Source organism: Hordeum vulgare, chromosome 6H, assembly GCF_904849725.1.
Source record: "Hordeum vulgare subsp. vulgare chromosome 6H, MorexV3_pseudomolecules_assembly, whole genome shotgun sequence".
Lineage (NCBI taxonomy): Eukaryota > Viridiplantae > Streptophyta > Magnoliopsida > Poales > Poaceae > Hordeum > Hordeum vulgare.
The window spans coordinates 19,110,047-19,182,135 of NC_058523.1; the positions used below are offsets into that span (position 1 = coordinate 19,110,047).

The following is a 72,089-nucleotide window of genomic DNA, read 5'->3' on the forward strand; positions in this document are numbered from 1 at the left end:
CGTGACGTTATCGCACGTACACCATGGAACCTTCCAAGGACCATCGATAGATTGAACCGACGACATGCACGGCAAAAAGCAGACGATGCCGTCGGCGGTGGCGACGACAGCTGCAGGCCGTATCAGCTGTCTCAACCATGACCTCCTCCTCCACATCCTGCGCTTCATGCCGGAAGCGCGCGACGTCGCACGCACGTCCGTGCTCTCAAGGCGGTGGCGCGACATCACCGAGCGTGCCCCCGTCCTCCACTTTTGTATCGGGCAAGGCGGCGGCGGCGGCACCAAGAAGAAGAAGACTAAAAAGAAGAAGAAGAAGAAGAAGAAAGAGAAAGAGGAGGACGGAAACAGGCGGCACAACGAATTCATACATAGCCTCCTCGCACGACGCGCCAACAGCAACGCCTACATCGAGACGCTCGATTTGAGCAGCACGCTCTGGCCCGGCGACTCGCAAGCCGATGCGTGGCTCCGCCATGCCATGGAGGTCGTGGTTGGTTCCTTGAAATTCCACGTGTGGGCGCCGTTCACAATCAACCTGACGGGACGAGCCGTGGAGAAGCCAAAGCCCAGGCTGCAGCTGCCGCCCTCCACGAGGGCGACAACGATGTCACTGCAGTTGTACTACGGCATCCTCCTGCTCCCGCCGACGGTAGAGTTTCATGCGCTATCGGACCTGTCTCTCTGCGGTATAAAATTCATCGACGGCGACGACGACCGCCTTGGCAGGCTGCTATCGTCGTCCTCGCGCGTGCTGCCCGCGGCTGCGAAAGCTAACACTCAGGAACCTGTCAGGGCTTAAGGAGCTGCTGCTCAATGGTAGCGCGCGCGCTGGAGAACTTGGATCTGGATGACCTCTCCGTGAGGCGATTGGGTGTCGACGCCCCACGGCTCTCGGAGCTCCACCTCGGGTTCCACTTCATGATGTACAGCGAACGCGACCAGTCCAGCCTCATCTTCCGGGCTCCGGCACTGGAGACGCTGAATTCCTCCCTACAGCTCGGCTATTGCCAGCAGCTCAACCTTCAAGGTTACACCATCCAACTACTGCAAGAGTGTAGCCCCAACGTTCGCCACGACTTACACATACCAGGTCCAGAGGTATGTAATCTCATGCGTATGCATGTTCGACGATCCATGTGGAAATAATGCTGCAACTTGTGACTTTTATTTTTTTAGTATATATGGAGGAGCACTTTAGCTTTGTATCTCATTTACAATGGAAATTTACATTGGCAAAGCTGAAGACTTTAACTCTATTATTACCCTATTATTCTTTATATTTTACAGGGGCAATCGGAAAAAGAAGTAGAGGATGAAATCACAGCGATGCCCCAATTCCCCGGCTTCAGAAATTTGACGGTAAGATTTTACTCACAAAAAGGCAGCCACTTCAGAGCAATTGCGACCGGACTCCTACAACGATGTAGCAATCTCCGGTATCTCCACCTAGATGTTCACCTGGTGAGCTTGCAATGTTTCATATATCCCCTCATATATTATTTCTTGTCTGGTGATCATTGACTCAAGGTTTTGATGTTTCTAACCGTATTACTCGTTTGAATTTTATGTATCACCACCAAAGAATAATGGTCAAAGTGAGAAGGGGTATGACACTGGTGGACTGGAAACACGGCATGATCTCGTTGAAGCACCTCCCTGAGGTGGAGTTCAGCGGCTTCTCTGGGCAAGGTTACTGCTTCGATATAGTGCAGCTGCTGCTCATCGGTGCTCCGGCGTTGGAGAGGATGATTTTGACTACGCAGGCATCTGAAGAAGGCTGCAAGCGCCCAACAATTGACTTGGCATCATTGAAATCGAGGCTTCCTCATGGTATGGGAACGTAGACCACTCGCCCAGCTGCTAAGAATGTGGCAGAGCTGGAGTGGGCGCCCGATTCATCGATGCGATCAATGGGAGCAGGAGATGCATGAACTACCAACCTGCAGGTTTCCATAACCATTTGTAGGTGCAATATGAGCCCAAAATGAATGATTGTAATTTATGGCACCTGAGTTCGCGCTAGATCGGCGCTTCGAATGATGGTTGGTGTTTTGGAAAAAAATTTATGTTGCATACTTTTTTTGGACACATGCTATGCTACAAGCGCATCTTGTTTTGCTGCAAACACACTGACGACATGATGCAGTAATGACTTTAGGTGTCTACTATAACCATTATAGAATTGCAACGCAAGAAGAAAACTAGACCAGGGTTCTTCCATGTCCGCAAGAACTTAACTAACTACTTAGAATCACAATCAGAAACACAAGCATATGCAGGGACATAATATGATAAAGTCTATAATCTGAATTGTAACTAATTTGCCAATAGAAAATATGGTATTCATAAACATTTAAGGAACGGCTATCGACAAATATACTATATAAGTGTAAATACCATATCTTTTTATGAAATCATGACTTGTATATGTACAAAGCATGAGGGGATCTTCTACGACACTCGAACATATTTTAAACTATTCACGGCATAACTTTGTAAACGGAAGTATCCCCGAGTTTAAACAACACAAGGGATCTTTTCTTAGGCATGTACTAGTGGAATCAGAGAGGATTTGCCTTGGAAGCCAATACAAAGGCTATTATCCGTAACGGGTGGTTTTTATATTAATGGAGATGGTGAAAAATATAATGCTACTATGGAGCATAGTTATAAAAACTGATGGATAGTTTAAAAAACATGTCCGGGATGACAATCTGTCCAGAGAAAAAACAGAATTCACACCTCGATTGGTTTTCAAGGGGTGGTCTCTTAGCAAACTGTCAAACAATGGTGCGTAAACTCGATTGGAATATAGAAAATGGTGCGTAAACTGGGAATCAAACAATGTCCTTGATGACATCCAATATAACATGTATTCATTCAATTGATATAAGTTCAAATTTACATAAAAGAATAGCTAGCTGAAATTCTGGGTTTTTTTTTTTTTTTGGCCACGAATGAACTGGCTGAGCTGCTGGTTCGACCGGTGAAAATCTAAACGGACAACCTCATCGGTCTGACTGACAGTATATATACGGTTTCTTAAACTAAGCTATGGAGGTCCCACAATATGTACTCTTTTCTCTTTTAGGTAGGTGCAGGTGACATGCTACATAGACCACAAGCTGGTGCATTCAATCAATTTCCGTTATTCCTTGGATAACTTCTGCCATAATACATTGGTGATTAATTCTGGAGAGCACGATTAACCTCAGGATTCACAGGAAACAGTTAAGGAAGTTACAATAAATATGCAACAATGGCACGAGGACCTTCCTGTTGTCACTGATAATAGCATTGTTTACAAACATACATGTATTGGAGCTCAATGATCATTTGAAATGATTAATATATAGTTTAAGCAGTAGCCAGTAGGTAGTTGACACCAGTAGAGCATTAGACGGAAGTTGTACAGTATAGTAGTTACAGTTTACAAAGGTAAAAGATCAGTCTGTCTGTCATGTCACCAGGTCGAGTTTATTAACTTTTTTTAGTTATAATGTAGAGTAATTCATATAATATCATACGAGACCGTCGATGCATGATCAAGGGTTGACGAACCTACAGTTGGTCCTGATCTGGCTGGCGGATCCGGCGGTCGGGCTGAGGTCGCCCATCTTCTTCATCGCGACAACGAAATCCGACAAGAAGAGGGCGTTGTTCGACCTGTACTGGTTCACAACCGACGCCAGCGTGCCGCCGGGGCTGTACAGCACCTGGTCGGAGTGGATGAGGCCGCGCCGGGAGACGAGGTTGTCGTAGTACTTGTTGTCGAAGGCGTTGGCCGTCTGCACGTCGAACGGGGCCAGGAAGGTGTCGCCGGCGGGCCCCGTGGCGGGGCAGTTGGCCTGGAGCTGCTGGGCGAACTGGAAATCGATGTTGGGCTCGTTGTAGAGGCGGTCCCGGTAGTTCTTGCACTGCGCGAAGCCGATGCTGTGCGCGCCAGAGAGCACGGTCATCATGGTCGCGTTCAGGCCTTTGTTGGCAAACCTTGCGATCAGGCCGCTACCGTCGGGATTGACGAGGTTGGCGAACGGTGGCGGGAGGTCCCTGTTCGCCAGGTCCATGCTCGCCGTCATCGAGTCGCGCCGGCCGAGGTTAACCTCCCAGGTCGGCCCGCCGAGCTGCATATGCAAACGGCCAGTTCAAATGAGTGTATAGTTCTCAATTCTCATAAGGCATTATTTATAGGTTGTGGCTCAGTCTCAATCAAGTCAGAGTTTTATTTTGTACTCATAAGGCGTTGTTTATGAAAGAGTTGGATAGTACTCGTAAATATTTTGTATGAATCTACATGCAATATCAAAAGAATATGTATAGCATCGATTGAGACATAACAGAGTTTCATTTTATTTATCTGCACAGTTTCTGCGTCGGGCAGAACGTACGTACCAGAACGGTGCCGTCCCGTGCGGCGAGGGTGAGGATGTCGGCGCAGGAGACGACGCCGGGGCAGGCTTGCTCCACGTTGCTCTTGATCGTGTCGATGACCTCGAAGCCGCGGACGGAGTTGATGTTCCCGAAGGCGTTCTTCTCGCCGAAGAAAGCCGGAGTAGTCGGAGTAGCAGGCACGTTGTCCAGGAGGACCGATCCGTCGCAGCCCTAGCCAAAATTTGACAATGCCAATTATATATGGATCGATCTCAGCCAGACAAGTGCGTGCGTGCATGGATATAATATTTTCATGCATATATACCTCAACGAAGCAGTCGTGGAAGTGGAGCCTGAGCAGGGAGGCGCCCATCCGTCTCTCGTTGGCGACGGCAGTGTTCATGGCGCTGCGCACGATGGTCGCCAGGTTCGGGCATGTCGACGCGTAGAACGTCGGGCTCAGCTGCCCGTCGGCGCCGGAGAGGAAAAGGGCTAGTAGCGCCAGCATTGCGCAACGCGAGGTGAAGGACGCCGCCATTGCAAGATTGCTTGCTTGGGGGAATGGCACGAGCTGATTGATGGAGTATGCACCGTATCCCTGCCACTACTTATAGTGCAGTGGCGTCGAATCCATGCAAGATGTAGCAGCTGGCTTTGTATATTGCAACCCTCACCAAAGTCAGCGTTTACCTCTCGTTTTGTCCATACGTGCATGTGTGCAAACTTCGCCATCCCTTGTGCTGGTCGTCCGGTGCAACTAGCCAGCAGCTTACAAGCTGTGTTTGCGCTGGCATAGTATATTAGTAGTAATACTACTTGCAAAGCCCCAGAGTGTGTAGCTTAAACAACTCTTTTCTTATTAACTACTTCATCCGTCTTAAAATAAATAAATAAATAAATCATGACTCGATTTAAAAATGACTCTACTTTATATTAAAGTTAGTACACTGCTGAGTCATTTTTGATTTATTTATTTTGATACGGAGGGAGTACAATGCTACATAAGCAAATTTATCTTGTAATGCTGTAGATTACTTGCTAAGTTACTCTCACTATGATCAATCCTACCGAGAATTCTGCCGTCGTACATGTAAGCTTACCGATCGAGAAAGTTGGCTGCCTGAGCGGCCGCATGCATGCATGCTGGCCGGTGCATGCTTGAACCGCACGCATGCATTGGGAGCTGGCTCTTGGGAGCCCGAATGTATAGCTAAATAGAATCGTCTGTGGATCGCGTAGGGACGTGCGACATGTATATATACTGCCACTTGCCTACTTGTGTGTCTAGCTAGCTACAGCTTCGCCTACTTGGGGTGGGACGTTCTTCATCGTTACTCCACGGCTAAAAGTGACCATGGACGTGCTCCATTTCCATATGCAGCGTGCAACCCAAGATCTTTGCTCTTTGCTGACGACGACGTCACCTTCACACGGCCGGACTACGTCGTGGGATATGTGTGCGTGCATGTACAGCGATTATCCTGGATTATTATCAGTTTTGTACGTAGGAAAGAGTGAATATATTACGCTTTATCTACATGTGAGTTGCCTGCATTTTGAACTCGGGCCAATCGATTGGGCTGTTTGATCAGTTATGACATTAGTGCGTTTTTTTTTTCCTGGCCGGTGCTTTTGGCCCGTTGGTCTGGCTGGAATCTACATACCCCTTATTTGGAGAGCAACAAGTTGACAAACGCTCCTTCCGAAGCCTTTCAGCAATCACTTCCAGGCGCCACTACAAAACGCGTTCTGTGTCATTATCAATTTATCATGTGTCGCGTTTTGAGCCGCCATCATGTGTTGCGTTCTCAACATTCCCTCCGGATTTTTTCGCACGCGTTTTCATCTTTTTATGTGGTTTTTGCAGGGCTTTTTAGGTGCTCTGGTTTTCCACACCAGTCTTTCTTAGCTTTTGGACAATTCATTTTCAAAAATATATATGTTTTTACACGAAAAAACGTGTTTTTGTTTTCCTTTCTCGAAAAGCACGGTTTTTCTTTTGTGAGAAGGCATGGATTTGGTTCCGCAAGACAAACGGCTGTGCCTCTTCGAAACGAAAAAATGCGTTTTTTTCCTTCCTCAAGAGGCATGGATTTTTATTCATGTGAGGCATGACCGTGCCTTTCTGAAATGAAAAAAACACTTTTTTTCCTTCCTCAAGAGACATGGATTTGCTTCCGCAAGATTGACAAATTTGCTTCGACGAGAGGCTAAATGCGTTTTTTTCGTGACAGGCACAATTTTGCTTCTGCGAGACGCATGGATTAGTTTTGCGAGAGGCATGGCCGCGCCTCTCGGAAACAGGAAAAAAAAAATTCTTTTTTTGTTTTTTATTTCTTTCACGAGAGGCACGGTTATGCTTCTGCGAGATGCACGGTTGTGCCTCTCAGAAACGAAAAAACATTTTTTCCTTCCCTCGGAGGCATGGTTTTTTCGTCCGTTTTTTTAATGACAAAAATCGTCAAAACCCGGCTAGTGGAGTGGTTGTACAACCCAGCCACCAAGGTTCAAGTTTCGACGGGCACGAATTTGGGTTCTTATTATTTCAGAAAAGAACTCGCTGTGGGGGTTTCCCTTATAGTTTTTCGTAAAAAAAATGGGATCTAGTTTTGAAGTTTTGAAGATCTCGACTCGAGGAATCCAACCGGAAAAATGGTTCGAGATTTGGACTCATGGTTTAAGAAATAAAACATTTTAAAAATAACGGATCTACAAAGAATAAAAAAATCCTAAGTTGCTACAAGTGGCACACATGGAGTGCACCACATGCCGCAACCTGAGAGGTTGGAGTGATCTTTGAAAGGATTGCCTATCAGTTAGTGATTTCTCCTTATTTAGGTTAGTCAATTTACTTATTGAGCTTGTTTCTAATTACCTTTATGCCCCAAAAGCATATATACGCTCATAAACACAGCCCACATTGCGCAAGTAACCGATGCCTCGTCTCTCGCGGCCCTTCTCTCTCTCTCTCACACTCCCCCTCTCTCTCTCTTGTGTTCCCTCTCATTAACTTCTAGGCCATATTACTCACTTCTCTCTCGGTATCTTCCTCTCCCTAGGGTTTGTTGGTTCTTGGTGTTCCCGTGTTAATTTTGGCGTTTATTATTGTTAGATCTATGGGATTATTAGGTTTATTATTGTTAGATCTATGGGATTATCTAGGGACTCCAAAACGAGGACAATAACTTCCTTAAGCATTTTAATAGAGGTGTTATGTTCAGCACAACTGGCTGGAATAGCTTCTACCCATTTAGTGACATAATCAACAACAACCAAAATATGTGTATACCCATTAGAGGAGGGGAAAGGTCCCATATAATAAAATCCCCAAACATCAAATGGTTCAATAACAAGTGAGTAATTCCTAGTCATTTCCCGACGTCTACTAATGTGACCAATTCTTTGACATTCATCACAAAAGAGGACAAACTTACGAGCATCTTTGAAAAGAGTAGGCCAATAAAAACCAGACTGTAATACCTTGTGCGCAGTTCTATCTCCCATTGGTGTCCTCCATAAGCCTCGAAGTGACACTTACGAAGGATTTGTTCAAGTTCATGCTCAGGTATACAACGTCCAATAATACCCTCTACTCCATGTTTATAAAATGTGGGTCATCCGAAAAGTAATGTCTTAAATCAAAGAAGAATTTTTTTTGTTGATAGGTGAAACTAGGTGGTATGTATTTAGCAACAATGTAATTAGCATAATCAGCAAACCATAGTGTGTTCTGAGAAACATTAACCACAGCTAGTTGTTCATCAGGAAAGCTATCATCAATAGGTAGTGGGTCATCAAGAACATTTTCTAACCTAGACAAGTTATCAGCTACGGGGTTCTCAGCTCCTTTCCGATCAATGATATGCAAATCAAATTCTTGTAGTAAGAGAACCCACATAATAAGTCTAGGCTTAGCATTTTTCTTTTTCATAAGATATTTAATAGTAGCATGATCAGTGTGAACAATTACTCTAGAGTCAACAATATAAGATCTGGATTTATCACAAGCAAATACAACTGCTAAGAATTATTTTTTAGTGGTAGCATAATTTCTCTGGGCAATGTCTAGAGTTTTACTAGCATAATGGATAACATTTACTTTCTTATCAACTCTTTGTCCTAGAACAACACCAACAACATTATCACTAGCATCACACTTAATTTGAAAAGGCAAGTTTCAATTAGGCGGTTGAACAATAGGTGCAGAAGTTAAGGATTTCTTAAGTCTTTAAAAGGCTTCTACACATCCAGCATAAAAAATGAAAGGAACAACCTTTTGTAATAAATTAGTAAGACGTCTAAAATTTTTAAAGAAGTCTTTAATAAACCTCCTATAGAAACCATCATGGCCAAGGAAACTACGGATACCTTTAGGACATGGCATCTACTCAATTGCATCAACTTTAGCCTTATCCACCTCAATACCTCGTTCGGAAATTTTATGAACCAGGAGAGTACCTTCATTTACCATAAAGTGACACTTCTCCCAATTCAAGATAACGTTAGTTTGCGCACATCTCGGCAAAACTTGATCAAGGTTGCTTAAGCAATCATCTAAAGAAGTTCCTTAAACAGAAAAATCATCCATGAAGACCTCAACAATCTTTTCACAAAAATCATAGAATATAGCAAACATTCATCTTTGAAAGGTAGCAGGTGCATTGAATAATACAAAAGGCATATGTCTATAAGCATATGTTCCAAAAGGGAAAGTAAAGGTGGTTTCCTCTTAATCAGGTTGTGACACAGGTATTTGAGAGAAACCAGAATAACCTTCTAGAAAGGAAAAATGTGTGTACTTCAATAACCTTTCTAGCATTTGGTATACAAAAGGTAAAGGATAATGATCTTTTCTAGTATCTTTGTTTAATTTTCTACAATCAATTACCATTCTATAGTGAGTCACAATTCTTTGTGGAATCAGTTCATTTTTATCATTAGGAATAAAAGTAATACCTCCTTTCTTAGGGACATATTGAACGGGACTTACCAATCTACTATCAGCTACGGGATAAATTATGCCTGCGTCTAGAAGCTTTAATATTTCATTTCTTAGCACTTCTTTCATTTTGGGATTCATTCTTCGTTGGTGAACAACAACGGGTTTAGCATTTGGTTCCATATTAATCATGTGCTTACAAAGAGTGGGACTAATGTCCTTAAGATCATCAAGAGTATACCCAATAGCAGCTCGGTGCTTCCTTCAAGTTTTTAACAATCTTTCTTATTCACACTCTGTAAGGTTAGCACTCATAATAACAGGATATATCTTCTTTTCATCAAGAGAGGCATATTTCAAAGTGTGAGTTAATTGCTTTAATTCAAACATAGGATCAATCTTGGGTGGTCGATGACCTCCTAGAGTTTTAACAGGCAAGTTCTGTTGAAGGATAGGCTTTTGTTCAAAGAAAATATTATCTAGTTCATTTCTTTCACGATATGCATATCATTTTCGTGGTACAGGAATTATTTGTTCTAATGGATCCGTAGGAGGAATGATAATAGATTCAAGACCAATTATTTTATCTTTACTAGGAAATTCTTTGTCATGGGGTTGCTTACTAAACTTGGAGAAATGAAACTCATGAGACATACCACCAAAATTAACACTCACAGTTTCCTTTTTGCAATTTATTTTATCATTGATAGTGTTCAAGAAGGGTCTACCAAATATTATGGGACAAAAATTATCTTGTGGTGAGCCAAGTATTAGAAAATTAGTAGGGTATTTTACTTTTCCACACAGGACTTCAACATCTCTAACAATCCCAAATGGTGTGATGGTGTCTCTATTAGCAAGTTTATTAGTAACATCTATGTCTTCTATCTCAGCGGGTGCTATCCCATGCATAATTTCTTGATATAAGGTGAAAGGGATAGCAATAACACAACCACCCATATCACATAAACCATGATAGCAATGATATCCTATTTCGACTGAAACGACAGGCATGCGAACAGGTCTATTCTTATCTTTAGTATCAGGTTTGACAATTCTAGCACCTTCATTACAGAAATAAATAACATGTCCATCAATATTGTCTACTAAGAGATCTTTAACCATAGTATTACTAGGTTCTACCTTAATTTTCTCAAAGGGTTTGGTTGTTCTAGCATAACTTTTGTTAACCACGGTTGAAATTTTAGCATGTTCCTTTATCCTAACAAGGAAAGGTGATTTCTCAATATAAGAAGTCGGCACAACTGGGTCAACATTGTAAACTCTAGTTTCAGCCTCAACTTTTATTGGTTCTTCAATTTTTTTCTTTAATAGTTGAATGATATTTAAACCATTTCTCTTTAGGAAGATCAACATGAGCAGCAAAGGTTTAACAGAATGAGGCTTCTATATCACAGTCAAGTCCATACTTAGTGCTAAAATAATTGAAAGCATTGATATTCATAATTTTTTTAACACAATCAAACTTAGGTTTTATATCTCACTCTTTACCTTCGTCGAGCTCCCGATCTTCAGAGTTGTGTTTAATTCTTTTCAAAAAAAAACACCTAAATTTAATAGCCTTCTTCATAAAAAAACCAGAGCAAGAAGTATCGAGCATGGTTTGATCATTACAAAAAAAAACAAGCATACAAATGCTGAATAATCATTTCTTTCGGAAGCTCGTGATTGAGGCAAGGGGCGGACCCACGTAGACACACCCGGTGTCACATGACACCGGATAAGTTCCCCGAGTACCTTAAGCGAACGTTGATATATTACGTGGGACACCGGTAGAATTATGGGAAGTCCTAGTCTTCAGGATTTGGTGCACTCTCCATGGTATGCCTGCCTATGATTCGGGAAGTGCTGTTAGCGGCAACAACATTACCATATACTCCCTCCCTTTTTAAATATAAAACATTTTAAAGATTTTTTACTATGGACTACATGCAGAGCAGAATTAGTGAATGTATACTCTAAAACAAGTCTATATACATCCGTATCTAGCAGATATTCAATTTGGCTCTAGGGAGCATATGCTTCTCTGTGTTAAGAATGTATTTTACAAATGTCAAATTTTTTTGAAAAAAATAGATGTGTTCGTTGTCACACTCAAATGACACATGCAAATTTACATGTAAAAAATTTAAGTATTTTGGCCCGTACAAAATGAACAAGTCGAATGTCAAATGTTACCTCCAAATATTACACTTAATTATTTTTTCACCAACGAAGCACCGCTATCCCATATGACATGAAAATTGGCAAGCACACTTGCCACACTAATATGAGCATCTACAAAAAAATCAGAATTTTTAAAATTCATTTACTATTTATTTTGATTTTACTGTTTATTAGGGAGCATATGCTCCCCAGAGCCAAAAAACTACAGCCAAAAATCCATATCCCGTATCTTGTTCATTTTGAAATCTCTAGAAGGTTCTATATTTAGGAAAGGAGGAAGTACTGCATTGAAAAAGAGATAAGGAAGGATAAGGTTGTCTCCAACTAATTTGACAGTTTTTATTTACGCATGCAACCCTAAAAAAAACATGTGCCTACTCATGGATTCCTGCCTCCCCTGCACAGATTGGTCACAGCGTCGCCTCATCCGCCCGCCTAATCGCTACCGAAGCGTCCGTGCTGCCATGGCCTATTCGCCTTATCGTTGGAGAATTGATGAAAGAACTACTGCAAATCGCTACAATCGAGTCCAAGTGTGTACCTTTATAACTTTTTTTGTAGGTCTAAGGCTTTCAGTTTCAAATATGTTACGTTAATAATTGAATTACTGCGATTTGATAGAGTTAGTAAGTAAGAATCGAGTCCAGGTGGTTCTCATTTATATGGATTATTCCTTGACCATTGAATGCACAACTCAGTACAACACATTATATGTATATTTTTATAATTACTAGCAAAAGGACCAGTGCGTTGCAACGGGAGAAAAACAATTATAATCTCTAATGATGCCGATCATATTATATCTTTAAAATTTTAGGACATTTCTTCAAATGCATGAACATTTTTTGATTAGCAATTTTTTTTTTCAATTGCACTCAAAAAATAACACACAAACTTTTTTTCAAAATCATGGACTTTTATTGTTTTCACCAACATTGTTCTCAAAATTATGAATATTTTTCTGAATATGCGAATATTTTTACAAAAATCCTGAGCATTTTTTAAATTCACAAACATTTTATATTTTCTTCAAACTTTTATTTCAAAATTTCCAGTTTTATAAATTGCATATGTTTTTCAAAGTTCTAAATTATTTAAACTAAAAAATGGGACAGAAAAATGAAAATAAAAAATGAGACTAAAAACAGAGGCACGAAATGTGTTTAAGATTTTTACACGGACTTTTGTTTAAAATCGTTGACTTTTTTTATTTTATGGACATTTTCTCAAAGTTTAAACATTTTTTTATATGCAATTTTTTTTCAAAACTCATGAGTAGTTTTTGAATTCTCAAATAAAATATGTTTTTTTGAATATTTTATTTCGAAATTCTCAGTTTCTTAAAATTCGAAAAAGTTGTTTGAAGTTCTAAATTATTTAAAGTAGAAAAACAAAATGGAACTGAAAAGAAAAATAAAAAAACTAAACTAAAAAAACAGGCGCCCATGCATGGGCCGGCCCAAACAGGTGTGCTGCATCTTTTTCCAACGCCCAGAGCGTAATATAGGAGGTGTCTAACCGGCCCAGTCTGGAGATTTTTCTGTTTGAAACGTTTTTTATGACCTATAGGTGACATTGGTGGGTAATTTTAGTCAATTTTAAGGACAATTTGGATGAAGTACGGAAGAAGCACTATTTGCTTTATTAGTAGGTAAGATAAATTCAATCATTATGTTATATCTTATGTTTTGATATTAGCCTGTTCAAACATAAATAGTATAGTCTTAGCTAATTTAATTTGTTTTCATAGTTTTTACGCTTTATTGTTTAACTTGAGTGAAAAACTTCATATAATCAACTACAATTTCAAGTTGACCACTATTTTGATAAACATTTTTACTACTGGATATTTGGAATCGTTGAGTATGTTTGTTTTATGCATAAAATAGCTTGGCGTCCACACGTATGTAAGTTACGTGCGGACACGGGACATTTTCGTCCTTGGTCCGCCCGTGTTGGGGCATGAATTGAACATTGACTTCATCCTTCCCCAAGCAAGAGCGATAATTTTTTTGGTGAAAATCCAATTGCAATTGATTCTAGTTCGAAGATAACGTATCATCACATAGCCTATACCATGTCAATGATCCCCCTAAAGATAAAGGGAAAACCTTCTTCTTGACTTCATCTCAGGATAAACCTACAAGCTAACCTGCAAGCTTCAATAATCCATAAACTTCATCTACATAGATTAGGTGCATATCGCGATATTTTGTTCCATCTGCTCCATAAGGATTAGCTAGCAGTTTCTCTATTATACCCGAAGGAATTTCATAATAACAAAATTCAGTAGGTTCAGCAGTTTGAGAGACAACTCTTGGTGTTTCCGGTCGAGGTGAAGATACTTTCCATAGTGACAAGTAATAGTAAATTTCAGCACGTAATACAAATTTTCCCTTAAAAATTCCGCTTACCAAAGGCGCCTCACTCCTTGGAAACACAAGAAAAGAGTCTTGATGACCCACAAGTATAGGGGGTCAATCATAGTCCTTTCAATAAGTAAGAGTGTCGAACCCAATGAGGAGCGGAAGAAAATGATAAGTGATTTTTAGCAAGGTAATTTCTCCAAGCACTGAAATACTGGTAACAAGTTGTTTGATAGCAAGATAATTGTAACAAGTGAAAAATAGAAATAGTAACAATAGGTGCAGCAAGGTAGCCCAATCCTTTTGTGCCAAAGGATAGGTCGGAACAATTTCTTCTAATAGGCAAAGCGTTCTTGAGGGCACACGGGAATTTCATCTAGCCACTTTCGTCATGTTGTGTTAATTCGTGTTTGGTATTTTCATAATTCGATATGTACCTGGACTGGTGCTTGGGTGCTATTCTCACTTGGACAAACCTCCCGCTTATGATTAACACTCCTGTAAGAATCCGCAACAACAAGAAAAGTATTAAGAATAAACTCTAACCATAGCATTAAACATAGGGATCCAAATCAGCCCCTTACGGAGTAGTGCATTGACTGGGGTTTAAGTTTCTATCACTCTTGCAACTCATACTCTAATTATTACTCCACAATGCATTCCTTTAGGCCCAAAGATGATGAAGTTTTATGTAGTTGACGTTCGCATAGCACCACTAAGGGAATCACAACATTCATATCATCAAAATATCAAACGAGTATCAACTTCACATGACTACTTGCAACATGATTTCTCCCATAGCCTCAAGAAAAAAGTAACTACTTACAAGTGAGAAACATGTTCATGATCATAGCGGTATTAAATAGCATAATGGATCTGAACGTACGATCTACCACCAAATAGACCATAAAGCATCAACTACAAGATGTAATCAACACTACTAGACACACCCAAGGTACCAATCTGAGGTTCCTGTATAACATTGAGTACAAGAGATGAACTAGGGTTTTGAAAGGAGATGATGCTGATGAAGATGTTGATGAAGATTTTCCTCTCCAAGATGAGAGAGTTGTTGGTGCTGATGATGGCCTCGATTTCCCCCTCCCGGGGGTGGGGTGGGGGTGGGGGGAGTTCCTCCACGGGAATTGCTCCGCTGGAGGGCAAAAGTCCTCCTGCCCAGGTTCTGCCTTGAGACGGCGGCGCTTCATCTCGAAAGTCACCCTCTTAATTTTTTTTCACGGTAAAAGAGAATTTATACGAGAAGATGATCGCCAGAGGTGGGCCGGGGGTGACTTTCAGGTCCAGAATAGGTATCTCCGATGTAGCTTTTTCAGGTCCAGAATTCCATCTGCCGACATTCTCCCGCCTTATGTAAACCTTGCATATTATCATAGAAAAGGAATTAGAATTACTCCATAAAGTGAAAAAATGCATAAAAACGCTATAAATAATACTAATAAACCTTAATGCAAAATGGACGTATCAAGGGTATATATAGGCAACTTTTTAGTCCCGGTTGGTGTCCAAAACCGGCACTGAAGAAAGGTCTTTAGTCCCGGTTGGAGAAACCAACCGGGACTAAAGGGTATCATTCCTTCCGTAACCCCTTTAGTTCCGGTTGGTATTTCCAACCGGGAGTAAATCACTAGTAGAAAACAAGCCTTTGGATCGAAGCATTAGTCCCGGTTGGCCTTTGAACCGGGACTAATGCTGCGACTAGTCCCGGTTCATGAGGCTAGGCTTTAGTCCACGTTTATGTGTACCCCTAGTCCCGGTTGGTAATACAAAATGGGACTAAAGGGGTGGGGGCAGGGTTGTATCGGGTAGGGCCCGTGCGAGGGTCATTAGTCCTGGTTGGTAATACACTTAATGATTTTTTTTGAGCTAAATGATCCTGAAATGAAAAGGCACTGTAAATGAACTCTAAAAAGGCTGAAACTTGGCATGGTACCATCATTTCACCCACATAGCATGTGCTAAATAGTTGGTAGGGTTACGCCAAAAAAAGGATGCACTTCGTGTGTAAACTGGACAATCTCTTTCGAAGTATATCAATGTTTCGGACGAATACTCATCTCTTACAAAGGCATTTCATTTTTTTTAACTTATTTCAACTCCAGAATTTTTGTGCACTCAATATGCTTCATTCGAAGCCACGTCGTCAATTTTCAACCCTTTCTCACTTCATTTTCTATTTTTCATGCATTTAATGATTCTTTTTAAGCTAAATGACCGTGAAACAAAAAAGCGCTGTAAGTGAACTCTGAAAAGGCCGAAACTTGGCATGTATCATGATTTCACCCACATAGCAGGTTCTAAAAAGTTGGGAGGGTTATGTCAAAAACTAGATGCACTTCATGTACAAACTGGACAATCTCTTTCGAAGTATCAGGGTTTCGGACGAATACTCATATCTGACAAAGACATTTCATTTTTTTAAACTTATTTCAATTCCACACCGTTTGTGTGCTCAATATGCATGAGTAATTCTTTTTGTTATGCTCAACTAAAACAAAACTGTAATATTCTTCAGTAGCAAAAAGAATCAACTAAAAAGCTTTTATAAACCTCTAGTTATGATAAAAATATAATTTTGCAAAAAAATGCCCGCGTACTAGGCCACCACGGCCTACATATGACTAGAAACCCAACTATATATATGGGACAGGATGCTGGCCCACGGGGCAAGTCGGCCCAACAAGTCAGAGGGAGTGTTAGGCATGTACTACCTGCAATAGACAGGAGCTCGAGAGGGCAGCCACAGCAAGGCTTATAAACAACTGCGTGCGCCCTTCGCTCGGCGGGGTGGGACTAAACTTCCACTGACCCGCGCGAGTGCCATGAACAACCCTTTAGTCCTAGTGTGTGGCACCAACCGGGACTAAAGGCATGGGCTTCCTGCCGCTTGGCCTCGTGAAATTCACCTTTATTCACGGTTGGTAGCTCCAACCGGGACTAAAGGGGGTCTTTAGTCCCGGTTGGAGCCACCAACCGGGATTAAAGGTCTTTATACATATAACTGCCGCCGATTTCGTCCGAAATCTCTCCCCCATTTCCCCCAACGCCAACGCCCTGCCCCGACACCGCCAGGCTACTGGATCTTGCCACCGCCCCTGAATCTGTCGTCGTCGTCGATGCCCCCGACGCTGGCCGCCAGCGCCTCCTCCACGATCCCCGATGCTGCCCGCATCGCCAGGAAGCTCGCCGTTCAACCGCATGTCATTGTCATCTTCTTCCCGCATGCTTCGCCGTCCGACCGCACTGGCCAGCAAACCTCGGGAGTGGTCGAATTCCTCCCACGCCGCCGACGACGAGCCCCTGTTGCAACTCTCTCCCTCCTCCCATGGTGAGCCTCCACACCTCCCTGCATTTCTGATTTGTTGATGATGGTCATTGTGTTTGATGTGCTTTGCGATGGAATGGGTAATAGAATGCAATGGTGAAATGAATTATGAATGATGGAATGAATTATGAAATGCAATAGAATGATGTAATGATGGAATGGGTAATAGAATGAAGAGGGAATGAATTATGAATGATGGAATGGGTAATAGAATACAATGCAATCACTAGTGGAAAACGGGCCTTTGGCCGGGACCCTTTAGCCCCGGCCTGCCTCTGGGCCGGGACTAAAGGCCCGGCCACGTCGCCCCAATTCTCAATGCCTCCCTCGAGGCTTTAGTCCCGGCCCGTAAGGAGCCTTTAGTCCCGGTTCGTGTCCCAAACCGGGACTAAAGGGCTACGCGGTGGGCAGCCCCCATGTGCGCCACCTTTAGTCCCAGTTTGTGTCTCAAACCGGGACTAAAGTCCTCTGCCTATATATAGCACAACCCCCCTCTCCCCTCTTCATTGCATTTTTCTTGGATGGAGGATTGTGGGTGGGTGCTAGCTCTCCACTTTTTTTGATGCACTAGAGGTGTTTGTTGAAATGTGTGTTAGAGCGATGCCACTTTAGTTCACCGAACACAACTACGATATGAGATGCCTGAGCCACGCTTAAACCTCTTCCTCTTTATTTCTACTTATTCTAAAAGGTTAGCAACTATATTTCCTCGTTTAGACCGTGCGGTACTAATTTTTTGGATCGTGATTGTATTTGATATACTGTCGTATAACACAGATGAGCCATCCATGGATGTACGGTAATCGATGCACAACCACTTACAGAGAAGGCGTGCATTCTTTTCGAGATGCAGCCGATGCGAACAAGCATGGTGGTGGCTATATGTTTTGTCCATGTGTTGAATGTCGGAATGAGAAGGATTACACTTCCTCAAGAGTCATTCAAAGCCACCTGCTTCGGTCCGATTTTATGTCGGGCTATAATGTTTGGACCAAGCACGGAGAAAGAGGGGTTATGATGGAAGACGACGATGAAGAAGAAGAGAACGATGATGACAACTACCGATCTATGTTCCCTGAGTATACTAATACCGCAATGGAAGACTATGAAGAAGAAGATCAGGATGAAGAACGGGAACCAGATGAGCCCGCTGATGATCTTGGCCGGGTCATTTCTGATGCACGACGAGGTTGCGACACAGAAAAGGAGAGGTTGCAGTTCGAGCAGATGTTATAGGACCACAACAAATTGTTGTACCCAACTTATGAAGATGGCCAGAAGAAGCTGGGTAGCACACTGGAATTACTGAAGTGGAAGGCAGAGACCGGTGTGACTGACTCGTCATTCGAAAAGTTGCTGGTACTGATGAAGAAGATGCTTCGAAGAAAGAACGAATTGCCCGCCAGCACGTACGAAGCAAAGAAGCTTGTCTACCCTGTAGGATTAGACGTGCAGAAGATACATGCATGCCCTAATGACTGCATCCTCTACCGCGGTGAGAAGTACGAGAATATGGATAAATGCCCGGTATGCACTGCATTGCGGTATAAGATCAGAAAAGATGACCCTGGTGATATTGAGGGCGAGCCACCCAGGAAGAGGGTTCCTGCCAAGGTGATGTGGTATGCTCCTACAATACCACGGTTGAAACGTCTGTTCAGAAATAAAGATCATGCGAAGTTGTTGCGATGGCACATGGAAGATCGTATGAAAGACGATAAGTTGAGGCACACCGCTGATGGTCGGCAGTGGAGAAAAATCGAGAGAGAGTTCCCGAGATTTGCAGCTGACGCAAGGAACTTATGGTTAGGTCTGAGTACAGATGGCATGAATCCTTTTGGGGAGCAGAGTTGCAGTCACAGCACCTGGCCCGTTACTCTATGTATCTACAACCTTCCTCCTTGGTTGTGCATGAAGCGGAAGTTCATTATGATGCCAGTGCTTATCCAAGGTCCAAACCAACCCGGCAACGATATTGATGTGTACCTAAGGCCATTAGTTGATGAACTTTTACAGTTGTGGGCTGAACCAGGTGTACGTGTGTGGGACGAGCACAAACAAGAGGAATTTGACCTTCGAGCGTTGCTTTTCGATCAATGATTGGCCTGCTCTTAGTAACATTTCAGGACAGTCAAACAAGAGATACAATGCATGCACGCACTGTTTGGATCAGACAGAAAGTATATATCTGGACAAATGTAGGAAGAACGTGTACCCGTACAATTGTCGTTTTCTTCCGCCCAAGCATCCTTTAAAGAAAAAAGGCAAGCATTTCAATGGCAAGGCAGAACCCCGGGGGAAGCTTGTCATCCGTACTGTTGCTGAAGTATTTGATATGGTCAAAGATTTAAAAGTAATCTTTGGAAAGGATCCTGGCAGCCAACCTGTTCCTAACGGCCCTGATAAGCGCGTACCCATGTGGAAGAAGAAATCTATATTTTGGGATCTACCCTAATGGGAAGTCCATGAGGTCCGCTCGACAATCGACGTGATGCACGTGACGAAGAATCTCTGCGTGAATATTCTAGGTTTCCTGGGCTTGTATGGGAAGTCAAAAGATACACGGGAAGCACGGGAGGACCAGGAACGTCATAAAGGAAGAGATGGCATGCATCCAGGGCAGTTTCAAGGGCGTGCCAGCTACGCTCTTACTAAGGAAGACAAGGAAATCTTCTTTGAAGTCCTTTTCAGTATAAAGGTCCCGACTGGCTTCTCGTCGAATACAAAGGAAATCGTAAATATGAAAGACAAAAAATTGCAAAACCTAAAGTCTCATGACTGCCACGTGCTTATGACGCAATTGCTTCCGGTTGCATTGAGGGGAATTCTACCGGAAAATGTTCGCCTGGCAATTGTGAAGGTATGTGCATTCCTCAATGCAATTTCTCAGAAGGTAATCGATAGAGAAAGTCTATCAGGGTTACAGATTGATGTGGTCCAATGTCTGGTCAGCTTTGAGTTGTTGTTTCCGCCATCCTTCTTCAATATAATGACACACCTCCTACTTCACCTAGTCGAAGAGATTAGAATTCTCGGTCCTGTGTTTCTACACAATATATTTCCCTTCGAGAGGTTCATGGGAGTCTTAAAGAAATATGTTCGTAACCGTGCTAGGCCAGAAGGAAGCATCTCCAAGGGCTATGGAACAGAGGAGGTCATTGAGTTTTGTGTGGACTTTCTTCCTGACCTTAAGCCGATTGGTGTTCCTGAATCTCGGTATGAGGATAGGCTGACAGGAAAAGGCACACTAGGAAGGAAAGCAAAAGTATGTATGGACGGGCATTCTTTCTCTCAAGCACACTACACAGTTCTACACAATTCCACTATGGTGGTTCCGTATATCGTGAGACACAAGAATATTCTACGCTCCGAAAACCCGGGGAAGGCTGACTCTTGGATTAAAGGGGAACATGAGAAGACTTTTGGCAGTTGGTTGCAGACACATCTCATGAATGACGACACCGTTGGAGATGAGCTGTACTGTTTGGCCAGGCCACCATCTTCGACTATATGTACTTTCCAAGGGTATGAGATAAATGAGAATACATTTTACACGGTTGCCCAAGATAAAAAGAGCACCAACCAAAATAGTGGTGTCCGCTTTGATGCAACAGACGAGAATGGGCACTGTTTGGAAACATATTACGGGTACATAGATGAGATATGGGAACTTGACTATGGACCTACTTTTAAGATCCCTTTGTTTCGGTGCAAATGGGTGAAGCTGACAGGAGGCGGGGTAGTTGTAGACCAAAAGTACGGCATGACAACAGTGGATCTCAACAATCTTGCGTACATGGACGAACCATTTGTCCTAGCCAATGATGTCGCTCAGGTTTTCTATGTGAATGACATGTCTACAAAAACGAGAAAAAGAAATCAGCAAAAAAAGATATCGTCCGATGAGCCAAAACGCTACATAGTTCTTTCAGGGAAAAGAAACATCGTGGGAGTAGATGACAAGACAGACATGTCAGAAGATTATAATAAGTTTCATGAAATTCCGCCCTTCAAAGTGAAAACTGACCCAAGCATCCTACCGAATGATGAAGATTCTCCATGGCTACGACCCAGAAGAAAACACAAATAATAGATAGGAATATTGGTGCAATAATGTAATAATGTATTAAACCTTTTATGTAATGCATGTATGGAATGTACTAAATTTCAAACACTTTTCATTTTCATAGTATCCATGTAAGAGATGAGTTCTCGTTCGAAACCCTGATACTTCGAGAGAGATTGTCCGTTTTGTACACGAAGTGCATCCAGTTTTTGTCCTAGCCCTCTCATCTTTTTAACACATGCTATGTGGGTGAAATGATGATATCATGCCAACTTTCAACATTTTCAGAGTTCATTTGTAGTGGTTTTCAATTTCAGGGTCAACTAGCTCAAAAAAAAATAAGTAAATGCACGAAATATACCAAATGAAGTCAGAAATTGTTGAAATTTTGTGATGTGCCTTTGAATGGTGCATTTTGAACACACAAAAAGTATGGAGTTCAAATAAGTTCAAAAAAATGAAATCCCTTTGTAAGAGATGAGTTCTCGTTCGAAACCCTGGTACTTCGAGAGAGATTGTCCGTTTTGTACACGAAGTGCATCCAGTTTTTGTCGTAGCCCTCTCAACTTTTTAACACATGCTATGTGGGTGGAATGATGATAGCATGCCAACTTTCAATATTTTCAGAGTTCATTTGTAGTGCTTTTCAATTTCAGGGTCAACTAGCTCAAAAAAAATAAGTAAATGCACGAAATATACCAAATGAAGTGAGAAATTGTTGAAATTTTGTGATGTGCCTTTGAATGGTGCATTTTGAACACACAAAAAGTATTATTGCAAAAAATAAATACGTAAAGTTCATCGTCACATTAAAGCCAAAGAACAGTAGTGATCAAATGTTATTATTGCAAAAAATAAATACATAAAGTTCTCTCATAAAACAACATACAACTATGTAAAACATTTAAATGCAACAACAAACACGATCAAAATCACAACTAAGGTAACAATTGACCCAACAGCATAATGATACCAAGCCTCTTTATCAATGGCATATTTTCTAATATTCCTAATCTTCAAGCGCATTTCATCCATCTTCAAGCGCATTGCATCCATCTTCAACCGCATCGCATCGATCTTCATCTTGCGATCATCGATGACATCGGCGACATGCAACTCCAGTTCCCTATTCTTATCCTCAATTATTTTCAATTTTTTCTTCAAGTATTTGTTTTCTTTTTCAACCAAATTTAACTTCTCGACAAGAATTTTTATGTGAGTTGGAATTTCCGGTTCACATACCTCCTAGATTAAAAAAATATATGTCACGTTGGTCGTCATAATTGTCATAAACACTAAATAAAACAAATAGTTATAAAAGATAATATATACCACATCCGAATCATAGACAGGACGAGGGCCGACGGAGGCGGATACCAAAACCATCGCACTATATAATAACAAAAAATAATGAAAGTGAGTAATTTATACAAGTATGTATCTAAATCATACAAGTAAGATTTTTTTCTTTTAAAAAGAAGATAAGAACAAGAGGCTCACCATGGTGGTGCTCGCGACGAGATCGGCACGGGGCGATCAACAATGGTGAGGACGGGCACGGGACGACACCCTACGCATGTGCAGACTCTAAGAAGTTAATTTGAGCATTTGAAATGAGCTACACTAGCAGTGACAAATGAAAGGATGAAGTAGCTAACCTTTTAAAACACTTGTGTAGTTGGTGCACGGCCAAACCTAGACAAATATTAACGAAAATGGAGCTTGGAGGTCGAGCTTGGAGAGGAGAAAGCTTAAGTAGAGTGCCTCGGGCATTTCATCGAACACGTCATGTGCATGAACTAGAGTGGCAAGTGCATGGCATGGTCACACTTCAACAACCAAAAAACAGGGGATATGGTGGGTAGGGGCGAGGGTTTATATAGGCAACACTTTAGTCCCGGTTCTTGCCACGCCCCGGGACTAAAGGCCCCTGCTTCCCGCCTTCTGGTCTGCCGAAAAAGGGTCTTTAGTCCCGGGTCATGGCTCCACCCGGAACTAAAGACACCCTTTAGTCCCGGTTCTTGCCACGCGCCGGGACTAAAGGCCCCTGCTTCCCGCCTTTTGGTCTGCCGAAAAAGCTCCACCCGGGACTAAAGGGGTCTTTAGTCCCGGATCGAGCCCGGAACCGGGACTAAAGATCCACCTGTATAAGCGGGAGTTAGAAAATTTCGAACCCAAATCGTCCATTTCTCTTCTTCTTCCTCTCGTTCTCCTGTCCGGCGCGGCACAACGACGAACTCGACGACGCCGTCAGGCTGCCCGCCGTCCTGCTCGCCGCCGCCTGCCGCCCTCCTCGCCGTCGCCGTCGTCCTACTCGCCGCCGCCGTCCTCCTCGCCGCGCGCCGCCCTCCTCGCCGCGCGCCGTCGACACCTCCGGCCGGTAAGCCCCCCGCCCCCTCCTCCCCAACACTCCGGCCAGTAGAAGAAAAGAAGAAAAAGGAGAAGAAAAGAAGAAAAAGGATAAGAAAGGAAGAAAAAGGAGAAGAAAGGAAGAAAAAGGAGAAGGAGAAGAAAAGAAGAAAAAGGAGAAGAAAAGAAGAAAAAGGAGAAGAAAGGAAGAAAAAGGAGAAGAAAGGAAGAAAAAGGAGAAGAAAGGAAGAAAAAGGGAAGAAAAGAAGAAAAAGATTTTTTTTGTCATTTAATTCCTATTGTTATTAGGTTTGTGCTAGATTATTAGGGTTAGTAATATGTAGAATTAGGAAAAAGGAAAATAAGAAGAGGAGGAGAAGAAAAGAAGAAAAAGGAGAATAAGAAGAGGAGGAGAGGAGAAGAAGAGGAAAAATAGAAGAAGAGGAGAAGTAGAAGAAGAGAAAAAATTAGAAGAGGAGGAGAGGAGAAGTAGAAGAAGCGAAGAGGAGAAGTAGTAGAAGAAGAGGAGAAGTAGAAGTAGAAGAAGTAGAAGAAGAGGAGAAATAGAAGAAGAGGAAAAATTAGTTTAGGGTTACAAGAAGAAGAAATATATTTTTTGTCATTTAATTTTGCTATTGTATAGTGTATATGCTTAAGTGTTAATAGTGTTTCTTAGATTATTGCTTAATTTTGCTATTGTATATGCTTAAGTGTTAATAGTTTAATTTTGCTATTGTATATGCTTAAGTGTTAATAGTTTATTTTTAGGAAGAAAATTAATAAAACTAGTTTAACTTCGCTATTGTATATGCTTAAGTGTCCGGGACTGGGCTTCGCCCGGCTGGTATTTTAGAGTTTAGGTTCTAGCCAAGACCCGGGACTAAAGGTCCTCCTATATAAAACGACACTTCAAAGTTTCCAACCCCTCTTATATAGTTTGTTAGTTTATTAGTTAATCAAATGTCCGTTTTTTGCAGAACTATGGATCCACATATCAGGAACCTCGAAGAGGAAGAACTTCTCGAAGATATAATCAAAGACGGCCCCGACGTTGAACCAGCTGAATCTCCGTCGTCATATCTAAACAACTCCGAATATGGAATGGAGGTCGAGCGACACGAAGATGAAGCCGATGGGGCAGGAGATAGGTCCAATGACGGAGAAGGTGATAGCTCCACTGATGGAGAAGCCGGTGGAGAAGCCGGTGAAGAAATAATAAAGTCCGGCGAGGTATACATATGAAGTTCGACAATCACTTGTAATATGTGAAAAATATTGGAGATAGCTCGATATTGTATACATATACATTCATTTGACGAATGTTTCTCCCTCTTAGGCCTCCACATCGAGCAAAGCTACGAAACGAGGCCCGACTAGAAAGTTGGATGCACGGACGCATTACACCTTTGAGGTGATATTGCCTACGGGCGAACCCAAGCTTCCTAAGAATGCTGCTGACACATTCAAGAAGCAATGCGGAGTTCTCGTTAGGGATCACGTCCCGATCAGCGTTCGGGAGTGGAACAAGCGCAAAGGGGCAGCCGATAGTGACTATGTCGCCTAAAGGTACAAAGATAATCTTTGGAATGATCTCATGTCACATTTCAACCTGCCAGAATGTGAGAATGAAGATGCCGCAGACAAACTGAGGGCCAAAGTCAAGCAGTGGACTCTAAAGAAGATGGCCGAACTGTTCCATAGCTGGAAGAAGAAGCTATGGAAAAACTATCTGAAGACAAAGAAAGTGTCAGTATTCGAGGGGTATCTAGCCAAGAAGGTGAATCACTAGAAGGCATTTCAAGAGTACAAGGAGTCAGAAGATGCCCAGGCATTATCAGAAAAGAACAAGATAAATGCCGACAAGAAGAAATATCACCACAAGCTGGGGCCAGGGGGCTATGAGACTGCCATCCCAAAGTGGGATAAGAAAGAGCAAGATCTGCTAGATAAAGGCATCGTACCTAAACCACTCCGTGATGAGTGGGAATTGAGAGCAAGAAATTGGTTCCTTGTGCATGGTGGGTCGTACGACGAAAAAATAGGGGACCTCATCTGCAGTGACGGTCTTAGGATACCCAGGGAGAATTGGAAAAGGATAGTGAAAGAAATTAAGGAGGGAAAAAGAAAGTTCACTGCAGATAGAGAGAATGATTTTCTCACACTGGTCCTCGGCAATTACGAACATGGAGGACGAACACGAGGCTTCGGTCCTTCTTACCCATGGTGGCTTGGGTTTGCCAGAGACAAAGACACTTACAGAAGCCGAGAGAGAGCAAAGAAGCGGCAGCGGGATGAGGAGAATGACAAGTTCAACCAGTTGCTTGCCAGGATTAACGAGCAACAGAAGCAGATTGATGAGCTTATAGGAGTAGCGCGCCAGGAAGATCCTGCACTTGATATTACCGGCGGACCATCTAAGCGGAAAAGCAGCGTGGCTGAATCTGAGGCCCCGCCCGACGATGCACGAAGAATGATAGAGGGCGGTCCCGGCTACCCCGTGGATGGAATATTCCGGTCTATTACAACGAAATCGTTCATCGCAATACATGACGATTTGTGGCGATAAGTACCTATTGCCACAAATCGACATTCGTTGGTAGCCGTTGCGACTGGACGCATGGTAATAGGTTATCGCCACAAAAAATCAATCGTGGCAATAAAGTGATCTATTGCAACATCCATTGCGAGAAGGTGCCACATGTTCCCCGTCGCAATACTCACCTGATGCCACAATTTGATTTGTGGAGATAGCTTTAATGCAACATGCCACAAATCGTCGCGCCTGATAGTTCGTGGCGATAGACATTTGTGGCAAGAACTTATAACAACGACGATCATTTCGTGGTGCATACTCTTTCGTGGCAATAGTAAATTGTGGCAACGATCTATGGCAACAATCCTTATTTTCGTGGCATTAGGAATTTTGCCACGAACCACTACACTTGTAGCATTAACGTATCCCAACAAATATTCCATTCGTCGTAACAGGAAACTGCAACAAAATCATGTTGGTGGTGATAAAAAGGTATCGCAGCGGATGAAATGTTTGCAGCGAGAAACTATTGCGACAATTTACACATTTCGTGGTGATACTGTATTTCAACAAAACTTAGCTTGGTGACACCAAATAGTTATCGCAACGTCAACATGTCTGTAGCGAGAAGCTATCGCGACAATGTAAACTTTTCGTGGTGATACTCTATTTCAACAAAACTTGCGCCACACAGTTATTGCATCATGGGGAAAAATTGTGGTGCCAAAGCTATTGTGACAATATAAAGTGCTCTATTGCAACACTATATTTTTCGTTGTGCAAACATGTGGCAACCAAAAATGGCTCGGTGGTAATAGCCTATTCCAACCATAAAAAAATATGGCATTCAATTACACTATTCAAAACCGTACATATAATAGATTCATAAAACTCATAATTCTCATAGCAAACCATCAAATGAAACTTGCCCAGCCATAGAATAAATTGTGTGTGGTCTCGAGTCTAGTCCAGGTAGTTTTTTGGATCCTTCGTCATCTCGAGTCCAGTCCAGCTAGTTATTTAAACCCTGCAATCAAGAAATAAAAAAATCCAGTTAATGAGCCTAGTATAACATACCTTAAAAATCATATCGATAAATCTTAACCCCACAATTTATGTTACTCTCACGATGGAAAAAAGACTCAAAATACACATGACAAGGCTCAAACCTGAACTAAACTGTACGTACACATGTAGCATGACTCCATGTACGAATAGTTGTACCTACCTCTTTTGTCAAACAAAAAACTGTACATACACCTTTCCCTAAAAACTGTACGTACACATGTAGCATGACTCCATGTACGAATAGATGTACTCTTTTGTCAAACAAAAACTGTACGTACAAATAGCAGGGCATGTGTGGTTATATTTTCTAATGGTGGAAGACTAAGAATATTTACTCCAGAACTTAGGAGACCACCCTACACATGTAACTGCACCAGATAGTCAAACTGCAGAAAAAAACGGTTGATGCTACAGCTGCGTCCCAGTTTCCATGTGGCCAGTAGCCAAGGTGCTCGGGTTACCGCGTTCCTGAGAGTGGTCCCCTAGAGTGTATGGCTTCCACTATTGATTTAAGTTGTGACTCGGTGTATAATTTTAGTTAAGTTCATGTCCTACCTAGCACATATTCGGTTTTTGTTCAAGTTGTGACTCGATGCAACAACAACACATGGTAAAAAAGAAGAAGCAGCTAGATAATTATGAAGGTCGATGACGTATAAAATGGAGTTGAAAATGAAGAGAAAGCAAAGTTGTGACTTACAATTGCTTTAAACATTCGAGAATTTCTTGTTGAAGCATGTATGAGCGCATTTGAAGAAATAACAGTTGGCCTTGCACCTGCAGCCTTATTAGGACTAGGTCTCTGTAAAAGAGTGTTTTGGAAGTTTGGATTACTATTTTCTTTGTCAATCCTGTTCGTAAACACCTGTAAATAGAAGTGCACTTTTAACAATGCAAGTAACCAACATAAATCTTAAGAGGTTTGAAGCATATGCATGTAATCACCTGTTGGGTTCCCATCTGTTTGCTGAATTCTGCAAACTTTGCCATCATGTTTTTTTCAAATTTCAATCTTGATGTTCGCTCCGCTTCCAACAATCTTTCCCTTTCAGCACGCTCTTCTTTTAACTTTTCCTCAAGTTGTTCTCTCTCAGCGCACTCCAAGTTAATAATCTCTTGTGTGTTTGCACGCTCAGCTTGTAGTTGATCTTGTAAATCATTGACCTGGTGGCTGAGCTCAGAGTTTCGCTGCTGGAAGGCTGCTGTAGCACGAGCTTGCTCTTCAATCTGTATACGAATCCTTTCAGAACCAGTTGACGGTTTGGCCATATATCCGTACCCACGAGGCTGCGATGACTTGCATTGCAGAGTGCCTTTGTATGTGGTCTGGAAAATATTGTGTCTTTACTCATCTGAAAGTGGACCTTGAGTTTCAGTCTCTTTGTTTTTAACCTCTTCACATGCTTTGTCCTGAAAATGGAAAGAACAGTTATAAATATGGCATTATTTTAACATTCTAAAAGATTAAACAAGAATAACACGATCCAACGCATGAATAACCCCAGCTGATGATGAAGCATGTCGAATGCACATCATTGAATAACTATAGAATATCAAAAGTCAGTGTACTCACATAAACATCATGTGACTCTGTGTTAGACCATGTTCCATTCTTCGTGTGGGTGAGTTCCCACAGAGTAATACAATGTGGCTCTTCTCCAGTTTCCGGGTTTCTCTGCAAGTGATATAACAATGAGAAGATTGAAACATGAAACCATGTTTAGCAACGAGGCATAAATAATTAGTTAGACTCATACCTTCTCAAAACTTACTTGCGAGTAAGATTTTGATCCAATTCTGTGTTTTGTCTTCTGTTTCTTACGGTTATCGGTGTTCTTTTGGCTGCGTTCCTATCAATTCATGAAAACCAAATATAACAAGTCAAACAAGCCATTTCATCTTAACACGTAGTAGACGAATTGTGTTCTTAAAGATAACCTGTAATTTTAAATCAGTGCCAAAGTACTCAATCATCCATTCCCATTCTTCTGGTTGTAAATCTTCCGGTAGATTAGCCAATCTAGCTGCATCTGTTTTGTATGCCTTGTAAGTGGAGCTTAGAGTTGATCGCCAGCCTCTGTACCGTTCTTTCGCAATTGTGAGTACCTTTTCTTCTGTGTCAGGTGTATCTTCCAGATCCCATCTATCCTGTAAAGCATACAACAAATGAACATACATAAGCACTACATTATAGATAGTAAAGTAAGATAACACATGTGAAAAAGATTGTACGCACTATCATATCTGCAACAATGAGTCGATGTATGGTAGGGTGAATGTCCGACCACCTCCTTACTCCAATGAGTGGTAACTTTCTTTTCATTATGACTACCACGTCATCCTTGAATGAACGATAGTTCATTCCTACTGTACCACCCAATTTTTCAGAGAATGCAATATTTAGCTTTGCAGATCCATTGGCAAAACGCTTCTTAGATGCTTTAAAACCTTTTAGAACACCTCGCCCTTTCTTCTTCTGTCCACCAGCTTCTACATCCCACATCATACAAGAACTATTGTATTACTGGGTAGTAGATTGTAAGAAATGATGACACAAATATAAACTAAAGCAAGTACCATCATGTAGTTGCTCACGGTTGCGGCGAGCATGGGATGGCCATTCTTCTAGTGCACACATGTCATTAGCAGACACTAGAGTGTTAGATTGGTCTTGAGTTCCTGTATAATGTTTAATATTTTTCAAGATTAAGCAATCCAGGATTTTCTGCATTGTAGCAAATGTTACAGATAGCTTAAATGCCATAAACTTTTTACCGGATCTCCGCTGTCCATGTTGGTTTTTATAAGTTGTTATACTTTCCATCCTTGTTAGCAGAACAGATCCTTTCTTCACTGAACACAAAAAAATTAAGGGACTTAGCATTATCAATGTGCACCATTCAGATAAGTGATTAAGAATTAAGGATGTCGTGTACCTTGCAGAAAGGAGTCATGTGCACCATCTCTTTCCTCTGAAGTGTAAACATTACCTGACGCATCCCTAACTGCATGTTAATCCAAAATGTTAATTACCTACTCTGATATGGCATAAATTGAAGTGAATATAAATGTTATTATCAAGTTGTCGTTGTATTGTACTCGATCTCCTACCAGCAGGATCTTGTGTTGAATTCATCATTGTGTCATTCTGTAAGCAATATCATAATTTGAAAAAATATCGAAAGAAACACAATACTTAAAGTAGGCATAAAAAATGACCGAAAAATATCTATGATGGTCTTCTTTTGATCCTAGATGCTAGCTTGCGTAATCTACAGAGCAATCCACATTGACGCTACGTCCGCCTGATTAAGACGTACTACAACCAATCCTTTTGTTTCGTGTATATAAATATCTATACTTCTACAGTCTACAGTAATCGATGCCTTTTCCACTATCTTCCAGAACAATCCTGGCATTGTGTAACATCACAAGATAAATACACCCATTAATAGTAAATGTTATCAGAGTAGGTTACAATACTAAAGCGGCAAGCATTCACGTTTTCTCCTTTTTTTGACATTTTTTTATACTGTCCAGTGAAATTTACCCTTAAGATGACGTAAATATCTTCATCTGGCCCAGTGCTCATTCTTGATCTTTGCTCCTGGAGAGGAAAAAAAAAGGAGCAGGTTGTTCGCCTCCACCAGTGCGTCCCTACCATGCCCTCTCCATCGTTTGCTGTCGCAGTCCGCCACCGGTCGTCTCAGGCGCAACTCCCCGCTGCGCTTCCACCCCCACCCACCTCCTTCTTTCGGTTCTAGAAGACGGCAGCACGTCGTCGTGCGGCAGAGGCGGAGAACAGCCAGTGCGCGGGGCGGCTTCCAAGCTATGCCTACCTTCGTTCGAGCATGACCCGATTGCTTGGTGTCGGCTCTCCACGTCCGCGGACCACCCCTTCCTTCTCTCACGCCCACGGCCGTCCGCAGAGTTTCTTGCCGAGCGGCAGTCGCGACCGTCCTTGCCGTAGAAACGTACGACCATGAGACACACATACAATTGTTCTACATGGTAAGCATGCCTCTTCATCACTTACAAGAATTTTCAGAATCAATACGCCCTTGACCTCTATACTAATTGGCAACCATCTTGCTATGATCCAGTTTTTTTGAATACAAATTCACATGCTTGCTAAACTACTTAGTCCCGATGTAAACATGTCTAGCTTGATTTTAAATTACGTTCTGAACACAAAGTTAGTTAACACTTCATTGCCCGTGTATGTTATTTCTGCTTGGTCCAGGGTCTGATGGAGAAGCAAGAAAGGAGACACCAAATATAGCTCCAGTTTTTTTTTATCTATCAATGATTTCCTTACATAATTGGAAGTAGTCATTCATACCTAAAAGTATGTTTGTGTGGTTTGCTTTTATCATTTTGTTATATGTCAGAAGAAGCAAGGGAAATAACATTGAAATCAACTTGAGTGAACTCATGCCAACACACTGACCTCTCACCACTGCTGCCACCAAGGTCTGTTCGAAATAAATTAGTGAAAATACATTATATAGATGACCTACTGTTTCATTTCTCAAACCAGTGATCTTCTTTTTCTCCTCTTATCGATGTTTCATTCTTCATCTTTTGGAATTCAATTATATAGATGACCTACTGTTTTCTTTGAGACATAAATATCAGACGCATGCTACACCGTCAGCTTTGCTAGCATCCAACAATGGCAGAAATAACATTTCGGTTTCCCTTGTGCTCTGTGTTTGAGAAACGAATGACTAACAGTGACATAAGTGCAGCTAGAAACCGAAGATCAGATAAGTGTTTGGTGGAGTAATGATTTGTTTGCTTTTGGAGGCAAGCTAGCTCGTAACTGCAGCTAAATCCTTGCCTGGCTGGGAGAGCCAAATTGACTCTCTCGCGATGGCAAACTAGTGAATCGAGATAGTAGTTAGTCAGTTACCTGCACTGCATCTCCCCTCCTTCCCCATGGCCGCCTCGCCCTCCCTCCACGCCCCCCGCCTCCTCCCGCCGTCGCGGAACGGCAGCTCGGCGGGGACGGACTGGTGCCCGGTGCCCCCGAAGCAGCGGCCCGTGAACGAGTACGAGGCGCTGGCCGCGTCACTGCCCTTCTCCTGGGCGGCGGGGGACCTGGTGCTCTACTACTCCCGCCTCGCCTTCACGGGGGCAACCTTCGCGCTCTTCATCGGCCTCCCCGTCGCGGCCTTCGGCGGCCGCGGGGGCGCCGGCGGCGACGCCCTGCACCTCGCGCTCGGGGCCACCGGCTCCGGCATCCTCGCCGTCACGCTCGCCGTCGTGCGGATGTACCTCGGCTGGGCCTACCTCGGGAACCGCACGCGCTAGCTGTCGCTGGTGGTGGAGGATTTCTGTTCTAGAATGGGAGGAGATCGGGGGAAAGAACAACCTGAGACATTCCCCTGCAGTTGACTCCGACGTGGTTCGCTGTGTTGACGCCGTCATGACGCCGTCGGAGGAGAGCTCAGATCCAATCGCCCAGTAAGACACGGTTTAGAATAATAATCGGGGTAATAATCTTTTAGAAAGGTATTTAGCGGGAGGGTTAAATATAGGCTATTTTTTTGGTGGGAACTTTTAGCGGAAGCTAAATTTTTTTGGCGCAAATTACACTACATCTAAATTAAGTGGTGGTAAAGTAATTTTATTGTTTTGAAAAAAGTAATTATTTTTAGAGGGAATGTTCTAGTTCAGCTACATCCATATTTTGATAAATCTGAGAAACCTATTTTTTTAGGGTTAAGAAACCTATGTTGAGACACAAGGAATACTATTCTTTTTTGTCAAAAGTTATATCGTTGTGAAAAAAACACCAAATCCGAGAATCATGAAGGGGCGACACGGTATAACGTACGAACCCGTATAATTCCTGCGTGTATACGGGCTCGATTCAATTTTCTGGACAGAACAGAGCCCGTATGCTAGTCCGATCCTTTTTTTTTTTACCGTGGCCCGCGAACCTCAGCCTCAAAGCCGTATATTTACGGGTTTACGAGGCAGATACGGATCGAAACCCTATCCCCCGCCGCCGCCACGGGTTTGCGAGACGGACGAGTACGACCGCCGACACGAGGCGTCCTCGGGCCCGAAGAATACGCGGGCGACGATGTCGACGCGGTCGACGCCGCCATTGCCGAACGGAGTTTGCACGAGGAGGCGGAGCACTGCCGCCAGGATGAGGAGCTCGAAGACAATCCGTGAAGGGTTCCACCGCGCTAGAGTCAGTCCAACATAATTATGTCGCTTTTGTTTAAATGAAAATCATAAAGATTCAACTATTTAAATTAACAACAAGACCAAATTAGTTTTGAGATTTTTTATGTTAGAAACGCTTTTTTCATCACGGATCTATAATTGTGTATATTTGGTTACTCCCTAGTTATCATGAAAAAAACTTGAGATATGTCAAATAATTGTGCTTTGGTGAATTGTTCATCAAAGCAACAAAAATTTGGTCGTTTTAAACTATGGCTCGGAGAAACCTAATGCAACCCTCACTTTAAAACTACTAGGTTATACTATTGCCTTGAAACATAAGTACAAATGGGATGGATTGATCAGACAGTCGATCTATATCACTTTCGATCCCACATTTCTGTGTTGAGATGGGGTGATCTCAACATGTTTCATCTTATCGGACAGTCCACGGAGGGTTCCTCCGCGCTAGAGTAGGTCCAATATAATCATGTTCTATTTATTTTAACGATAACCATAGATTCAACTATGTAAATTAACAAAAGGATTGGTGCCATTCGTCCCTAGTAGCTGCAGCACTATCATTCGTCCCTACTAGGTTATACTTATTGGTCCAACGCATTTTGGAGGAAATCGGAGAAGAAGAAGAAGGTTTCCTACCACGCGGTTGCAGCAAGACCTCTCCGATGGCGGATTGACAAATGCCGGATCGAGGAAGAACCCACATGTTCTAGCCGATGCCTCATCAACGGCGGAATCAGGGGATGCGGAGGATGTCGACGCTAGTGGGTCGATGAAGCATCGTCTTGCCCTCTCCGCTGGCGGATCAAGGAACCGCCAAGATGTCGTCGCCGCTAGCAGGTCGAGAAAGCGCCGTCATGCCGACTCCGGTAGCGGATTGGGAAACCGACAACATGTTGTCATTGTTTTTAGGTCGAGGAAATATCGTCACAGATCGAGGAAGCGTGAAGACGTCGTCGAAGCTGTCGGATCGAGGAAGCGTCAAATGTCGTCTCCACTAGCAGGTCGAGAAAGCGTCGTCATCACTACAACAAAATAGCCATGTAGAGGCGCTCAATGTAGATGTTAGAGGCGCAATAAATCATCTCTAGCGGATTTTAGAGTCGCTCATTAAAGCGTCCTTGGAACGTCTCCTCACGGACCGCCTCAAACACCATTGAGACGAATAGAAAGCAATTTGACTCTCATTTACACATGAGAAAATATTCAAAAAAAATTATGACATCACGCCAAATAATAACTTTGTTTTACTAAAAGCAGTGGTATTTTACCTACTCAATTGTACACATCGTCTATAAAAAAATACATATGTCCCAAACTAGTTGAAATATATCTATATGATTTGTAGTTTCTACATGCTGAATAGCTCCTTGCTTTCTCTGTTTATCCTTGTGGTGGCTACCTTTAGAATCCGCACGGTAGAAGTTGTTCGGCAAAGAAAGCAAAATGGGATATAAATAAATTAGTTATAACTTTTGCTAGTAAGTTGTCCTTTGCTGAACATACAACAATAAGAATAATTAATGGTATTTATGTACCACATCTAGTAAACATGCCCTTCAGAAGTTCAATCTAGTCTAATACTCCCTCCGGCCGAAAAAAATTGTCCTCAGCTTAGTACATTTTCAATTTTACAAAAACACCCTTATTCTATTAAATCTCTTGCTAATCGACCCGTCTTCCACCTCCGTCGTCCGCGGCACAGCGCGCCCCAAGCCACTGTCTTCCTCGTCGCCGGCGGTGCGCCCCACCCACCATTGGGATCATCCTGCGCCACTCCTGGCGCCGCCAACCTGCACAACAGCTGCCAACGTGCGCCCTGCTTACGTGTGAACAAAGAGGCGAGCTTCGCCGCCACCCATCTGCTCCTCCGCGGCCCTCCGCGGCGACACCTCGACGGGCGATGGCTCCACGGCTCACGGGTGTCTCCTCCTCGTCGTCCTGCTCGCATCCCCGGCCCACCAAGTCCAACCAATCCGGTGCCGAAGTTGGGCAAGATCCAGGCCGCCGCTACTCCACCATCGTCCATCGAGGGTGACTACCGCATCCATCGTCAGGCGCAGCGCCGCCGCCCACCTGCTACATAGGTGACCACCGCCGTCTATCTGTCCTCCTCCTTGATTTCTTCTTCTTCTTCTTTGTCGAGGTGACCCAGCTCCTCCTCGCCGCCTCTACTGCTACAAAATAGATTGACCCAGCTCGCAGATGACCAAACTGATGTCAAATTAGAGCAACATCGGATCATCCAGTCTGTAATTTTGCATTGACTGCTATCAACTTAATGATTCTTGCATCTTAATTCATGTTCTGGTTAAAACATTATGCAGTAAACTGAATTTTCAGTAACTTGCTGCTCCTCTGCAACTTGCCGCTTGTCCCCTGCTCGTGTTGCATCGCCGGAGGTCCTCATCTCGTGTTGCTGCCGGTGATAACAAGTACAGAGCTCTTCCTGCATTACGTGTTCATGTCATGTGAAAACAAGTACAGGGATCGTGTGCTGCTGCTGGCAAAATATTCAGTTAATTGTAAATTTGGAAAATCCAGTTAACTGTTAGGGGTCGTGTTCTTTTAATAAGGCAGAATTAACTGAGAAATGAAAGATAACATTGAGGATAAGAAATTAAGATGACTAACTGAAGTTGAGCAACATGCTTCAGATTGAACAAGAACACACAGACCAATCTCATTTTCGGATGCGAACCAAAATTTCAGATGCAAAGGCAGGTGACAAAGATTCACAAGATTCATTTCAGCCATAGATTCACAGGAGAATTTAGATTGAAAGGATTGCATCTTTAGCCATTCCCACAAAAATCACACATAAACAATGCCGGCCTTGCTCATCGAGATCTGATGGAAGGGCAACAATATGAAGGAATTGGATTTTTTATTTGAGTCCTCCACTTAAGCATTTACTGAATTTTCTGAATTTACAGAATAAGAACAAGTGCTTGAGGATGTTCCTCTGAATTTTGCTGTGTCGTGTTTCTTTAAGGAATGACCATCTACTCTCAATAAAATTCAATTAAATTATGGAGCTGAATCTGACCTCCAGCTCAACAAACTGAAAATTATGGAGCTGAAAATTTATCTAAATGAAGCTTTCATCTACTCTGCAATGCAACATTGAGCTTTCAATACATGAGAAATTACTGTCAGCAAGGAAGTGTTAACAGATCTGAAACTAAATTTGACAGCTGTTGTACTTAATGGAACATCGAAACAAAGCAATGGAGTAAATGGAAATGCAAAGTCTCCAAGAGGCATTTTGGATTATAGAAGCACTTTTATTCCGTGACTCTGAATTTATGTAGTTTCAAGCCAAAACTGAATCAGTGGAGGGCGGCGGGTTGGTTACCTGATGTACAGATGGGCGGCGGGCGACGAATGTCGTAGACTTCTTCTCGGGAAGCGGCGTCTCAGCGACCCACACATCGCGGTCGTCGGGGAACTGGGCGAACCCGACGCTGCACAGCCACGCCTAGCAGGATTCCACACCTGTTAATTCAGAGCATCAAAATATTCAGAGGAGCACCACTCTGCTCTGAATAAAGATCAGGAGCAAATCACACATGCAAGCCACCAATTCTACACATCACAACAGGAGAAACCACAGGACAATCCATGTGCAAGTCTGAATTGGCAATTCTTCTCGTGTAGGATAAATATCAGCAGCAAATCTACTCCTACAGAGAGGAAACTGAAGGCATAATTGTCAATTTCTGTCAGGTTTTGATCTGTCAAGTTGAGGATCTCGACGAGCGGGCGCGTGATCCCCGACGGCGCGGCGTCCAGCGGCACCACGTAGTTGCCCACGCGCACACGGCTGCGGCAGTGGTGGGGAAGCGGCGAGGAGGCGAGGGTCCGCGCGAGGGAGGTCGAGGAGCAGGCGGCGGTGGCTTCCATGGAGATCGGAGCGGAGGAAGGTGGGAGCAGGAAGGTGGTAGGTGGTAGGTGGTGGGATGAACTGACGATCTATGTGGTTGCGTGATTGCGTCTAGTATTCGCTTCAGCCAGCTATATATCCTACGTGGAAAACTAGAAGAAAATGTTATCTTACGTGCCATGACTCTTGGCCGACGTGGCGGAGGTCAACATGCCACGCCAGCCAGAAACAACTTCTCGGAATGATATATAGCCCTCTCTTCAAAGTTCAAACACAGATACCCGTAACCTGTATCCGAGATTCGGAGCAGCGGCACAGTGGTTGGATGAATGCATCCAGGAAAGCAACCACTGGAGTGAAACAAAAACAAAATATGTGATAATGGACATTTATGTTAACAACAAACCAACCATCAGCACACACAAAAGCGGGTCGAAAGATCAAACTGTAGAAAGACAGGCTTGAAAAAACTACTGTTTAAACAATAAAAAATTATCTTCCGAAGTTCGACACTGCCGTCAAGCACTACAAATCTATGCAGATATCACAAAGGCAATATCCTACATGTGTAGCATTGCACACGAAAAGGTAGATTTTGGTATATTTGGTGAAGGCCTATAGTCATATTCTGTGCTAGCACTCCACGTTGCACAGAACAGAACAAGGTGCACCGTGTTGAACAAAAGCCTTGCACCACTTTGTTTTTATTTCTACCCCACAAGTCCTTGTTTGGGAGAAAACACCCTAGTTCCAAAATAAAATATGCATTCCTATCAGAAAAGTAAAATTGGTATTTTTAACAGAAAATGTGTTATATCCATTTGTAAACTTTGTTCATTGTTTTGGTTAATTAAAATTTATGTAATTAATAAATACTTTAATTCCTCCTTAAAACTTGCAAAAATCTTCACTTAACATCTATAAATTCAAATATTAATTATGTGTCTATAATTAAGATGAAAATGCAGATATGTTCTATTGCTCCTTTTTTGCAACACTAGGGGATTGTTGCAACATGCTGTAGATATTACCATGATTGCACAATTTGTCGCAATATATAATAGTTATTGCAACACAATGAAGGTGAGGCAAAACGTCGCCCTATTACAACCAATACATGTTTTGTCGCAACACAAAGACATTTGTTTGCAACAATGTCTATGTCTAGTGCCTCACTTCGAAATTGTTGCAATATGCGCCAGCATATTACCACGAAGATTTACTTTGTTGCATTACCTAAGTCTCTATCGCAACAAAATGACTAATTCCCGCAACGAAACTTATTTGTTGCAATATCACTGCCATATTACAACGGTGATCCAGTTTGTGGAAATACACGATTTCTATTGCAACAAAACGGAGTACTTAGAGCGACAAAACTGAAAAGTGGCAATATGTAGGCCATATTACCACGAACTGAACGTTTGTGGTAATATAGCGTTTTATTGCCACGAAAGATTGTTGTAGAAATAAATTTTGTTGCAATAGACCGTATTCCTTGTAGTGTTAATCAAGGAGTCAACATCATGTGAACTCCATCAGAAATTCAAGAACATATCCATGAAGGTGGCCGTCGGACAAGCTTTACCTTCTGTCCCTGATGCACGCTGGCATGGCCGTGAGATTCCAGCTGGCTTTGCTAAAGTCGGGGTGTATGAAATCCTGACGGGGTTTCATGATATGGAGCTCGACATAGCTGGACCCGAAGATGAGAGGACACTCGGAGAAGTACTGGATGGAGTCATCCTATGGGACAAGAACTACATCAAGCTTCCAGGCTCGGCCCCAAGGACAACACCGCCTCCGAGTCATCGCAGGTCACCTACACCTCCATTACCTCCAAGCCCTCCACATGACGTCGGCCAGCACAACACGAGTCCATCTCGATCACCGCCCCCGGACTTGGGCCGTCCGTCTCGGCCACCGCCCGCTCCGGATACTAAGCGGGTGCGTGCCACCAAGAACGCTCCGCCGATGATTCCTAAGCCACGGAGCCCCCCAAAGCGCAAACGGTCGCCCCTCCCAAAGGTACGTCATGCTAATCTTCCTATCAGACCTTATGATCGTACCCCCGAGGAAAACGCCAGGATAGCAAAGGAACATCATGATGCGCAGATGAAAAAGAAGGAACCCGAGCCCCGCCCGGAATGCACCGAGAAGCAAATAGCATTTGCAAAATACTTCACGACCCTTCCATCACAGTATGACTTACACCATAAGCCTGAAGACTATACACGCACATTGCAGAAGGAAGTGAAAAAGAGCAGATCACGTGCAAGTGCAAGTGGGAGCAAATCAAGTTCAACTACAAGCAAGAAAAAATCAGACGTTCCTCAGCTTGGACAACAGGCCAAACAGTCGATCCCACCCCTCAAGGTGTTAACCGAGAATGTTCCCCCTCCGGTGCAGGGGCTAGCTTTTGAAATAGCAAAGGAGTTGTTGGCTGAATGTGGTGTCTCGGTTGAAGATTTGCTGGCTTCCCAAGATGACAGGATACCCAAGGCTGTGGTAGCCCCTAAGCCACAGTTTGTCGTGGGTGAGCCTTTGGTCAGCAAAGATGATCTCCCAACAAATATGCGTTACTTGCATCAATGGTACTTAAGTGAATCAAAGAATGGGAAAACGATGATCGTGCTGAGTGTCCCACGGGAGTACTACGGCCGCCCCGAAGAAATCCATATCGACTTTGATGAACTCTTCCAGATGTACAATGGCGACGCCCTCGACAAATCGCTTATGAGTTGCTATTGTCTGTAAGTTTTTCAATTCATTGTCTATATATAACTTGTTTAGTTATTTCAATTCATTGTCTATATATAACTTGTACTCTATTATGCAGAATGAAGATTCTGGATTGTAAAAGTAAGAACATCCTAAATATTAGGTTTATTGACCCAGATAAAATACATATAGCGACGCTAACTGATTGTCCCAAGGAGACGGAGGAAAACCTTCTAAGGTTTCTAACAGATCAAAATTTCTATGACCACATACTGTTTCCATACAACTTCAGGTGAGGGTCTTCACTCTGTTGTGTCCATTCACTTATAAGTGTAATTGATAAGTTACTGACACACACACACACACACACACACACACACACACACACACACACACACACACACACACACACACACACACACACACACACATATATATATATATATACATGTGTAGCTTCCATCGGATTCTGTTGGACATTCAAATTGACAAGGGAAGAGTTGATGCCTTCGACCCATTTTCGAGACCCTTGGAACAGTTCCAAAGCCTGCAGGACATGCTCCAAGGGTAATTTCAATCATTCTTGCGCTCTATCGGTCTCTTTCGATGATTTTCTGATATATCAATTAATGAAAAACTTAGCAAATCATTATCCTTGTCGGGCAGGGTTTGGAAGCGGTTCAAGTGCGTGACTCCCGGTAACTTTCCTGAGAAGTTGACCTTTAGAGAGGCTCAGGTAAGTAGTAGTATGATATACTTCTATTTTCAATACATTTATGATGCTAGATTATTATTTTGATTATATATATTCTATTCTCGTAAAGTGCGACCAGCAGCCACGGGGAACGCATCTATGCGGATACTATGTTTGCGAGACCATTCGCACGTTTACCTCTGAGCACAAGGATCACAGATTCGACGTAAGCAATGAACATTCACACCTCTATTTTTACCCGTCATTCTTTGTTATCATGATTGATATTCATATTCATCTCCTCTTCTTATATAGCACACGACCATGACGAGAAGGTCCTACCAGAGCAACGCGTGATTGCTGTTGCAGAGGAGCTTGCGACCTTTCTGAGGACGGAAGCTATAGATGACAAAGGACAATTTAGTGTAGCTAGGGGCCATTACTGATGTTCGTCCATGTAATCGAATAGACGGGCTCTAGTCCCGATAATTCAGATCTCTATATAATTGTAAATATATGCTCGCTTGTAAGATAAGTTAATCTTATATATATATATGCATAATTATTTCTATTTAAATTATATGAAAACTAATTCCCGAACACCAAACGAGGCATCACGTTAATCTCCCGAACACCTAAACCCTAAAACCCTAAAACCCAAAAATAATTTCATTCAAAAAAACCCAAAAATAAGCAAAATCTGAAACTCTTTAGTCCCGGTCCGTGTAACGAGCCGGGACTAAAGGGCCTGCCCCTGGGGCGCCTGCCCTTGGGGCGCTACGAGGCGCCCACGTGGAGCATCTTTAGTCCCGGCTTGTAAGAGGGCCGGGACTAAAGGTTAGGCCTTTAGTCCCGCCCCTTTAGTCCCGGTTGGTGAACCGGGACTAAAGCCCGTCCCCACTAGTGAATGCGTTGTGCTTTGTGATGCAAATATAGGTAGACATAGGTCAATTTTAATGTAGTTTATTTCAATGTAGTTCCAACACGGGAAATGTAGTTTATTAAAGTTTATTTTGGAGTATTGTGTTTCAATGTAGTTGAATTCATTACAATTAATCCATAAACACAGGAAATGTCTCACGACGATAGGATCCCTGAGTGTGATTATTGCGGCGATGATCGGGGTTTGTGCAATAGGCGGCCTCACCTGCGAGACGACAAGCTTGACGAGACCTTCGGCGCTTGTGTGGTACGCAATGATGACAAATATTTTTTCGTAATTAAGCATGACTTCTGTTTCTTTGCTTCAACGTGTAATTTGTGTTTTATACAATTCAACTAGTTCCTCCCTTGACATGCAAGAAGGTATGTATTAGAGAGGCTCGGTTTTGAAGACCACGAGAGTATGGAGACGAGGAGAGCTTACCTGAGGACTAAATATGGTGACACATTTCTGATCAAAGTAATAAATGCAGTTAATAACACATAATTTGGGTGCTCTAATTGGGAAATTCTTTGCAAGGCATATGGATTTCAGGAGGGTATGGAAATAACCTTCAATCTTCGTCCTCAAGATCATATTGAAGGTAACATCGACATTTGGGTGGATATGCTTCCTATTTTCTCCTAGTGTGTTTTGGTCTTGTTCTTCATGTTTTTGTTGGCGGTGCCTGGTTAGACTTCGTCTCTTCCAACCAGATCTTTGGTCCTATGTTTTGACCACGGTATGTGTTCCTCATGCTCGAATATGTGCTTTATTCTTGGGATTTGTGATTCTTTCCCTTTTGATGTAGAGTTGTTGGTTTGTGAGGGATTAGATGATTATTTTTTAGATAATTTGTTGGTGACTGACTACTTAGGAAGCTATGTTGCTATTTGTTTCCGTCTTCCTTTTCTAGCTCACGATATTTGCATTTCTCATATTCACTTGTCCCATTAGTAAATCCCCAAAACCGCTTCTTTCTCATGTGAGTTAGCCCGAGTTCTAGTTGCTTAGGATTAAATATGTGAGATTTTTGCCCGTATAATCAGATTTTAGGTCTTTAAATGTTAAATCTTTTGGTATTCTTGGTGTAAACCCTAAAAGGCCATTTTTATTAGCCATTTTAATTTGTGTGTTGTAAATGTAGATTCTTTTCTATGTGATTGTTTGCGTGATAGTGACTTTTAGGTCCATAACTTTTAAACTTTTTGGATTTCTTCATGAGTAAAACTTGAAGGCCCTTGTTCGTATCAGCTGCTGATTTCACCTGTGTATTATATATATTTTTTGTGTTTGTTTAGTTTAATCTGGTATGTGTCGTTGGCTGCTACTAATTCTAGATCTTCTTTTATATTCTTTGTTCATGAGTTCACCCTAAAGTCATGTGTATAAATTAGAGTATGCAGTTTGTTGTATTTGTTCTTAAGATGTTGTAGTCACTACAACAAGACCTCACCTCTAGCAACGCTTCTTTCCATATCTAAAAGTCCGTATATGCATTGCTAGTCTCTTTACCAACGGTTCAGGATGTGTAGCCTTATCGAGTGTTGCTAGTGCATAATGCAACGCTTATACTGCCGTTGGTAAAAGGGACCATTGCAAGATTACAACACATAAAACCTACATCTACAACACTTATATATGTTGGTGCTCAATATACATGAATACAAATCTCATTAGTTGTCAATAGAGATTTTGCAACACTTCTTGGTACATATATAATGTGATTATTATTATTATTATTATTATTATTATTATTATTATTATTATTATTATTATTATTATTATTCACAACAATTAAATTAATGCTCCACATAATGGTGATAATTATGTATATCAAATGATGAAAAGATAAGATAATATACTCACAAGAGGAAGAAACCATATATTGGATAAAACTGTTGGGTTACAATAGTGGATATTACAGGAGAAACATTATCCAAATACGATGCACATCTAAATATTTTCTTGACAACAACAATTAAACTGAAAGCATCCATCGACATCCTTAAAATCCAACCTAAACTTAACCAGAAACATCATCGAAGAGGAACACCATCCCTACAACTCATCTAAAACTGAAAGCATCCATATATCATCATCATCATCATCATGAACTGGAACATCACCGCCATAATCATCATGAACTGGAACATCACCACCATCATCATCATTGCAGTAGACTTGCGACACACCCATATAATCAGCAGTATATCTTTTGAATCTACAAAGCAAGTAACAAAATGATCTGTTAACATATAGTGCATTAAGAAGTAAGAACCACTTTGCTCACTCTTACTGGCTCATTAGCACATTTTTATTTTTTGGGTCTGGAAAGTGGTCTGATAGCAAATAAGAACAAGCAAATAAACAAGATAGCACTACAGTCTGAACACAAATTCGTATGTGATAATGAAAAGATATCACCATTAGTGTTAGTTGTCATTGATGACTAATCAAGATGCCACAATATACGACACGACCTGGAGAAAACATGGGTAAATAAAATTATATGGACAGTAGCCTAGTGCAGATGTGCATAGTGAAATGTGATTGACAGTAGCACTTCTCTCCCCAAAATGATTTGAGTCATTTGAAACTCAAGCAAAACATTTATTTCTAGTTGGTTTCAGTAATCCAATAGGAAACAAACGAACTCCCATGGTCATGACCAGCCTAGAGATCCATTGCTAATTCTTTAAACCTACAACCAAACTGTTTTATGTGAACCTACTGAAACCTACAACACCAAATCCTATAAATTTTCATGGACAGCAGCATAGAACCTAGCACGGCTCAATGGTCGTGGACACAACGAGCAGTAACACTTTAAGGAGAGGGGGAGAGTTTACCTTGCATGGCATCGTCTATATGAAGTGCTCCATGAACTCAACTTTCTTCGTGGCGTCCCCCTGCATGGAGTTGGAATACCTAGTTGACCTTAATTATACTAAAATTCATCATGTGAAACCAATTAGTGGAATTAATACATGCAGCACACAACATTATAGGTCCGCAGTTTCCGATATCCAACAAAAAGTTAGGTTGTTTACCAAGCCATGATTTGTACCTTCAGTTTGGTTCTCAAGTCTGGTATGATGTCCCAGGAGAGGAACAAAAATACATCGAAGTCCAAATTAGTGGTCGGTAGGACTTTATTACCTGCCAATTAAAAAAAGATAATGCTAACTTATCATGGTACCATCAGCAAGCACATGTACATTGTTGTTAAAATTCTTGCTATGGCAGTCATTACGTTATTGTTCAACAATGAGTAAATATTTTCTGGACAATGAACAAAAGGACATAGTTCAAACTCTGGACCTAAAAAGGGATAGTTGCAAATCCACATGATGTACACTATTCTAAGTACATCATATTGGAGAAAACATACTATTCATATCGAAATTGCAGAAAGAGCAACTAATTTATAGTGCAATGGACAAAATAGTACCTTATATAGCGAAAGTGCCTTTCTGCTCCCGAGCTCATTTGAGCTCGGGTGAACAGTAAAATCGAAAAAAAATCGAAAAATGTTCAAAAAATTCTGAATTTTTTTTAGACCAACTTTGACAAAAGTTCTAAGCGCAGACAAAAATTTGACATGAACTAACATTTGTATAAGGCGTGAAAAAATAAACAAAATAGACACTCTGAAAATGCGCACCCGAGCTCAAATGAGCTCGGGAGCAGATACTCCACGTCCCTTATATAGGGACAACTGGTAGGTGCTTATTTCCCGGGAGTGTATTTCACGAGTACACGATGATATAAAAATAGTAGTACATCACAAGTTGATCCTTGTATCAAGTTTGTTATTTCCCTTTCCGTATAGAATTTACGGAACAAAACCGTTAGTTCTTTCCATATTTTACTCATATAATAGGCAGAGTAAAGTCGTTCATGACTTTTGATGGGGAATAGTATCCGAAGCAATACATGTGTAGAAGCATTGTGTCCTGAACTCATGATAACAACAATAACAATATCCTTTTTAGTTGAAAATGCAAGCTTATAATATTAAAATATTATTCATGATTTTTTAAAGGATAGATTGACATACCATGTTACCACAAAGGAAGTCAAAAAGATAATACAACTGTGATTTATTTGGTCCGAAAGTTCATATGAATACAGAACATAATTTGTATTGGACATTATACTGAGATAATAATAGATCAGCTGCCAACCGTAATAGAGGTACCTATATTATTTTTGGAAAGCAAGGGAGAGCATCTAACTTACCACCAAATAGTGGGTGAAATATTCATCACTTGGTAATAATGGAAAACACCTTGCTGATGCTAGAGTCGTTCCTAATAATCATATGTGACTAACAAAACTTGAAGATCAACTTTTACTTCAGAAGGGAAAAAAGGAGTTGTCTTCTAAATATAAATCAATAAATAACCATTAAAAAGCAAAATAAATAATTCTTCTCTGTTTGAAAGCCAACGCAAAGATACTTAAAGAACCACATACATATCATGGCTGTAGCATGTGCAGAGCAAGCCATCGTATACTAAGTTAAGATGTACCGCCTCCGTTTTTAAATATAAATCTTTTACGAGATTCCACTACATACTACAACCTAGTTTGGAACCCGCCAGATTATATAATCCAGTTTTTATAATCTATTTTGTCTTCAAACAGAACATATTATGGTGTAGATTATAAAAACTAGATGAACAGGTTATTAAAACTCATAATCTACTCTACACCAGCTAAAATCAGATTATGGATTGGTAATGACCCATTACCCTTATAAAGTTGAAGATAATTACATTCCTACCACCGCCACCCTCCTCTTTTAAAAAAATCAGAGGGCAAACAGGTCATTATGCAATGTAAAACCTGGATTACAGTTTATATAATCTGGTCTCCAAACATGCCCACCTAGATTATTTTTATAAACCAGATTATATAATCTATCTTCATAATCCACATTATCATAATCTATTGTGGTTCCAAACAGGGCGTACAGACAGAGAAAAATAAATGAATCTACACTCTAAATTATGTCTATATACATACGTATGTAGTCTTTGTTTGAATCTCGAAAAAGACTTATACTATTTAGGAACGGAGGGAGTACAATAGAAATTGTATATTTATGCTTCATCTGTTCCAATTACACAGGAAAACATTACAAGTGAAGAAATTCCACAAAGTAACACTACTTTTCATGAAAGAAAATCACAATTCTAATAGTTCAATTGATCATAGGATTCTCCATATACTTTTATTTTCCTCGATGGGGACATGAGCATACTACCTGATCTAACAGGGCCAATCCTGAGGACAGGAATCGAATCGCGTCAATGACTGGACAATAGAGGACTTGCTTACTACCATCATGTCTACCATGTTGTGGCCAGCACCTATGATTAGGATTGGCTTTCACATGGGATTGTTTTTGTCTGTAGAGAGAAGGAATAGAGGGGCGCACAGGAAGTTGGATGCACGTCTAAAAGAGAACAAAATAGCAGAGGTTAGAGAAAGGGGGGGAGAGAGGACGAAGCCACAGGAGGGGGCACACTCACCGAACGAGAGGAGGACGACATGACCATCGACTCCAAAGCCAACACCCGAAACCCTAGTCATGGGGGTATGGTCGTGGGTCGTTTTGGTGGACGCGAGCGCCAAATCTGGTAGGATGGGAGGGAGCCACGGTGCAGGGGGCCTGTATTGTGCTTCGCAGTGGCGAGATTTGCCAGACGTCGCCTGAATCAACCACCGCAGGTTACACAACAAGGAGCCACGTGAAGAAAAAGATGGAACGTCATAGTGCGGGGTGGGTAGGGATAGGGATGGATCTGGTAGACACCGCACCTGCGAGGTGGGAGGAGGGGAGGGGAAGGGACGGCGGCAAGGTGGGTCGGCAGAGGAGGCGGTGGTGGAGGCGATTTGGCAGTGATAAGGGTGGGGGCTCCCAGTTTCTCGCGCGTCTCTTTTCCCTCTTTTCCCCCCAGAGACCAAACGTTTTGCTATTTGTTTTTTAGGCATGCAATAGTGTAGTAATTCCAGGTTATTGGTTTAAATTTTCAATGTCTGATATTTTGATTGGCTTCTTCTCTTGTGTCGTTTTAAGCTAGTTGTTATATTAATGTTAGCGTCTTTTTGCTTATTTAGTTTACGTATCTATTTTGTTATTGCATTTTTTTTGGAATAGATATAATTTTTTCCCTAGTTGGAAGCCACCCACGGGGTTTGCCCTTAGTTTTCCACCTTGCTCAGTTTTGCCCTTAGATTTATCCGAGCGAGCATCGAATACCCTTCCGTGACTGCACCGTGTGGCCAGCGCCGTTTGACCATGGTTTTGTGCCGTTTTGGATATTTTTACCCCTGGTTCGATATCCCTACCCTTTTAGTCATCTGCTACCTTGCGCTAGACAGAAGAAACCAGAAGAGGTAGAAAGAAGGAGTTGTTGGAGGGGGTGTCATGCAGGACTTGCGCACGACCATGGAGATGTCAACTATGTCGTCGGAGAGCTCGTGGTCGGCCGCCGCAGGAGAGATAATTTGTAATACCTAGAGCTAGATTTCTTGTTATGGATCTAGGAAAGGATGGAATAGAGGCACCCATGTCAACCTAGTGGCTTCCAAATTGAACAGCTGCAACCTCGCCGCCATCATCAAATCTGAGCACGACCAGTGATAATTAGTAGCTCCCTCGTAGACACACCACTACTTCGTGACGTGCACCTCGTATACAACACCACCATATGGCACATTGTCACATGTTGCACCACTTGGCTAGTCGACTCGATAGGTCATTTATTTGTAGTTGTATACAATAATGTTGGTGCTAATTTGCTTCCTCGAGACCTTAGCCAATCCTCAACCTTGCTGAGATACTCCTTTATGTCACATATCAATTTGGTAGTGCTTTGGGAACGCCTTAGAAAATACTCATTAAACTTCAAGAAGGTATATTATGTTGGAAAACGTCGCATGGGAAACAAAAAAAATTCTACGCGCACGAAGACCTATCATGGTGATGTCCGAGAGGGGATTTCCGATCTACGTACCCTTGTAGATCGCACAGCAGAAGCGTTAAGAAACGCGGTTGATGTAGTGAAACGTCCTCACGTCCCTCGATCCGCCCCGCGAACCGTCCCACGAACCGTCCCGCGATCCGTCCCACGATCTAGTGCCGAACGGACGGCACCTCCGCGTTCAGCACACGTACAGCTCGACGATGATCTCGGCCTTCTTGATCCAGCAAGAGAGACAGAGAGGTAATTGAGTTCTCCGGCAGCGTGACGGCACTCCGGAGGTTGGTGGTGATCTAATCTCAACAGGGCTCCGCCCGAGCTCCGCGGAAACGCGATCTAGAGGTAAAACCGTGGAGGTATGTGGTCGGGCTGCCGTGGCAAAAGTCGTCTCAAATCAGCCCTAATAGCTCCATATATATAGGAGGAGGGGAGGGGAGGCTTGCCTTGAGGCTCAAGGAGCCCCAAGGGCTGCGCCACCAAGGGAGGAGGAGTCCTCCTCCAATCCTAGTCCAACTAGGATTGGAAGGTGGAGTCCTTCTCTTCTTTCCCACCTCATTTTTTTTCTTTTCTCTTTGATTTTCTATCTATGGCGCATAGGGCCTTCTTGGGCTGTCCCACCAGCCCACCAAGGGCTGGTGCGCCACCCCCAAGGCCTATGGGCTTCCCCAGGGTGGGCTGCCCCCCCCCCCCCCCCCGGTGAACACCCGGAACCCATTCGTCATTCCCGGTACATTCCCGGTAACTCCGAGAACCTTCCGGTAATCAAATGAGGTCATCCTATATATCAATCTTCGTTTCCGGACCATTCCGAAAACCCCCGTGACGTCCGTGATCTCATCCGGGACTCCGAACAACATTCGGTAACCAACCATATAACTCAAATACGCATAAAACAACGTCGAACCTTAAGTATGCAGACCCTGCGGGTTCGAGAACTATGTAGACATGACCCGAGTGACTCCTCGGTCAATATCCAATAGCGGGACCTGGATGCCCATATTGGATACCACATATTATACGAAGATCTTATCGTTTGAACCTCAGTGCCAGGGATTCATATAATCCCGTATGTCATTCCCTTTGTCCTTCGGTATGTTACTTGCCCGAGATTCGATCGTCAGTATCCGCATACCTATTTCAATCTCGTTTACCGGCAAGTCTCTTTACTCGTTCCGTAATACTAGATCCCGCAACTTTTACTAAGTTACATTGCTTGCAAGGCTTGTGTGTGATGTTGTATTACCGACTGGGCCCCAAGATACCTCTCCGTCATACGGAGTGACAAATCCCAGTCTCGATCCATACTAACTCAACGAACACCTTCGGAGATACCTGTAGAGCATCTTTATAGTCACCGAGTTACGTTGCGACGTTTGATACACACAAAGCATTACTCCGGTGTCAGTGAGTTATATGATCTCATGGTCATAGGAACAAATACTTGACACGCAGAAAACAGTAGCAACAAAATGACACGATCTACATGCTAGGTCTATTAGTTTGGGTCTAGTCCATCACGTGATTCTCCTAATGACGTGATCTAGTTATCAAGCAACAACACCTTGTACATAGTCAGAAGACCCTGACTATCTTTGATCAACTGGCTAGCCAACTAGAGGCTTTCTAGGGACAGTGTTTTGTCTATGTATCCACACATGTATATAAGTCTTCATTCAATACAATTATAGCATGGATAATAAACGATTATCTTGATACATGAATTATAATTATAACTATATTTATTATTGCTTCTAGGGCATAATTCCAACAGTCTCCCACTTGCACTAGAGTCAATAATCTAGCCCTCACATCACCATGCGAATTACATTGTAATAAATCTAACACCCATACAGTTCTGGTGTTGATCATGGTTTGCCCGTGGAAGAGGTTTAGTGAGCGGGTCTGCTACATTCAGATCCGTGTGAACTTTGCATATATTTACGTCCTCCCCTTTGACGTGGTCGCGGATGAGGTTGAAGCGTCGTTTGATGTGTCTGGTCTTCTTATGAAACCGTGGTTCCTTTGCTAAGGCAATGGCACCCGTGTTGGCACAAAACAAGGTTATTTGATTCAGTGCGCTTGGCACCACTCCAAGATCCGTCATGAACTGCTTCATCCAGACACCCTCCTTAGCCGCCTCGGAGGCAACCATGTACTCCGCTTCACATGTAGAATCAGCTACGACACTTTGCTTGGAACTGCACCAGCTTACCGCACCCCCATTAAGAATAAATACGTATCCGGTCTGTGACTTAGAGTCGTCCGGATCTGTGTCAAAGCTTGCATCGACGTAACCCTTTACGGCGAGCTCTTCGTCACCTCCATACACGAGAAATATCTCCTTAGTCCTTTTCAGGTACTTCAGGATATTCTTGACCGCCGTCCAGTGATCCACTCCTGGATTACTCTGGAACCTGCCTACCATACTTATGGCCAGGCTAACGTCCGGTCTAGTGCACAGCATTGCATACATGATAGATCCTATGGCTGAAGCATAGGGGACGGTGCTCATATGCTCTCTATCTTTATCAGTTGCTGGGCACTGAGTCTTACTCAATCTCGTACCTTGTAAAACTGGCAAGAACCCTTTCTTGGACTGTTCCATTTTGAACCTCTTCAAAACTTTATCAAGGTATGTGCTTTGTGAAAGTCCTATGAGGCGTTTCGATCTTTCCCTGTAGATCTTAATGCCTAGAATGTAAGCAGCTTCTCCTAGGTCCTTCGTAGAGAAACTTTTATTCAAGTAATCCTTTATGCTCTCCAAAAACTCTACGTTGTTTCCAATCAGTAATATGTCATCCACATATAATATTAGAAACGCCACAGAGCTCCCACTCACTTTCTTGTAAATACAAGATTCTCCAACCACTTGTATAAACCCAAATGCTTGTTGAGGAACGTCGCATGGGAAACAAAATTTTCCTACGCGCACGAAGACCTATCATGGTGATGTCCATCTACGAGAGGGGATGAGTGATCTACGTACCCTTGTAGATCGTACAGCAGAAGCGTTAGTGAACGCGGTTGATGTAGTGGAACATCCTCACGTCCCTCGATCCGCCCCGCGAACAATCCCACGACCAGTCCCACGATCTAGTACCGAACGGACGGCACCTCCGCGTTCAGCACACGTACAGCTCGACAATGATCTCGGCCTTCTTGATCCAGCAAGAGAGACGGAGAGGTAGAAGAGTTCTCCGGCAGCGTGACGGCGCTCTGGAGGTTGGTGATGACCTTGTCCCAGCAGGGCTCCGCCCGAGCTCCGCAGAAACGCGATCTAGAGGAAAAACCGTGGAGGTATGTGGTCGGGCTGCCGTGGAAAAGTCGTCTCAAATCAGCCCCAATACCTCCGTATATATAGGTGGGAGGGAGGGGACCTTGCCTTGGGGCTCAAGGAGCCCCAAGGGGGTCGGCCGAGTCCAAGGGGGGAAGGCTCCCCCCCCCAAACCGAGTTGGACTTGGTTTGGTGGGTGGGAGTCCTTCCCTTCCTTCCCACCTCCCTTTTTTTTCTTTCTCTTTGATTTTTCTTTGTATGGCGCATAGGGCCCTTTTGGGCTGTTCCACCAGCCCACTAAGGGCTGGTGCGCCACTCTTATGGCCTATGGGCTTCCCCGGGGTGGGTTGCCCCCCCCCCCCGGTGAACTCCCGGAACCCATTCGTCATTCCCGGTACATTCCCGGTAACTCTGAAAACCTTCTGGTAATCAAATGAGGTCATCCTATATATCAATCTTCGTTTCCGGACTATTCCGGAAACCCTCGTGACGTCCGTGATCTCATCCGGGACTCCGAACAACATTCGGTAACCAACCATATAACTCAAATACGCATAAAACAACGTCGAACCATAAGTGTGCAGACCCTGCGGGTTCGAGAACTATGTAGACATGACCCGAGAGACTCCTCGGTCAATATCCAATAGCGGGACCTGGATGCCCATATTGGATCCTACATATTCTACGAAGATCTTATCGTTTGAACCCCAGTGCCAAGGATTCATATAATCCCGTATGTCATTCCCTTTGTCCTTCGGTATGTTACTTGCCCGAGATTCGATCATCAGTATCCGTATATCCATTTCAATCTCGTTTACCGGCAAGTCTCTTTACTCGTTCCGTAATACAAGATCCCGCAACTTACACTAAGTTACATTGCTTGCAAGGCTTGTGTGTGATGTTGTATTACCGAGTGGGCCCCGAGATACCTCTCCGTCACACGGAGTGACAAATCCCAGTCTTGATCCATACTAACTCAACTAACACCTTCGGAGATACCTGTAGAGCATCTTTATAGTCACCCAGTTACGTTGCGACGTTTGATACACACAAAGCATTCCTCCGGTGTCAGTGAGTTATATGATCTCATGGTCATAGGAATAAATACTTGACACGCAGAAAACAGTAGCAACAAAATGACACGATCAACATGCTACGTCTATTATTTTGGGTCTAGTCCATCACGTGATTCTCCTAATGACGTGATCCAGTTATCAAGCAACAACACCTTGTTCATAATCAGAAGACACTGACTATCTTTGATCAACTGGCTTGCCAACTAGAGGCTTGCTAGGGACAGTGTTTTGTCTATGTATCCACACACGTAAATGAGTCTTCATTCAATACAATTATAGCATGGATAATAAACGATTATCTTGATACAGGAATTATAATAATAACTATATTTATTATTGCCTCTAGGGCATAATTCCAACAATGCTTTGATCACCTCATCAAAGCGTTTATTCCAACTCCGAGATGCTTGCACTAGTCCATAAATGGATCGCTGGAGCTTGCATACCTTGTTAGCATTTTTAGGATCGACAAAACCTTCGGGTTGCATCATATACAACTCTTCATTAAGGAAACCGTTAAGGAACGCCATTTTGACCTCCATCTGCCAGATTTCATAATCGAAAAATGCAGCTATTGCTAACATGATTCTGACGGACTTAAGCATCGCTGCGGGTGAGAATGTCTCATCGTAGTCAACTCCTTGAACTTGTGAAAAACCCTTTGCCACAAGTCGAGCTTTATAAACGGTCACATTGCCATCAGCGTCCGTCTTCTTCTTAAAGATCCATTTGTTCTGAATAGCCTTGCGGCCCTCAGATAGTACTTCGAAAGTCCACACCTTGTTTTCATACATGGATCCTATCTCGGACTTCATGGCCTCCAGCCATTTGTTGGAATCTGGGCCCACCATTGCTTCTTCATAATTTGCAGGTTCATTGTTATCTAACAACATGATTGACAAAACGGGATTACCGTACCACTATGGAGGAGCACATGGTCTCGTCGACCTGTGCGGTTCGATAGGAACTTGAACCGGATTTTCATGATCATCATCATTAACTTCCTCCTCAACCGGCGTCGCAACGACAAGGGTTTCCCCTTGCCCTGCGCCACCATCCAGAGGGATGAGAGGTTCGACAACCTCATCAAGTTCTATCTTACTCCCACTCAATTCTCTCGAGAGAAACTCCTTCTCGAGAAAAGCTCCGTTTTTAGCAACAAACACTTTGCCCTCGGATTTGAGATAAAAGGTGTACCCAATTGTCTCTTTTGGGTAACCTATGAAGATGCACTTTTCCGCTTTGGGTTCCAGCTTTTCAGGCTGAAGTTTTTTGACATAAGCATCACATCCCCAAACTTTAAGAAACGACAACTTTGGCCTTTTGCCATACCACAGTATGTATGGTGTCGTCTCAACGGATTTTGATGGTGTCCTATTTAAAGTGAATGCAGCTGTGTCTAATGCATAACCCCAAAACGATAACGGCAAATCGGTAAGAGACATCATAGATTGCACCATCTCTAACAAAGTACGATTACGACGTTCGGACACACCATTACGTTGTGGTGTTCCAGGCGGTGTCAACTGTGAAACAATTCCACATTGTCTTAAGTGAGCACCAAACTCGAAACTCAGATATTCACCCCCACGATCAGACCGTAGGAACTTGATCTTCTTGTTACGATGATTTTCAACTTCACTCTGAAATTGCTTGAACTTTTCAAATGTTTCAGACTTGTGCTCCATTAAGTAGACATAATCATATCTACTCAAATCGTCAGTGAAGGTGAGAAAATAACGATATCCGCCGCGTGCCTCCACGCTCATCGGACCGCACACATCGGTATGTATGATTTCCAACAAGTCACTGGCACGCTCCATTGTTCCGGAGAACGGAGTTTTAGTCATCTTGCCCATGAGGCATGGTTCGCACGTGTCAAGTGAATCAAAGTCAAGTGACTCCAAAAGTCCATCGGTATGGAGTTTCTTCATGCGCTTTACACCAATATGACCTAAGCGGCAGTGCCACAAAAACATTGCGCTATCATTGTTAACTCTAACTCTTTTGGTCTCAATGTTATGTATATGTGTATTATCACTATCAAGATTCAATATGAACAATCCTCTAACATTGGGTGCATGACCATAAAAGATGTTACTCATAGAAATAGAACAACCAATATTCTCTGACTTAAAAGAGTAACCGTCTCGCAATAAACAAGATCCTGATATAATGTTCATGCTCAACGCAGGCACTAAATAACAATTATTCAAGTTCATAACTAACCCTGATGGTAACGGAAGTGAAACTGTGCCGACGGCAATTGCATCAACCTTGGAACCATTTCCTACGCGCATCGTCACTTCATCTTTCGCCAGCCTTCGTCTATTCCGCAATTCCTGTTTCGAGTTGCAAATATGAGCAACAGAACCGGTATCGAATACCCAGGCACTACTACGAGAGCCGGTTAAGTACACATCAATAACATGTATATCAAATATACCTGATTTTTCTTTGGCCGCCTTCTTATCAGCCAGATACTTGGGGCAGTTGCGCTTCCAGTGACCCATACCCTTGCAATAGTAGCACTCTGTTTCAGGCTTAGGTCCAGCTTTAGATTTCTTCGTCGGATTGGCAACAGGCTTGTCGCTCTTCTTTGAATTACCCTTCTTCCCTTTGCCGTTTCTCTTGAAACTAGTGGTCTTGCTCACCATCAACACTTGATGCTCTTTACGGAGTTCAGACTGTGCGACTTTCAGCATCGCAAACAACTCGCCGGGTGACTTGTTCATCCCTTGCATGTTGTAGTTCAACACAAAGCCCTTATAGCTTGGCGGCAGTGATTGAAGAATTCTGTCAGTGATAGCCTCTTGCGGGAGTTCAATCCCCAGCTCAGCTAGACGGTTTGAGTACCCAGACATTTTGAGCACATGTTCACTGACAGACGAATTCTCCTCCATCTTGCAAGCATGGAATTTATCGGAGGTCTCATACCTCTCGATCCGGGCGTTCTTCTGAAAGATAAACTTCAACTCCTGGAACATCTCATATGCTCCATGATGCTCAAAGCGACGTTGAAGTCCCGGCTCTAAGCCATACAAGACTGCACATTGAACTATTGAGTAGTCCTCCTTACGTGTTAACCAAGGGTTCTTAACATCTTGGTCAGCCGTAGCGGGGGGTTCATCTCCTAGCGCATCATTAAGAACATAATCCTTCTTCCCAGCTTGTAGGTTCAACTTAAGATTACGAGCCCAGTCTACAAAGTTGCTTCCATCATCTTTCAACTTAGCTTTTTCTAGGAACGTATTAAAATTCAGGGTGACTGTCGCCTGAGCCATGATCTACAACACAAATATATTCAAAGTGGACTTAGACTATGTTCAAGATAATTAGAGTTCAACTTAATCAAATTATTTGCTAAACTCCCACTCAAAAATACATCTCTCTAGTCATTTGAGTGGTTCATGACCCACTTACACTAGCTCAAGTCCGATCATCACGTGAGTTGAGTATAGTTTCAGTGGTAAGCATCCCTATGCTAATCATATCAACTATATGATTCATGATCGACCTTTCGGTCTCATGTGTTCCGAGGCCATGTCTGCACATGCTAGGCTCGTCAAGCTTAACCCGAGTGTTCCGCGTGCGCAACTGTTTTGCACCCGTTGTATGTGAACGTTGAGTCTATCACACCCGATCATCACGTGGTGTCTCGAAACGACGAACTGTAGCAACGGTGCACAGTCGGGGAGAACACAATTTCGTCTTGAAATTTTAGTGAGAGATCACCTCATAATGGTACCGTCGTTCTAAGCAAAATAAGGTGCATAAAAGGATTAACATCACATGCAATTCATAAGTGACATGATATGGCCATCATCATGTGCTCCTTGATCTCCATTACCAAAGCACCGACACGATCTTCTTGTCACCGGGGCCACACCATGATCTCCATCAACGTGTCGCCATCGGGGTTGTCGTGCTACTCATGCTATTACTACTAAAGCTACATCCTAGCAAAATAGTAAACGCATCTGCAAGCACAAACATTAGTTTAAAGACAACCCTATGGCTCCTCCCGGTTGCCGTACCATCGACGTGCAAGTCGATATTATCTATTACAACATGATCATCTCATACATCCAATATATTACATCACATCGTTGGCCATATCACATCATAAGCATACCCTGCAAAAACAAGTTAGACATCCTCTAATTTGTTGTTGCATGTTTTACGTGGTGACCATGGGTATCTAGTAGGATCGCACCTTACTTATGCAAACACCACAACGGAGATATATGAATTGCTATTTAACCTTATCCAAGGACCTCCTCGGTCAAATCCGATTCAACTAAAGTTGGAGAAACCGACACTCGCCGGTCATCTTTGAGCAACGGAGTTACTTGTAGCGATGAAACCAGTCTCTCGTAAGCGTACGAGTAATGTCGGTTCGAGCCGCTTCGATCCAACAATACCGCAGGATCAAGAAAAGACTAAGGAGGGCAGCAAAACGCACATCACCGCCCACAAAAACTTTTGTGTTCTACTCGAGAAGACATCTACGCATGAACCTAGCTCATGATGCCACTGTTGGGGAACGTCGCAGGGGAAACAAAAAATTTCCTACGCGCACGAAAACCTATCATGGTGATGTCCATCTACGAGAGGGGATTTCCGATCTACGTACCCTTGTAGATCGCACAGCAGAAGCGTTAAGAAACGCGGTTGATGTAGTGGAACGTCCTCACGTCCCTCGATCCGCCCCGCGAACCGTCCCACGAACCGTCCCGCGATCCGTCCCACGATCTAGTGCCGAACGGACGGCACCTCCGCGTTCAGCACACGTACAGCTCGACGATGATCTCGGCCTTCTTGATCCAGCAAGAGAGACAGAGAGGTAATTGAGTTCTCCGGCAGCGTGACGGCACTTCGGAGGTTGGTGGTGATCTAATCTCAACAGGGCTCCGCCCGAGCTCCGCGGAAACGCGATCTAGAGGTAAAACCGTGGAGGTATGTGGTCGGGCTGCCGTGGCAAAAGTCGTCTCAAATCAGCCCTAATAGCTCCATATATATAGGAGGAGGGGAGGGGAGGCTTGCCTTGAGGCTCAAGGAGCCCCAAGGGCTGCGCCACCAAGGGAGGAGGAGTCCTCCTCCAATCCTAGTCCAACTAGGATTGGAAGGTGGAGTCCTTCTCTTCTTTCCCACCTCATTTTTTTTCTTTTCTCTTTGATTTTCTATCTATGGCGCATAGGGCCTTCTTGGGCTGTCCCACCAGCCCACCAAGGGCTGGTGCGCCACCCCCAAGGCCTATGGGCTTCCCCGGGGTGGGCTGCCCCCCCCCCCCCCTCCCCCGGTGAACACCCGGAACCCATTCGTCATTCCCGGTACATTCCCGGTAACTCCGAGAACCTTCCGGTAATCAAATGAGGTCATCCTATATATCAATCTTCGTTTCCGGACCATTCCGAAAACCCCCGTGACGTCCGTGATCTCATCCGGGACTCCGAACAACATTCGGTAACCAACCATATAACTCAAATACGCATAAAACAACGTCGAACCTTAAGTGTGCAGACCCTGCGGGTTCGAGAACTATGTAGACATGACCCGAGTGACTCCTCGGTCAATATCCAATAGCGGGACCTGGATGCCCATATTGGATACCACATATTATACGAAGATCTTATCGTTTGAACCTCAGTGCCAGGGATTCATATAATCCCGTATGTCATTCCCTTTGTCCTTCGGTATGTTACTTGCCCGAGATTCGATCGTCAGTATCCGCATACCTATTTCAATCTCGTTTACCGGCAAGTCTCTTTACTCGTTCCGTAATACTAGATCCCGCAACTTTTACTAAGTTACATTGCTTGCAAGGCTTGTGGTGTGATGTTGTATTACCGACTGGGCCCCAAGATACCTCTCCGTCATACGGAGTGACAAATCCCAGTCTCGATCCATACTAACTCAACGAACACCTTCGGAGATACCTGTAGAGCATCTTTATAGTCACCGAGTTACGTTGCGACGTTTGATACACACAAAGCATTCCTCCGGTGTCAGTGAGTTATATGATCTCATGGTCATAGGAACAAATACTTGACACGCAGAAAACAGTAGCAACAAAATGACACGATCTACATGCTAGGTCTATTAGTTTGGGTCTAGTCCATCACGTGATTCTCCTAATGACGTGATCTAGTTATCAAGCAACAACACCTTGTACATAGTCAGAAGACCCTGACTATCTTTGATCAACTGCCTAGCCAACTAGAGGCTTGCTAGGGACAGTGTTTTGTCTATGTATCCACACATGTATATAAGTCTTCATTCAATACAATTATAGCATGGATAATAAACGATTATCTTGATACAGGAATTATAATAATAACTATATTTATTATTGCCTCTAGGGCATAATTCCAACATATTCCACTATTGCAGTCACTCACAATGAACGAACACCCTTGAGCACATTGTCGTGATATCTCCAACCTCCTTTATCATCAGTGCATGCCACTTGTGCTTGACGTCGAAATTCCCTGTTAGGAATTCTTGTACCCCTTTGCTAACCATTGGGTAGAGTTTGTCAAAGCGAGATTTTAATGCGTTGGTGGTTAATGACATGCAAACATGGGTTAGATCTTTGCTAAAGTCATTGCTTTCCATGCCCGGTACAAGTTTGCCACGAAGTGCCTCATACACCATCGGTGGTGATGCTTTGAAATGCCTGGAATAACAATGTCTATTGCCTTGATTATGCCATGGTGTTATTACGATATGATGCTTACCTCCATATTACCAATCACCTTGGTCCTCACATGTCATGAACCACTTCCAGTTGTCCTAGTTCTTGAAAGGCGCCAAAGAAAATGCCACTAGCAACACATTATCATTACACAAGTGTGATGTTGGTACCATTAGTGTGCTTGTATCTTTGTTGGTCAAGAAACTGCCATCTATTGACAAACCGGCTGGCAATGCTTAAATGCCTCGATGCATTGCCCATAACTCTAGAAAGGCACGATGAAACATTCCGGTAATATCCTGGACCACGAGTACATGTCGGGTTCCTATGTACAATCTCTCCCAACAACCTCGGGAGGCGAGTGTATGCTTCTTGATCACCATACAACATCCCTATATCATTTGCCTTGCCCTTCCATGTCTTCCCATACTTTACTTCATATCTTTATTGTTCTCCCACCTTACGCATGAGAACTTCACCTTGGTGGTTGGATCATAAGCTATATCTCTCATCAATTTGTACCCGAGAAACTTAGACGTGAGTTGACGGTGTCTCTAACTGTGGCCAGAATACGTCGGTGGTGGGAAATTGAGACTGGCTACACAACTTTGCAACACAAAGTGTCCGGTTTCAAAAATTCTTCTTCCACAAACCTTTCATGAACAAGTTTCTTTGTCACATTTCAAGGTGTGCGAACCTTTCGGTCAGAATTCCCAACACATATGGCCTATGGTTCCTAATGGAATAATCACTCAGCAACACCTTGAACTCCTCCAAGCATCCAAACTTCATGCCTTTCTTCAAAAAGCATTCCCGTCCTTGTTCTTTGACCTTAGTGTGTCTAGTTTCAGGAACAGTGTCATCTCAAACGCCACCATTCTCATGCCACCATCAATTATGGCCTTATGGGCAATGCTAAGATCATGAAACAATGGTTTTTTCTTGCTTTACAACTCAAAGAAGATTTGATTTTCTTGCTCCATGAATTTATCCTCATCTAATTCTTCCTCCAGACCTTTGCCATGTGAGTGATACCCATACATACACCTAAAGGGGAGCTCACGATCCATATCCCGCCGCAAGGCAAGGAATCCAAGTACCCAAAGTAATTATGAAGAATATATTCCTCTTGCACATCACCATCACCACGAGCACCACCATATTTTTGAATTACTAATGCACTAGAATTAACCTATTCTTCATTTTCTTAGCTACTTGCTGGTTGTCTAGATGCATTGATGGCATACTTGTACTTCATTTGTTTGGCTACTTGGTAGTTGCCTAGAAGAATTAGATGCATACATCCCGACACTCCTATCATGAATTGGGGAGGAGTCATCTTGTTTCAAGTCGATTTCAAGCTGATGACACATTCAACCTTGGCGGAAAACAAATGAGTTTTCTTCCGATCCGCAACTTTATCCTTGTATATCTTCCAATGCAAATCCGAGGTGATAGGAATACTGTTGAATTGAGATTTGAATCCTACTCCAAGAATACACCTTCCTATTAGTTTAACCCCATCATTGGGGTCAATCCACTTTAACACATTTCTTACTCTCTCAAGAAACTCCTCATAACAGAGGATTGTATCAAAATCCATGGATTCCTCGCCATTGTCGGCATTCCTACTCAAGAATTCCTCCTAGTCTAAATAATGAACATTACCTAGTCTTTCAGTCTAAATATAATGTGAACAAAATGAAGATATCAATGACAAATCTAATGTATTTTATGTGTCATGTGATTACCATGCATTTCTTCCAAACCAGAAAGCAACTACCACTAGTCCATGGCTAAATTAACACATAAATGATGGTATTGCTTAGCACTAACCCTAACCCTAACAAAACCGCTAACCATAACCCTAGTTCTTGGTACCAACCACAATAATATGCATACTAGACATAATGAAGCACAAATATAACCCTACCATCCAACATATTCATGGACTTAACACAAAAATGAGTAAAAATCTAGGGTTTCCTTCAATATGAGCAATGCCATCAAATGAGATGATTCCAACCAACCAAAATGTGAGATGAGAGAGGTACCTCGAGTCATGGTAATGGCCAAGATTCACCGGACAAAAACACACATAATGAAGAGGGACTTGATAGGGGTCGGTTGTGGGAGAGGCAGCAACTCGGGAAAGAAAGAGTTTGGGGGTGAATTGGTGGGTGGGTGGCCCGACCAAGCCCTCCTCACTGACTTAACCCCCCGGTGGCCTATCACCATAGAACCTGACGGTAGGGTATAATAGGCTACATACCGTTGATGCACATGGCGGTACCACTTATCCATGTCAGCAAACGTCGTGATGATGAAGGTAGTAGACAGTGGTACCCTACCGTCAGACAAGATGGCGGTAGCAAAAAGGTAGAGTCTGATGAAAAAATAAAAACAACGTTAAATTATGCTAAATATTCACATAAAGGACAGAAAAGTAATTTCAACGCCATTTTAGACTAGGCTAGTTAACTCAAGTCATTCCCAACACTACCACCCCGATGCAGTACTGCACCAAAACCGTGCGACCGCTGCATCGTAGCCTCCACGACCAAGCGCACTGGCCGGCGACGCCTCCGCTACCGCCAGTCAAACCTCACCCCTTTCCGCGGGCAAGACGCCCACAACATTACCACGATGACCGTTGCAGCCGCGATGGCGGTCGTGAGGGCCGCGCGCCCCGTCTTCTGTTGTGTCCATTACAACACCTCGTTCGCTGCAAACATCACCCTCTTCCCCGGGGCAACGAATTATTTAAAAATCCATGCCCGTCGGCATCTCGTCTACATCGTTGACTTCCCGACCTCTACTTCTACAAGCTCTTGGTTTAAAAATGTTTACTCCGACGAGGCTCAGCCCCAAAGGCGGCATCGATGTATAGTGACGACAATACGGCACCCTGTCTGTGGATCGGTGGATGCATGAGGATGTTGGGCATAAGCCACAGCGGGCGCGTCGGGAGCGCTTGTGTGCAAGCTGGGACGCGTCGGGTGGGGTGGCGTGTGTGCGTGCGTGCGGGCACGGGTCTGTCCGTGCGGTGCGCTGGGTGCCTTGGTTTAGGGCTATCCGGTAGACGTTCTGGACCGGGTCTCTCGTGGCGATCTGGTGCAGGCTCAGCGCGTGAGCCTGGCGCGCGGTGGATGCGGCGGGAGCGGGCACGGTCGTGGACTCGAGAGGTGGGGGGCGTGCGGGTCGTGCACGGCACGCTACCCTGGGTATAAAACCTACGTGGAGATCGTCTGTAACGGTGTGGCCTCAGAGTTCGTGCTCTGGAAGGAATCGAAGCCGTACGCACGGCAGGTGTTCGAGCGCCGTAAAAACCACCATCCTCAACTTGTTTCCGTCGTGGTCTTATCTCCGGTGATTGCCGGAGTGGCGCGGTTCCATTTTCACACCAACAATTGGTATCAGAGCCTTGTGAGAGGTGATCGCCGACGGCTATGGCGATGGTTCCGTTCGGCAAAGGCGGTGTGTCGGGGATGATGCAGATACCGCCTCTGACGCCGACGGGGTACACCTCCTGGCGATCAAGGTGGAGGCCATTCTTGAAGCGCAGGGGCGTTCTGGCGCCGGCGGCAAGAGCAGCGGTGGACGCTGGGAGGTGCAAGATGGCGCGGGCTATGCTTCTAATGGTGTTGGAGGAAGACCTGCTGATGCAGGTGGCGCCAAAGTCACCACGAGGGAGGTATGGGACTCCCTCAAGGTGTTCTTCATTGGCATCGATCGGGTGAAGGCCGTGCGGCTGGCGACGCTGCGCGGCGAGTTCGACCACCTGCGGATGGACGACGGCGATGACCTGGACACGTACGCCGACAGAGTCTACAGGATGGTGGCGAGGTATGCACGGCTTGGAGCAACCCTCGATGGCGCGGCGATGGTCAAGAAGCTGCTCGACACGGTGTCGGTCCACCTGTACGCGGCGGTGGCGGATATCGAGCAGTTTTGTGACGTCGACGCGATGGCGTTCGAGGAGGCGTTGGGGCATCAGAAGGCTTTCGAGGAGCGGACGCGGCATCAGCCACAGCAGGCGCTACTTCTCGGCAACGTCGAGGACATCAGACTCCTCTAGGTTGTTGACGGCAATTCTCGGAAGCACGGATCGCTGGCTCGTTGACGGCAACGTCGAGGACGTCAGACTCCTCTGGGTTGTGGCTTAGGGGTGTGTGTGTTGGGCATAAGCCACAGCAGGCGCTACTTCTACAAATTGCTGGGTTCAAAAATGTTTACTCCGTCGAGGCGGAGCCCCAAAGACGGCGGCATCGATCCATACTCACGGTATGCACCCTGCCCGTGGATGCAGGGGGAAGCGTAGCAACCAGCGTACAGGCATGGAAGGTGACGATGGACGCGCTGGGAATGGGAAGTGAAACTGAAGATTTCGCTTTGACTCTTTATTGACCGCTGGATCTAGGTTGGAGGGCAGATGAGATGCAGCGATGACAAGGCAAGGCAAGTCACCCCAAAGTCATTCTCAGATCTCAGTTACTGGTTACTCTTTTCCAGTCTCTCCTCTCCATCGTCCCCTCCGCCGCACCGTCCGACGCGCGCGGCTCCGGTGCTCCGCCGCTTACCCCCAGGGCTCCCTCCCATCCCATCACCGCCGCAGTACTCTCCGCCCTTTCCCCGACGTCTCCGACCCCGCATCACTGCCTCCGCTGGACGCCCGATCCGCCTTCGCTCCCTACGTTGCTCGCCGCCGGATCCACGCCTGGTAATACTCAATTTCTTATTTGGATGCTAAGGACGCTGCGTGTTGCTGCCCAAGAAGCTTCATGCTGAGAGCAGTTCCCATCGACAAACAGGTATTTCTCCAGCAACCCCGCGACAACGCCGCGCGACGCCCACGAGCGTTAGGATGGTGACCGCCGAGGCCGTGATGGCGGTCGTCAGGGCCGCCCGCCCCGTCTTCTGCTGCGCCCACGACGGCGTCGCGTTCGCTGCAAACGCCGCTTTCCTTGCCGACGGATACTCCCTCTGCGCCGTCGGTCCTGCCGCGCTCATCAACCCCCGGCCCGCAGGTGCGCTCCCTTCCTTCTTAAGCGCTTGATTTTATGTGTATATATTGGTTATATATGTATGTATATATGAGTAGTTAGGATTTGACTGACCCCATGTTTGGGCCTCCTGTTGCATATCTGATGATGATTTTCGGGTTCAGTTCCCGAGTGGATAGATGTATCTTCTTCTATTTCAGGCTTGGTTGATTTGGGAAATGCGTCCCTGAGTCAAACAGCCTAACAGCTTAATTGACAACTTAATTCCCTGAGTCAGAGTCAGACAGCTTAACAGCTTCTTCTATTTATGATCTATGGTTTGATCCTCTCTGGTAGCTTGTACTCTCTCGCCGTCCAAAAAATAAGTACTAAATCAGAGACACATATTTTAGAATGGAGGGAGTAACATAGTATGCCATTTTGGATTTCAGACTCAGAGTTTTATGTTTATGTCTTTCTGATCTAGAATTAGCAGTTCAACCCATGCAGCGGAGTGAAATTCCAATTTCTGAATTGGTAATTCAAATTTGCTTCTGTGACTCAACTTAATAGTGCACTGTATGTTATGCTAAATTTCGTAAGTTTCGTATTGAACCTCTGGCTTTAGACTTGGATCACTCGATTATGATTCAATTATTTGTATGCTATGGAACTGCCTAATTACTACTACTTGATCATTGCAGTGTCATGTTCTATGTATACTAACATGTCTGTTACTATAATTAATACACCAGTTTTGTATTTGGATTTACCACCCCACCTTAAGCTTTCCCGCGTAAAGATATAGCATGTCAATCATAGTTTTAAATAGCGCGCTCTCTCGGTGCTATATATAGCGTTTGGAGGGCCCTCGCGCTAAATGCATCGTGTGCAATTTAGCATCATTTATCGCGCTATGACGCCAATTTAGCGTCAAACATGGGATCCCATTGCCTGCTATGTAAAACTAGGATCTCAATACCCACTGTTGAATTTATGCCGCACATTGCTTGTAAAATGAAGAAATGAAAATAACAACGGCATCACGAGCCTTGCCATCATGAAGAAACGTCCAGCAAATTCTGGTCACCTCATCATGTGGGGTTCTCTTAATTATTCTATGGTTTTGCTTGTTGCCTTGCTCTGTGCTTGCTAAACATGCAGACATTTTTATACAGAGTAGATCAGTATGGTGTGCTGCTTGGCCTGCATATAACTTACCTAAAGCTAATATCAAGTACTTTGAACCTTAAAAAAAATTGGTTACACAAAATAATCCTAAAGCTAATATCAATTTGGCGTCATTTAGCTCACTATAGCGTCAATTTAGCGCCAAACATAGAATCACAGAGCCTGCTATTTTAAGCTATTATCTCAATATCCACCATTGAGTTTACAACCTTTGTTTACCTCTACCCTACGCAAGTCACATAGCCGTCAAATAGGACGGCAAAAGTCAGCTGGGTTCACTCGGCCTTACTGATATTCATTGAGAAATAAAAATAATAATGGTGTCACAAACCTCGAGCCTTGCCATCATGGAGAAACATCCAGAAAATTCTAGTCAGCTCATCAGGTGTGAGTCTCTTTAATTATTCAATGCTTTGCTTGCTGCCTTGCTTTTTGCTCGCTAAACATGGCAGAATTTTTTCAACAGATTAGATCAGTATGTTGTAGTGCTTGGCCTGCATAACTTACCAAAAGCTAATATCAAGTACTTTGAATCTTAAACGAACTTGGTTACACAAAATAATCCTAACACATGCATGTAATTGAACAACTCAATTTGAACTACAGATTGTGCATCAACTATAACATAAACCTTAAGAAGGAACATTTCCTGATTCAACTACATGCTTGCCATTGTATTCACGACTTCAACCACTTCCTTCTGTTAGAAATTATTGATAACCAATGATGAAGTTATTGGTTTTAAGTTTATAGTACCAAAGTACATTGTAATGTTGAAGTCTTGTTAGATATGATGCAAATAATTTTCAAGGAAATTTTGCAGAATTTCAGTCACACATTTATTTTAATTTGATTTTTGGCAAGGATTTTTTTTTCAAGGAACTGGAGTTAGGATTGTTAAATTGAACAAGTGCTTCAAGCTCTTACAAATTGCCTGTTGTGTACTGTATGCATATTCACTCTCTCGAACTGTTGCAAAAGTCATGCCATTGCATATTTACGCTCTTCGGATTTTCATGAAATTAACAAAAGCATGGTCTCAATATTATATAGTTTCTACTTTTTTCTTTGTGCATTTGAGTATCCATCATTCCAAAAATTATGTTTCTTTTGGACATAAGAGAGAAGGTTCATATTACTCACATGTTTTGTATTGTACTAGATAAGTACCTGTGTGTTGCAACGGGAGCACAAATATTATGTATGTAATGGCCGTGATTTACTTATTACTGTATTATTTATGTGATTACGTGGTTTAACTGCTAGTTTAATAAATACTTATTTGCAAGGATCTACTACTAACATAAAACTAATTACTGAAAAGTAGCTAAAAGTAAACAACAATAATAGGCTCTGCGTTATTGAGATGGGTCAGCTCCTTTATATCGTAGACAAGACATGACCAAGAAGCCCGTAAATCTATTCAAACTCTACTATATGTAAATTAACTAGACCCTTTTCTAACAAAGTTTCTTAATCAACTAGCACTCTAATTAAGGAACAAGACTCCACATTTGATGTCTGCGAGTTGTAGGTTGTCAATTACCTAGTGACCTTGTGTGCTATCAGTTGTGGAGCTATATTTTTCATAGTCATCAGCATCGATGAAGAAGAGTTGCATGCACCGATGATAGTGAAGATAGATCTTGATGCGGTTGAGGCAAAGACCTTGACTACGAAATTCTGTAAACTCAGCTAGAGTATGGCGTTGAACCTGTTGTGGCGGGGTTAGTTCTGTAGTGTTGAACGGAAGCACATGTGCTAGTAGTAGTGGTGTTGTAGCAGAAGGTAATCTAGCTACATTGACCAAAGGAAGAACGAAGGGGCACAAGGCCCTGTAGGCCCAAAAGTCTAGTGTGGTGATGTTGTTGGGGGCAACGCCACTGCTCATAGGCCTTGGCAAAGGATATGGCGGTGTGGAGGTGAAATGGCCGTCGAAGCTTGCCGTCAATGTGAAAACCATCAGGCAACCCTGATGTGTGCTGAAACTGTTGTTGGGACGGTGTTAATGGGTGGTTGTTGTTGCACTTGACCACTAGAATCCTTCTGGTGTAGATTGCAACCGAGCAAGTGAACGGTGGATGTGCCAACACGCTCAAGGGTTTTGCACGACGTGATGGCCCAACAAAGCATGGGAGGCCACTTTGAAATGCTCCCATGTCGGCAACCCAAAGCCTAGCTGAAGTTGTATGTAACACAATTGAACCTCATTGGTGAGGTGGTAGGATGTAGTCCAAACCTTGTCGGCCTCCTTCGTGTGTTACCCACGAAAAAAATACTTGCATATATTGAGCCAACCAAAAGGATCGACCAAGCTATCATATGTTGGAAAGTCGACCTTGTAGAAGCGGGGCATTGCGAGAACATGATCCTAAGTCAAGGTGATGGTCAGTGGCGGAGGCATGCATAATTTTTAGGTGTGGCGGAGTTTGTGAAGGAGAAACATGTATAAATACAACTATGTAAGAGCAAGATCACTAGAATATTAGATTTATATTACTTGTGCAAAACAATATGACTACAATCCAAAAAAAAGTACTAGCTCCTAAAATTTCTCACTAGCTATTTTAGTGAGTCGTTGTCTCCGGTCGACGGCCCTCACATGCGGTGGGTTGCCGCCTCGATGATTGAAGGTTGTTGGTCGCCACCTCCTAATGTGACCTACCGCTGCTTCCACGCATGATCAAATTTTCGGTACGAGTGCACGAGTAGCTTTAGTCACAAATTCTGATGTATCGCTAATACCATGGTGGCCCGCTTGCTCGCATTGACCAGGCCCAACAAGAGGGAGCTTTACACATAGATACTGACTAGTACAATATGTACTTATATGTACAACAATCAGCAACGTGTAGGTATGACCAATGTCGTCAAACCTTATCAAATAGCTGCCTTCGACACTGGTGATGGTTAGGCAAGGGCAGAAGGGAAGGGATGGGAGCGGTGGTTCCATAGATGTGTTTGGAGGGGACACGGCCAAAACGGCATATGAAGTCGGTTCGCATGTGGAGGCAGGAAGGTGGCTGTGATTTGTAGCTGCTGCTTCTCGTAAATCTTCCGGTAGGTTAGTGGAAAAATCGGGGAGGGATTTGGGGTGGGATTTTAGCTATGAGGTGGTGGTGCGAATTAGCCATGATTGGTAGATGGTTGAAGATGGTGAAAAGGGGTTGAAGGCTAGTGGTGATTGGCAGGAGTCGGTACATGGGTGTGTTCTGAAGGCATGTAGGGAGGAAAGTAAGGAGGTGGGGGAGGGTAATCTACCCAATAGGTAGAGGTCAGGCTGTGGTGATTACCCCACTTGAGAATAGGCCATCGGAGGTAGTATTCATGTGGGGAAGCACAAGATGTGCAACGTCGATGGCAAGGAGGGCCTGGGACACAAAGGTGTTCTCTTGCGCGACAGACGCAACCGCTAAATCTAGTGGGAGAAAGGCTGACAGCCGTTGCTCGAGCACTGTCAAGCACTGCACCAACCCGGCAAGGAGCATCTAGTGATCCCCTAATTGGCATGTGAAGATCTCCAATTGCTTCACGATGAGCTTCATCTGCTTCATAGCCTCAATATTGATTACTTTGTCTGCCATCATAGATGGATCTGATACCAAATTTGAATGTTCTACAACATACATAACCCACCTTAATTACTGAGAAGTAGATAAAAATAAACGATACTCCCTCCTTTTCGGTGTATAGGGCTTAAATCTGAAATCTCATCAACAAGGTGGATTATTAGTGGATGGCACTAGTTTTAACTAGCCAATGAAGTATTTCTCACATATTTGATTTCAAAAACAATAAATGTAGCACCGTCCCTTTCATTAGACTTGCATAATGCCTGTAGAAAAAGATGCATGTATAACCACTAATTTCTTTTCTCTTATGTGCATGATTTAAATATGGCGTGAGACTCAAAGCACTTTAACTCAACGAGACTCAAAATGAGACTAATATAATGGAAATCTATAATTTTTTAGATGAGCCCTATAAACCGGAAAGGAGCGAGTAATATTCTTCTCAACTTTATTTAGAGGAGTCGGGCCCCTTATATTGTATAGACAAGACTTGCCAACTATCCAGTAGTAAATCTTTTCAAACTCTAATACGGTCTCTAAACTGACTTGAATATTTCCTACTCCCTCCTTCCATCTATATAGGGCCTAAGTTTTGAATCTCTCATACCATGGTTGTTGAATAAAAAGAGGAGGAAATATTGAGAATAGTACTTGGCCAACCAAATCGCATGCAAGTTTTTTTGGGTGCCCAGATTAATCCCTCACATGCAACCTCCTCTCCCCTTTTTTGCATGCAGCTCAACAATAACTCCTCTAGGACTTCATGCATTGGCCAACAAAAATGGAGCGCGCAACCTATGAGAGGGAATTAAATGGAAGACGCATCGGTTACCTCGTTTGGCCTTATATAGATGGAAAAATGAAATTTGGGGTTAGGCCTTATATAGATGGAAGGAGGGAGTAACAAAAGTTTCTTAATTAACTAGGACTCCAATTAATGGATATGACATCATGTTTGATGGACTAGGCCACATAACATTATTGGCTTACCAATGAAACATGATTTTATTTGGTAAGCGAGTAAGACGTGGGGCAGTTTAGTCGGTTTTGAAAGAACCAGTGGAAAAAACTCAATAAAATTGAGGTGGTATCGGGACAGAGCATACGTGGTGAGTGAGGGGAGTTGGAAAAAAAGACGATGTAAGGCAGACCTTGCCATTTTTCTAGTAGAGTTAAAATTTGAATTATTTTAAGGGTCAAACTTCTATTAATAGGCGGGAAATAGACATCCAAATTTTGGAACTTAGCTTTAGGCTAACCAATTGTGGGAGATGAAATATCCATTCATTAAACTAATGGAACCTGTGAATTATTTTTCATGTTTGCACTGTGGGACTAATTTAGTTGGAAAAATTTCTAATGGGAGTTTAAAGTCTGTGTAGTTAGTTCACTCGATGGGAATTAATTAAGTTATATTTTGTTGTGAAATGAAAGAGGAAATTGATTCTATAGATGCCTGAATTGTATTGTAATTGCTAGTCTTTAACTATATAATTAATATTTTTATTTTGCTTGATTCTAGAAGAGGAGGAGGTGGGAATTGATGGTTGGAACAGTATGGACAACATCTATGCCTTTTTGTACTACAAGGAGGACGATGGCAAGAAGAAGTTCATTTTAATGAAATGTGTGGTGATTGCTGACTTCCTTGCTATTGATGCGCTGGATCTTGAGGCACAACACGAGGGGCGCTTCATTGTCCAGATAAAGTATGTTTCAGTGTTGTTATTATTGTTTTATATTTTCTACTGTTCCATGTGCTTTGCTTATTATTGTTACTAGACCAGTTTTCACATGCTCCCTCTAACCCCTTCATTTCACATGAGAGGCAAGAGTATATAATAGATCTGAGCCGTTGACCTCATTAATTAGTGCTCAGATTTATTCTTACCTTCTTACCTCACATGTAAAAAGAGGGGGTAAAAGGAAGCATGTCAAAATTTACCTTGTTATACTAGAAAACATGTTACTTGCTTCACACATAAATATGGTTTGTGATCTAAGACACGTATGTTATGTGGTAATATTCATTCCAATAATTATTGAAGTCGGTAGTGATGATATTTTCACCATCCCACTATTTGGTTACTAACAAGTGGGGCTCAATTGGAAATTTTCTTTGCTGCTATACATATTTCAGTTTGCATGTTGATGGTCGATTTACTCTATCACCATCCTTGCCACCTCGACTGGCAAAATATTTGGTAACATAATAACATGAATTAAAAGCCATGCTATTTGAACTCAAGGCATGTTTCTTTGGACATATGATGTATATAACCAATACTGCAGCTTTGCTACACATTCCATGTTCGTTTTTACCTGTGGAGACATTTTATATATGTAAAGACTACTGTGATGGTTTAGCTGCTGCGATGGTTTTTTCTTCTTTGTTGTATGCACATTCTTTGTTTAGTACCTTCACTTGTATTAACCAGCATTACAGAAATGATATCGCTATATGCGGAACAGTAGAAATGGTGAAACAAATAACGACGAGCTGGACTTATCGAGCCTGTTTATGAATTCTACCAACCTGTTAGTGTGCTTGCTCTATTCTACTATGTGATGACTTGGGTTGTTACAAATACCTTAATATAGAAACATATTTGTTTGATTGAGTATGATTTTCCGCAAAAGCTTTGTATAT

At 43.1% G+C, this 72,089-nt stretch overlaps 5 protein-coding genes across 5 annotated transcripts in view; 2 read left to right on the plus strand and 3 right to left on the minus strand.

The window, feature by feature from the left end:
• Positions 1 to 3,221: 3,221 nt before the first annotated feature.
• Positions 3,222 to 4,945, minus strand: LOC123402992 (cationic peroxidase 1-like). Its single transcript, XM_045096967.1, has 3 exons — positions 4,697 to 4,945; positions 4,393 to 4,602; positions 3,222 to 4,124 (listed from the first exon to the last, which is right to left on the minus strand). Exons 1-3 carry the CDS (start codon positions 4,907 to 4,909, stop codon positions 3,546 to 3,548), a joined length of 1,002 nt encoding a protein of 333 aa, XP_044952902.1. The 5' UTR covers positions 4,910 to 4,945; the 3' UTR covers positions 3,222 to 3,545.
• A 21,941-nt stretch (positions 4,946 to 26,886) lies between these two features.
• LOC123404648 lies at positions 26,887 to 29,101 on the minus strand. Its single transcript, XM_045098586.1, has 5 exons — positions 28,980 to 29,101; positions 28,796 to 28,897; positions 28,168 to 28,632; positions 27,923 to 28,087; positions 26,887 to 27,181 (listed from the first exon to the last, which is right to left on the minus strand). The coding sequence occupies exons 3-5, from the start codon at positions 28,489 to 28,491 to the stop codon at positions 27,167 to 27,169; spliced, it is 504 nt and encodes a 167-aa protein (XP_044954521.1). The 5' UTR covers positions 28,492 to 28,632; positions 28,796 to 28,897; positions 28,980 to 29,101; the 3' UTR covers positions 26,887 to 27,166.
• Positions 29,102 to 32,155: 3,054 nt separating this feature from the next.
• On the plus strand, positions 32,156 to 32,935 carry LOC123404649 (protein CONSERVED IN THE GREEN LINEAGE AND DIATOMS 27, chloroplastic-like). Its single transcript, XM_045098588.1, has one exon. It carries the CDS (start codon positions 32,164 to 32,166, stop codon positions 32,536 to 32,538), a length of 375 nt encoding a protein of 124 aa, XP_044954523.1. The 5' UTR covers positions 32,156 to 32,163; the 3' UTR covers positions 32,539 to 32,935.
• Positions 32,936 to 36,786: 3,851 nt separating this feature from the next.
• LOC123401554 lies at positions 36,787 to 37,541 on the minus strand. The gene has a single exon (XM_045095379.1). It carries the CDS (start codon positions 37,330 to 37,332, stop codon positions 37,015 to 37,017), a length of 318 nt encoding a protein of 105 aa, XP_044951314.1. The 5' UTR covers positions 37,333 to 37,541; the 3' UTR covers positions 36,787 to 37,014.
• Positions 37,542 to 64,175: 26,634 nt separating this feature from the next.
• Positions 64,176 to 72,089, plus strand: part of LOC123402562 (probable proteasome inhibitor) — an 11,040-nt gene continuing 3,126 nt past the window's right edge. The window contains exons 1-3 of the mRNA XM_045096484.1: positions 64,176 to 64,414; positions 64,506 to 64,721; positions 70,962 to 71,148. Coding sequence (XP_044952419.1) covers positions 64,559 to 64,721; positions 70,962 to 71,148 — 350 coding nt within the window. The 5' untranslated portion in view covers positions 64,176 to 64,414; positions 64,506 to 64,558. The remainder of the gene's footprint in view (positions 64,415 to 64,505; positions 64,722 to 70,961; positions 71,149 to 72,089) is intronic.

Excerpts from the sequence above, each read along its gene's own strand:
- LOC123402992 (XM_045096967.1), bottom strand. The coding sequence starts at position 4,909 with ATGGCGGCGTCCTTCACCTCGCGTTGCGCAATGCTGGCGCTACTAGCC. Across the intron at positions 4,603-4,696 it reads TCCACGACTGCTTCGTTGAG|GGCTGCGACGGATCGGTCCT; the intron begins GTATATATGCAT and ends AATTTTGGCTAG. Across the intron at positions 4,125-4,392 it reads CACGGGACGGCACCGTTCTG|CTCGGCGGGCCGACCTGGGA; the intron begins GTACGTACGTTC and ends TTGCATATGCAG.
- LOC123404648 (XM_045098586.1), bottom strand. The coding sequence starts at position 28,491 with ATGGCCAAACCGTCAACTGGTTCTGAAAGGATTCGTATACAGATTGAA. Across the intron at positions 28,088-28,167 it reads AACAGATGGGAACCCAACAG|GTGTTTACGAACAGGATTGA; the intron begins GTGATTACATGC and ends TTCTATTTACAG.
- LOC123404649 (XM_045098588.1), top strand. The coding sequence starts at position 32,164 with ATGGCCGCCTCGCCCTCCCTCCACGCCCCCCGCCTCCTCCCGCCGTCG.
- LOC123401554 (XM_045095379.1), bottom strand. The coding sequence starts at position 37,332 with ATGGAAGCCACCGCCGCCTGCTCCTCGACCTCCCTCGCGCGGACCCTC.